Raw genomic sequence first — 61,623 nt, 5'->3', positions numbered from 1 at the left:
TGATTGTCATGTCTTTATACAACAACTACTTCCCTTTGCATTTGCGGAGCTACTTCCAACAATTGTACATGAAGCACTTGCAGGTAGAATATTATAACGCAGTAATTTTATAATGGTTTAGTTTGCAATAATATATGATTAATAATGTGTGTAATTGTTTTTGGAATATACAAGGCATTGGAGCATTTTTCAGAGATCTGAGCACACACACTCTTAAAGAAGAAGTAGTGGAACAGCTTCAGGAGAACATTCCCATCTTATTGTGCAACTTGGAGAAGATATTTCCTCTGGGATTTTTTGACCTCATGGAGCATCTAGCTGTCCACCTCCCAAATGAGGCATTGCTTTGTGGACCTGTACATTATGGATATATGTATCAGTATGAGCGAGCCATGAAATATTTGAAGTGAAAAGCAAAGAACCTCGCAAAAATTAAAGATTCTATAATTGCTGGAAGTTTGATAGAAGAAACTTCTAACTTCACATCGTACTACTTTGCGTCAAAAGTACGTACCCGGAAAAGAGCTCCAAGAAGATATGATGATGGTGGTGCCGCGCCAACATATGCAGTTGCTGGTGTTCCAGACATCTTTAGCCAGATTGGACGACTCGGTAGGAAATCAAAAAAGGTTTGGTGATCGAGTGAAGAAGACGCTCATAGTGCACACACCTATATTCTACTCAATTGCGAAGATCCATTGATGCGTTATTTTGAAAGGTAACATATATGGACACTTCTAAACACATATAAGTATAAATTATATAATTACCAAAGATTAATTAATATAAAATGTGATTTTACAGCCTATTTGTTTCTCAAGTCGAAGAAACATTCCTAGGTATATCCACAAGTGACATAGACAAAAGGAAAGATCAACACTTGCAAAATGAATTAATTTCTATGTTTTCTTTATTTTTGCAGGTACAACAAATTCGAGCCTTTCATCTTAGATTCACAAGCAGACCAAGTTAGCTTCCTTCCATACCCCTGGATGAGAGAATCATGAATAAATTGGTCAGCCGTGATCAAAGTTACACCTCGAGGACGAATCATCAATGGAGAAGAACCACCATTGCAAGAAGAACATATAAATGAAGTCGAAGAACCTGAACAAGAAATTGATAACATCCTTCTCATTGATCCGCATAATCATGAGTGATCTTACCGACGATGCCACAGACGAAGCTGTTGAAGACGAGTTTAATGAAAATGATGATGTTTCTAGTGATGACGAGAATGTCGATGTATCCGATTGATGTATTTGTTTTTAATAAGATAGATTTTCAGACTTAATGCATGTGATTTGATAGATTTAATCATGAAAAACTATTTATATAATTTGATTTTGTGTAAGGTAATGGGAGTTTGTATTAGAAATAAGAGATTAATTGAGATTATAAGTTAAGGAATTGTGGTTTTAAAATTTGGGGTTTGGAATGGAAAGAATAGATTGAGGTTAAAGGGAAGATGGGTTTGGAGTTTGGAATATATGAAGTAGAAGATAAGGAAGATGGGGTTAGGGGTTTTGGATTTTAGAGATTTAAACATAATCCTCGTAATTTCCTCGTAAAATAACGAGGAAATAACGACGAAATTAAAAAATAAAGAACGCGGGACTCGTTAATTCCACGTAAGCAGAAATCATCGTAAACACCTCGTAACCGGAAAACGCGGGCCTTGCTATTTCCTCGTAGAATAAAAACAAGCGGCCTCGCTAATTCCTCGTAAATTAACGACCAATTAGGGACTGCCGTTGTAATATTTGAAAAAAGAAGAGAAGAAAGATACTGGAAACACAGGTGGAAAGAAACAAAGCGAGACCTACGTAAGTCTAGCGAGACCTACGTAAGTCTATAGCGAAACCTACGTAAGTCTACCCTTGTCTACGCCCACATGTGTTCCAGTATTTTCTTCTCCTTCTTTTTTTTCAAATCTTTCTAATTTGAGAAGCAAACTGGTGAGTAATTATCTCCGATTTGAGAAGCAAATTAGTGAGTTTATCTTTGATTTGAGAAGCAAACTGGTGAGTATTTATAGGAAATTTAGAAAGGTTTTACGACCAATTAGCTTCGTCTCATTCCTTGTAAACAAAAAAGCGGGCCTCGCTAATTTCTCGTAAATGAACGAGGACGTTACGAGGAAACCAAACACGGGCCTCGCAAGTTCCTCGTTAAAGGGAAGATGGGCTTGGGGTTTGGAATATATGAAGTAGAAGATAAGGAAGATGGGGTTTAGGGTTTGGAATATGTGAAGTAGAAGTTACAGAAGATGGGATTTGGGGTTTCGGATTTTAGGAATTTAAACATAATCCTTGCTATTTCCTCGTAAAATAATGAGAAATTAACGACGAAATTAAAAAATAAAGAACGCGGGCCTCGTTAATTTCTTTTTTTTTGGCCTCGTTAATTTCACGTAAGCAGAAATCGTCGTAAAGACCTCGTAATAGGAAAACGCGGGCCTCGCTAATTCCTCTTAGAATAAAAACACGGGCCTCTGTAATTCCTCGTTAATCAACAAGGACATTACGTGGAAACAAAACGCGGGCCTCGCTAATTCCTCGTAAAGAAAAACACGGGCCTCGCTAGTTCCTCGTAACTTTACGAGGAAATTACGACGATTACTAATTTCTTATATATACACGCGAGCTTCTCACTTCCATTTCGTCTCCACTTCCTCTCTTTTTCGTAACAATGGTACGTACTCTCTCTATTTCCTCTCTAGTTTGATTAGTTTAGGATAGATTAGGTGGTTAGTGTAGGGAATTTAGATAGGTTTACTGATTTTATGTTAATTAGTGTTGATTAGGTGGTTAATGTAGGGAATTTAGCTAGATTTATAGAATTTGTTATTTATAGAATTTGTTAATTACTGTTGATGTTAATTTTAAAAATAAAATTTTTTTTGTCCAGACGGTTCAAAAGAACAGACTTACTCCCCATTACAGAGAGATGTTCGGTGAGCCTGGTAGTCGTTTAGACCCGTCTTCTTCAGCTCCCGGTTCTTCTTCAGCTCCCGGTTCTTCGGGTCCGGCGACTGTCCCCGAAACTCAGTCTTCTCAGAGTCTCTCGGTCGCCTTCTTCTAGTGCACCATCGATTCCTCATGTGCCTCCTCCGATGGTTCCTCCAATGATGCCTCCTCCGATGGCTCCTCCGATGCCCGCCGATATTCATCCCGATTTGATGGTGCCTCCGAGTGCTCCTTACTTGCAGTACACTGTCGAGGACCTTCTCGGTCAGCCAAGCAGAGAAGGTTTACCAATCATAGACCCCGACCGACCGGACAGAACTTTGTGGTATGTTACATTAATTATTTTTTAATTCTTTTAAAATTCTTTTATAATATTAATAAATAATTTATACTTTAAATTTGTTTTTTTTTTCAGGTTTGGCGTTGACGGATATCTTGCATCGGACGTAACCGACACGATTAAAGGTTACTTCTCAATGGCACATCTGAACTGGAAAAAGACGCCGATCTACGTCAGAAAGACGTGGTTCAAAATTTACGCTGTAAGTTACTATTAATTAATTATATATACTTTAATTTTTTCATGATTTATATATATATATTTTTTAAACTAATTATTAATTTAATTTTTTTTACAGCAAAAATATTATTGGTCCATGGGGGTCGATGAGAGGGTCAAGAAAGCGTTTTACGCGAAGGCGAAAGTTTGCTTGTTGGACACGGTCTCTAACTGGAAGAGTGACTGGATCGTGAAGGGGTATGAGCGTGGCAAACCCGCTGAGCTCACCACGGATGTGTGGGATGGCCTCATCCGTTATTGGCGGGATCCTAACGCCATTAGAATCGCCCAGTCTTGCTCTGCCTCCCGTAACACGGTAGATGAGCACGGCCACGGACCGATGCTTCACTCTACGGGCCAAAAACTCCACGCTGGTGTCCGTTTGGAAATATTTAATTAATTTTTTAATATATATATATATATATATATATATTCTAACTTTCTTAATTTTTTTAGGCCAAAGAGACGGGACTATTCCCGTCTCTTTTGCAACTTTACGAGAGGACCCACAAGAACAAGGTGGGCCAATTTCTAGATGGCAAGTCCGAGAAAATCTTCAACGACTTGGTTTCTCAGGTTGATGACCGCCAGACCCAGCTGACCCAGCAGTCCACCGACGGATTACCCGTCACCTTATCCACACTTGAAGTGGATAGGATTTACGAGGAGGTAAATTTTTAAAAATTTTAATTTTTTTTATTATTCACATAATTTAACTTTAAATTTTTACTAACAATATTTATTTTTTGTTTTTAAGGTTGTCCCTAAGAAAAAGGGACATACGTTGGGGATTAGTTCTGTCAACGATGTTCCGAGAGCGTCATAGCGGCCACAAATCCAGAATGGGAGTCCTTGTTGAGGAACATGCGACGACAAAATCCCATTCCAGGCGAGTCATCATCCGACACACATGCCGAAGCAGATGTAGAGAGGAGGAGTGATGAATTCTACCGGGCGATGAACGACTCTTAGTTCTTTTTTTCGGTTGTTGTATTATATAAATTCAAAACTTATTTATATATAAAATATTTTCCTATTGATTTTTTTTTAATTTTTTTAGTTTTATTAATAAATTAAATAATTTTAATTTTTTTCATTATACTTTTAAATTCTGTAAAATAAAAAAAACGAAGTAAATTCGTAGCTAATTTACGACTTATTTACGTGGAAAGTTTACGAGGAAATGACGAGGAAGGCTAAACGAGTATTTTACGAGGAAATACTTTTGAGTTATTTACGTGTACTTTACGAGAAAATACTTTTGAGATAAATACATATAGTTTACGAGGAACTCTTTTCGAGGTATTTACGAGGAAACATATTGACATTCTTACGTCGAATAATTACGTGGTTTTTACGACGAAATGATGTACTTCGTCTTTACGACGAAATGTTTTCCTCGCTAAGTTACGACGAATTGGGGAGGAAATATGTGTTACGATGAAACGTGTTTCCTCGCTAATTCCTCGTAAAGCCTCTTTTACGACGAACTCACAAAGAATACCTCCGTCGTTAATCTTATGTTTTCTTGTAGTGTGTGTTTCTTTTTTAATTAGGGTTTAATTATTAGTAATGACAAAATAGTCAATTTGTATGTTTCAAAAATTAGTCTAGTAATTTCAAAATTATATGAGTTAATCTAGTTATTTTAGGATTAATTAGAGTCATTTTAAGTAATTTATCTATTATATATTGTGGTTTCGGACTGAATGATTATGGATTTCAGCCCAAATCTTCCCGGTATTAGGAAAAAGTCATCATATATATATATATATATATATATATATATATATGTTAGAGCTGATTTGGAAGTGAAAAACACCAATGCAACTAAACTAGATCTAAATTTCTCAAAATTTTATCAAAAAGTTGAAATAGACCACAAATTATAACTTTTTATTTAGAGTATGTTAATAAGTTTGTTAAACGAATATATATACTTGGTAGATTATGTCCATAAAAAAACTATTACTGTAAACCCGAAGGAGATAATTGGGTCGAACCATTACTTAATAGTTAATACATGGATGACAAGTTAATGGATCTATGAGGATATGGTGCTATGAAACGTTAGACAAGAGAAGCATAACTGTGAAAGCCGCTAGCCGATATATATATATATATATATATATATACTAGGGCCGGCCCGCCCTACGGGCGGAATGAAAATTAACAAACAATTTAAATAGTTAAAGTAAATATTTAATTAAATTTTTATTATTTAAAAATATACAAATTGGGTACATGTTATTGTATTTGAAAACTAAATAAATTATGTTATCTGAAAATTAGTTATGATTTTTTAAAATAAATATTCCTTGTTATTTTTCAAAATATGATTTTCTTTTTTTTTTGTTAAAAAGTTTAAGATGATTTTATTTTATTAAGTAATCTATGTTTTAATTATATATTGAGAATTGGATGTGGTATTACATAATTTCTTGTGATTTTCTGGAGTTCGATGACCGTAGAAAAACCGTGAGATTCTTTTTTTTCATTTTTGTTAGTAGAAAAAAACAAACTTTCACATATATTTTTTTTTAATTTTATATACTTTAGTGGATGATCTTATGTTTTTACTATATTTATTTTTTACAGTAGATTATTGTTAAAATTGGTCTATTTTAGTTTTGGCGATGTAGAGTTGATGATCTATTTGTTTTGGTTTATGTTATCTAGTTTTTTTTTTCTTATGTGTTTTGTGTTAGGTTATATTATAATGTGTCTCTTACTCAGAATGTGTTGTAAACTTTATTCTCATATCAGTTGTGTATTTATTAGGTATTTATGTTCAAAGATTTATTTATTTGAAATTTATGATGCAACCTTTTAAAATATTATATGTTTACTTAGATATGTAGAATAACCTAAGATATTTTATATATATATATATATCATAAAAACAAACTTATTCATTTTTTCCTATATTTATTATTTTCTTTATGTATTGGTTTATTTTGTTTATCTAAAATAAATAAAAAACGTATACATTTTTCTTATATTGATTGTTAATTTATGTATTGGTTTATTTTGTTTCACCACTGACATATAATCGTTTCATTTATACTTTAAAAAATTTTCAGATAACATTAAAGTCTATTTTCATAGAGGTGAGGTATTTCTTGTTGCGTGTTTCAAAGTTAAGCGCAAGAGTGCAGTAATGGCTTGGCCAGTTCAAAGTGAGCAAGATCTTGGTCTGATAAAATTATACAAAAGCGAATTAAAAAGTTAAGAAACAATCCATCGATGCATAGAATTACAAAACGAATTGACAAAGATAGTTATCACATGACAAAGATGTCTTCTTTTACAAAGCGTAGCGTGCAGCAACAATCAATTGCATCTCCGAGAGAGAAAATCCCAAGCTCTTTTAATGTTTTCACCAGAACGTTACCTTTTAATACTGGCTTGGTATGATTGCGTCTTTAACTCCTCAATCTGGTTTGCTGATCAATTTCACCACCTCCTCAATCTGGTTTGCTTACTGTTATCATCACACCCCGAGAATAAAAACATTATTGAGAGCTTATATTTGATCAACTGAATGAAAACAACACTCGTTGGATCAAAGTTTGAACATATGTTCCCTTTCAATGATCACAGCCAGCTGAATCAAAATATAGTCGCTCATAATCCTAATATGAAACAACACACTTCAGAAACACACAAAACAAACTCTTTAGATGTAGATTACATGAACCTACCGTGGAAATGCGAGGTAGTTTCTTTGGCATGAGCCCTCTATATGTTTACAGCAGCTTCTTATATAATTTCTAAACAGTGCACTGGTTAGAGAAATGAGTAGGAGAAACCGATAGTAAGACGATTTACCTGGAAGATGAGTGTTAGTGTTGGCTAGGCCAAGCAGCTCACGGTGATCACGGAACCTGAGCCGTTCTTCAGGAATTGGGGTCTTGAGTTCGGTTAACTCATCGAGAGCGGTGGAATCAACGAATCGAATCGCTAGAGGAGAGTCATGGGAGTCTGAAGTTATGTTGCACCGAGTGACATCAAATCCGGTGGCAGAGAAAATTGATCCAGCCTTCAGGCGATCTCTGAAAGTGGTCAGACGGTTGACATTCACGGTGGCTGGTGTTATAATCACCTGAAACACATGTAAATAGGAAGATGAAAAACCAACAGACATAACTGAAACAATATCCGAAAGACTGGACCAACTATTTATAGTGAGAATAGCAGATTTTTTTGAGTTTGTATGCCGGAATTTGTTTTAAAATTACTATGATTATGGTTCAAAGAACGAAACAACCTTAGCGTCGAGGAGGAGTCTAAACCCATCAACTCGCCACCACGTTTCCTGCTTCCCAGAATCGGCGCGGTCGCGCCACCTCCACCGTAGATGAACAACAAACAACCTTCAAGTCAGAGAGAAATACAGATGATATAGCCATTATACTGAGAATAAAATTTATATCAATATTAGAAAATGCGAAGATGATGCTCAAAGGGATGAATACTAACCTTTTTATAGTTGAGGATCACCGATTGAAGATGGATAAGATTCATTGAATTTGAGATCCTGGATGTAACGGGGAAAAGAGTTAATTTTTTTATTTATGATGCCGAATGAATGTGAATCGTCGTTTCAGAAGGTGAAGCATCAAGACTGAAACGACATTAATAGATTCCAACGGGAAGATTACTCTCAAAACGTCGAGTCACACGCCATCTTAGAGCCGCCATTGTTGGTAGAACGATTCGGACCTTGGAAAACCAGACGAAACCTAGAATTCATCACGTAGAAGTCGTGTTCCTGATTAAAGGCGAGATGGGCCTGTATTTATCTTAATTTTTGGCCCACATTATGGTAGAGTTTAATGAAACGCAGTGCAGTGTCGTAGATGGACACGTGTCACGACTGTATGGGGCGAGTTTCCTATGTGGATTCCTATGTGGAGGGCTTAGGAAGGAGAGAAACCCTCTTTTATATATAAAGATATATATATATATATATATATAGAGAGAGGATGGTGATCTTTCAAGCTTAGTGCAATCCTAATTAATAGATCCACGCATAATTTTCTAGTTGAGCAGAAAAAGTGAAGCAAAAGAAGATTAGTTAAGAGAAGCAAAAAGTGATTAAAAAAAAATTTAATCAATATATATATACTTCGATTTATTTTTAAAAAGAAGATTCGTTCAGAGAAGCAAAAGTGTGAAAACGTACCCTGAGACGGTCTTCCCCTAGATAATACACAACTCTTAATGAAAGAAAATGATTTTATGCTATTTGAAAACAAGCAATCTATTGTAACCCTTTCTCCATAAAACTTTGCATAACAAATTCTTTGCGACATTACATTATTATTAAAAAAAGCGGCATGGACATGATTATAATATAAGTAGATATCATCATGCAACTGATGCTTATATTAAGCAAAAGAGTGAAAGATTTTCATGAACCAGTCACGTTTATATGAACTGAGAATATGGCCGATGACGACTCCACAAAACACACCAGGTACATAGCCTATTGCAGCTGCAATCCAGCTCAAGACTTGATCCTTTTCTCCATCTTCATCTTCTTTCTCTTGAGTCGTTGCATCGTCTCCTCTGCCGCATGTTTCTTGGAGAGGGACACCACAGAGCCTCGGATTCTCTGCGAAAGAAGAACTACTCTGGCTTTGAATTTGAGTGCCTTGTGGTATTGGACCTTCAAGCATGTTGTAAGAGAAGTTCATTCTCGCTAGAAATGTAAGCTTTCCAAGCTCTGGTGGGATTTCTCCAGACAATCGGTTTTGAGAAAGATCCAATGATTGTAGATTGGTCAAGTTCTCCAAAGATGGTGAAATGTGGCCTGTAAAAGCGTTGTTTGACATGTTGAGCACAATAAGCTCCTTGAGTAAACTGATGGATTCGGGAATATCTCCTTGGAGTTTGTTTCCAGAGACATCAATAGTTTTGTAGATTGTGAAACCACTACCAACCAGCTCCATCACCAATCCTTTTGCCGTCATAGACACTGAGTTATATAAGTTCCCAGAGTCACGCCCCTCAAACCTACTCGGCATAATATCTACAATGTCTATGACCAATGACATTGCAGTCCAACCAGCAAAGTAATATGATGGCAAAACTCCAGTGAAACGATTTTTCGAAATATCAAAGATTCTCAATTTGGGAAAACTCAAAGAAAATGCAGGAGAAGATATGGGCCCATGGAACTCGTTAGAACGAAGGACAAGAACTTGTAGGTTGGTAAGAAGTCTCAACCAGAATGGAAACGTGTCATTAATCATGTTGTTTTCCACATTCAGAAACTCGAGGCGGGTGCAGTTGATCAGAGACTTGGGAAGTACTCCTGATAAGCGGTTGTCACCAACATCAAGTGATTTCAAGTGATCTCCGATAGATTCCTCCGGAAAAGTACCAGATAGACTGTTGTTCCGAAGATGCATGACTGAAAGCTTGGTACTGAAATTCTCAAAACACCGAGGAATAGAACCATTGAAGTTGTTATCAGATAAAACAAGTGTATCAAGAGAAGCCAACTTGCATATTGTCTTAGGGATCTCTCCTGAAAAATGATTATTGGAGCCTAAAAAGAACTTTGTAGAGTTTGGTAACAAAGGAAATGGACCTTGGAATGTGTTTGAACTTATATCAAGAAGTAGAATTTCACTTCGTTGAATAACGTCCGCTGATCCTTCAAAACCAGTGAAGGAATTCTGAGAAATGTTTACATACCTCAGTAGCGGGAGTCTCCATAACCACTTTGGTACTTGACCTTTGATTTGATTGGCAGAAATGTCTAAATATGACAAACTCGTCTGTGTTTCTAGAAATTTGGGAAACTCAGCAATATTGCAAGATGATAAAGTCAAGATCTCTATGGGTGAGAGAAGGTGGAGAGTTGGACTGATCTTCAAATTAATCCCTGAAAGATCCAGATAACCAAGTGACATGAGATCTGAGAAAAGACTCAAGTCAACTCTGCTTCTTGTATTTATATAAGAGAGGTCAAGGAACGTAAGTGACTCGAGGTGCAAGAAGATGCTGAAATCAACCTTTCCCTTCTCCGTGTTCCATAAAGCGAGGTCAAGGTACCAGAGCCCAACTAGCTTTGTTATAAATCTTGGGATTGGTCCATTGAAATTGTTGTCCCCAAGTGCTAAAAAACCAAGTGGAGATAGTGAAGAGATATTCCCAATCTCAAGAGGACCACTGAAGCTGTTTCTTCCCATGTAAAGTTGAATCAATGAAGGGATCATGAAGAGAGATGGCGGAATAGATCCATAAAATGAATTTTCATTTATATCAAAATAGACCAGTTTGGAGAGGCTACTCATGTTAGATGGGAGCATACCTTCGAACTGGTTAGAGCCAATGTCGATCTGAGTGAGCTCGCTCATATTGAGTAGCACATGGGGAAAGTTCCCACTGATCTTGTTATGGTCAAGTCCCAGATCTGTTAGTTTCTTTAGGTTACCCATTGAATCAGGTAGTTCACCGATGAATTCATTATGAGAAAGATCAAGATTAGTGAGATAAGAAAGATTTCCGAGTGAAGAAGGAATCTGTCCATAGAAACTGCAACCACCGAGACTTAAAACCCTCAAATATTTGAGGTTGCTGACGGAATCTGGGAGAATACCTGAAAGATTATTGGAGCCAAGATTCAGAATATGAAGATGTTGTAGTCTGAAGAGGCTACTATTAGATCTCAGAGGGCCGTTGAGAAAACTGTCCGTGAGGTCTAACTCAACGACTTTACCCGTCTTAGGATCACACGAGATACCATCCCAAGAACAGCAATCAATGTTGTTCTTCCATCTCTCTGTCTTCTTATCAACTGGCGTACCATCAGAGTGGAGCCCGTCGACGTAGAACTCGCTCTTGAACTCCCAGAGAGCATCTTTCTGGTCTGGACGGCACAAGTGCGCAGCATGAGAAGCAAAAACAAGTACGGAGGCATAAAGAGAGAAGATAAAACACAAGCTCCGTATCATCCTCCTCCTTTGGATACAAGAATGCATCATAAAGTCTATTTGTTCTTTCTTTTTTTGTTTTTGTTTTCTGTGAAAGAATGGAAGATTGAAAATTATATGCCCAGCAAGATAAGATATGTCCGCAAAATAAGATTATTAGTTTCCATATGAATGCTCGACCAAGTAGTCTCCACTTGGAAAAAGTACCACTAAGAGAAAGTATGGTAGCACTCACGAAAAGTAACAATAAGAAATTGCCCAGACGATACAAGTAGCCTGAAGATTTTCTTCGAAGCCGCCGGTATTCCGTAAAATGTTCAGGGAAAATCCATAATCAACCAGAAAAAGGGAAGTCACAATATTATGTTATATAACTTTAACACCTCGAACAGAGTCAAATGTCAAACAGTAGTTTCCTCAGTTCTGCATACACACTCCTTTCGGCCAAACAGTTAACATGCGCAGGCCCATTGTATATAATAGTTAAAGAACAAACATGTGTCTATAATTACCAAATAATCCATTTCGAGATAGACAGGGCCGTCTCAATTATTTTTTGGACCCTGTTCAAAAATATTAACGATATATTTAAAGCATAATGAAATAGCTTTAAAAATTAATAGTTCTATTTATATATGTTTAACATTTTTTATAAATTATAAACTCTAAATTAGTCAGTACTGTATTTAAATTTTGAAGTTTTAGACTATAATTTATGTATATATTGTCGAAAATTTCTTTAAAAAATTTATTTTTATATTCGGACCCTGTTCGACCGCTCCACATGCACGCACGTGCTATTAGACGGCTCTGGAGATAGATCAAGGGGATGTTTGTTTCACCATTTGTCATCTTCATCCAAATGATTCATTTGTATGATCTATTAAGATGATCCATTCAGATTTTTGTGATTGTTTGTTTGTCCATCCACATAGCTCATCTAGATGAATCATCTAAATAGATCTTATGTTTGTTTCTTTATTTTCATTTTCATTTTCATTCAAATGAGTTTAGTAAACAAATTACCAAAATACCTTTGTGTTAGTTTAATCATATGTTTTATATTAATTTTAACTATATTACATTTAATTATTTAGTTTAATATATTTATATTAGAATTACTACAAAATTAACGAGTTTTTTTTTTGCGTTTTGGGCGGGGAAAAAAAAAGATTTTTTCGGTTGTAGCGAGAAAACACAATTTTCAGTTTTGGCGGGAAAATAAGATTTTTTGGTTATGGCGGAAAAACGAGATTTTTCGGTTTTGGCGGGAAAATACAAATTTTCGGTTTTGGCGGAAAAAACATGTTTTTGCGGTGGCAGGAAAACACGTTTTTGAGGTTTTGGAGGAAAAAACGTTTTTGCGATTTTTGCGGGAAAACGAAATTTTTTGGTTTTGGCGAGAAAACGAGATCTTTCGTTAGGCGGGAAAACGCATTTTTGCGGTTTTGGAGGGAAAACGCGTTTTTGCAGTTTTGGCGGGAAAACACGTTTTTGCGGTTTTGGCGGAAAAAACCCTTTTTACAGTTTTGGCAGGAAAATACGTTTTTGCGGTTTTGACGGGAAAACGCGTTTTTGCGGCTTTGGCGGGAAAACGCGTTTTTGCGGCTTTGGCGGGAAAACGCGTTTTTGCGGCTTTGGCGGGAAAACGCGTTTTTGCGGCTTTGGCGAGAAAATATATTTTTGGCGGGAAAACGTGTTTTTGCGGTTTTGGCGGGAAAACACATTTTTGGGTTTTTTTGGTTTTGGCGGAAAAATGAGATTTTTCAGTTTTGGCGGGAAAACGATATTTTCGGTTTTAGCGGGAAAACACATTTTTTTGGTTTTGGCGGGAAAATACGTTTTTGTAATTTGGCAGGAAAACGTGTTTTTGTGTTTTGGCGGAAAAATATGTTTTAGGATGTTGGCGTGAAGACATGTTTTTTTGTGATTTTGGCATGAAAACACGTTTTTCGGTTTTTGCGGAAAAACATATTTTTGCAAATTTGAGGGGAAAACACATTTTTGTAATTTTGGCGGGAAAATGCGTTTTTGGGGTTTTGGCGTAAAAAATAGTTTTTAGGTTTTCGCGGTAAAACTTGTTTTTAGTTTTGTGAGTTTTCGTATGTAACAAAAATGATATTATGTTTAGGTTTGTAATTTGTGAATTACATTAGGGGCATAATAGACATTATACCATTTTGAATGAACCATCTCCATTCAAATGATCCAAATTGGGTCAGCTGAATGGACTTTAAAATTAAGCCTAAATTTCCAAAAGTTATCCGGATGATCCATTTGAATGAGTTGCACTTTTAGTACCTAAACAAACAAAACTCTCATCTTCATCCAGATGACTCGTCGAGATAGAGATGGAGAAACAAACGGGCCCCAAATGATTTTGGTCAAGTTCACTACAGTCTACAGATATAATGGAATAAAGTAGAAGTGAAAGCGTCGTTTGACATGTTGAGCACAATCAATTCCTTGAGAAACCCAGTGGATTTGGGATGTCTCCTACGAGTCTGTTATCCAAAACATTGCTGGTTCTATAGATTGTGAAACCACTCCCAACCAGCTCCATCTCTGTTTGTTGACCAAAAGAAAAAACACTTTGTTCAGTAGCAAGGTGCCATAATTTCTTAAGTAAGAATACAATAGTAGGTACCATAACCAAGCTCCATCCATGTTGTTATAATTCAACAGAGTTTCAGACTCTTTTTATGCTTTTGCTTGTTTGTATCCTCTAATTCCCTGTAAACAAGCTTAAAGTTAACGACATTATCATAAACATATGATTTCAGAGCAATCTTTCTTGTAGCTTAAAGTTAGCCACCGCCATTGATGTTACTCGTCCAAGTTTATAGGTTACTGTCTGATAGAATCATGATGTGCCAGAAAATAACAAAACTTCCAAGTCTTACTGAAACATTTGACAAAAAAGCTAAAAGCATTTCCCCCATCCTTTTATAATAATAACTGTTTCTGCGATCAGCGTCAGCATCAGAAAAAGCTGAGACGTAGCTGACGCTAAAATTTCCAGCGTCCGTTTCACTCTCTGCTGATTGCCGCACGACTGGAAAAGAAGTTGACGTTGTTTCACTGATGTTGTGTCCGCCATGGTTGATAAGTATAATTTTCTTGACGCTGACGCTAGTCGCAGTGTTCATGAAAAGAACAGAGCTTATGCAAAAAACATGCAGAAGGACGAAAAGATACATATTTATCAGCATCAGTTATGTGCTTCTGATTGAAAAATTGCTAAATTTTAAAACAGGAAAACATTTATTGTTAGCAAACAGGTCTAAATATTTGCGGCAGAATTTCCCAAAAGCATTACAGAGGATATTAATCAAAGCTTACTGGTTACCATTCCATCCCATGCCCCAGGTTCATATAAATATCCGTACCCTTCTTCACCTGACTAGTTAAACAAAATCAGAACCTGCTTGGACACCGCTTACAACAGACTTCTTGGCAACTTTTTTCTTGATGATGAAGCTATAACCGATCAGTATACACAGAGACAACTAAAATGTATATTATCATAAGGCACCTCCTGCATCTTGTTGATATCTATAGTTTGCTTATACACAAATAAAAATTTAAGATAATTCAGGTTGTTAATGACGAAAATCGTGGAGATAATTGATCCATTTATAACTTTTTTATAATATAACTATATTTTTGTTTTGTTTTGTTTCGACTACTTTGCAAAACAAATTATTTACAATAAAACGTATACGTTGGGAGATAGTTATATAGATGTCGAAACATCAAGGAACTAATATGCTTGATTAAGTAAAATAGTGAAAGATGCTCATGAACCAGCCAAATTTATATGAGTGCAGGATATGGCCAATGGCGAGTCCACCTAGCACACCAGGTACGTAGCCTATTGCAGCTGAAATCCAGCTTATTACTTGATCTTTTTCTTCCTTTTCTTCATCTTCCTCTTTCTTAGTAGCTTCTTCCTCATTTCCTCCACAGGTTTCTTCGAGAGGAAAACCGCAGAGCCCGGGATTCTCTCCAAATGAAGAACTATTCTGGCTTTGAATCTGAGTGCCCTGTGGAATTGGACCTTCAAGCATGTTGTATGAGAAGTTCATCCGCGCAAGAAACGTGAGCTTCCCAAGCTCTGGTGGAATTTCACCAGATAATCTGTTTTGAGATAGATCCAATGATTGGAGATTGGTCAAGCTCGCCAGGGATGGTGGAATGCCGCCAGTGAAAACGTTGTTTGACATGTTTAGCACAATGAGTTCTTTGAGTAAGCCGATGGATGTCGGAATATCTCCTTCGATCCTGTTTCCAGAGACATCAATGCTTTTGTAGATTTTGAAACCACTCCCAACCAGCTCCATATTTAACCCTTTGTTTGTTAGAGCTACCGACCTATGATAGAAACCAGAGCCACGTCCCAATATCCTATCCGGTGTACTATCTACAATTCCTACATCTGATGACATTGCACTCCAACCCGCAAAGTAATCTGAAGGCAAGACTCCAGTGAAGAGATTTCTTGAAATGTCAAATATTCGCAGCTTGGGAAAAATCAAAGAAGCACCAGAAGAAAATATTTTGCCATGGAAATGGTTAGAGCGAAGGACTAAAATTTGTAGATTGGGTAATAACCTCAACCAGAATGGAAACTTGTCATTGAACATGTTGTCTTCTACGTTAAGAAACTCGAGACGAGTGCAGTTGATTAGAGACTTTGGAAGTTCTCCGGATATCTTGTTGTGACCAACATCAAGTGATCGCAAGTAAACACATATAGACTCCGCTGGAAAAACACCAGAGATACTATTGTTCCGAAGATTCAGCACCGAAAGAGTAGTATTGAAATACTCAAAACACCGAGGAATAGAACCATTGAAGTTGTTGTTGGACAAAACAAGTGTATCAAGATAAACCAATTTGCATATCTCTCTAGATATCTCCCCCGGAAACCGGTTATCAGAGCATGAGAAGTACATCAGAGACACTGGCAACAAAGGAAACGGATTTTGGAATGTGTTTGAACTTATATCAAGCATTACTTTTGCACTTTTTTGAATAACGTCTTCTGATCCTTTAAAACCGTTGAAGGAGTTCTGAGAAATGTTCACGTACCACAACACTGGCAGCTTCCATAGCCACTCTGGTACTTGGCCTTCAATTTGATTGGCGGAAATGTCTAAGTAGATCAATCTGGTTTGGGATTGTATAAACTTGGGAAACTCAGCAATACTGCATGATGATAAAGCCAAGAATTTTATGGGCGAGGGAAGATTGAGAGTTGGATTGATCTTCAAATTAATCCCTGAAAGATCCAAGTCACCAAGTGACATGAGATGTGAGAGAAGACTCAAGTCAACCATAGTTTTGGTATTCATATTAGAGAGGTGAAGTAACTTAAGTGACTTGAGATGCAAGAAAATGGTGAAATCCACGTTGCCCCTCCTTGTGTTCCAGAAAGAGAGGTCAAGGGACACGAGGCTGGCTAGTTTTGACAAGGATCTTGGGACTGGACCATTGAAATTGTTCTCCAAGGTATAAAACACGAAGTTTAGAGGGTGATGAGATGTCCCCGATCTCGAGAGGACCGGTGAAGTCGTTTCTCCCCAAATCAAGATCAACCAACGTAGGGATCATGAAGAGAGACGGCGGAACAGAACCGGAAAATGAGTTTCCCGATATCTCAAAATAAATCAGTTTGGAGAGGCTACTCATGTTAGATGGAAGCATACCTTCGAACTTGTTAGAACGAAGGTCGATCCAAGTGAGCTCACTCAAATTGAGTAGTGCAAGAGGAAATTTCCCACTGAGATTGGCCGACACTAGTCGCAACTCTGTTAGCCGGTTCAGGTACCCCACTGAACCGGGTAGTTCACCATTGAAATCATTAACCGAGAGATCAAGATCAGTGAGATAAGAAAGATTTCCAAGTGAAGAAGGAATCTTTCCAAAGAGATTGCAATTGTAAAGTGTCAAATTCCTTAGATATTTGAGATTGCTGATGGAAGCTGGTAGAATACCTGTAAGATTATTCAAGCCAAGATCCAGGGTCTGAAGATGTTGTAACCTGAACAGACTACTATTTGATCTCAAAGGGCCATTGAGAAAACTGTCTTGGAGGTCTAACTCCACGACATTGCCCGTCTTAGGATCGCATGATATGCCTTTCCAAGAACAGCAATCAGTGTTGTTCCTCCAGCTCTCTGTCTTCCCAGCCATCACATTGTAGTGGAACTCGTTCTTAAACTCCAAAAGAGCATCTTTCTGGTATGGACGACACAAGTGCCTAGAAGAAGAAGCAATAACAAGTATTCTGTTAGAAAGAGAAATGATTAAACACAAGCTCCATATCATCATCGTCCTCTCACTAAAAGAGGGCATCGATTTTTTTCCTGTGATTTTTCTTTTTTCTGTAAAACGAGTGAGGTTGATGACTCTAAATCATTGGGTTCGCTCTTACATATATAAGGAGGAATCTAAAGCTTGATTTTCCAAGTCTCCCTTGTGAAAACTAAGTGCGTCGTGTTTTTTTGTTTGTATTCTTTGATTTTGTTGTTGATGTGTGAAAAGGATGACGTTGGTGACTTTAGATCCGTGGAATACTTTTTTACATTTATGGAGGAATTTTAAAGCTTAGCCTGACAAAGTCTCTTGTAAAGACTCATTGATAAATGGTCCACAAAGCGGAGAAATTTGATATTCGATGTGTTATTTTATCTTTATAGAACATCCAACGCCACATACGCGATTTCTCGTTAGTATCTCCACACCTTGAAGGTCCCCGGGTTGTGAGCTATCGCCTTAGACGCTTTGCAGATTTCCTTTGATATTTTCAACGCACTAGACGCAACTTTCCCATCCATATGTGGTGTAGGCTAAGCTCGAGAAAGTAACGAGTGATGATGATATTGATATCATTACTCGTTTTACTAATTCAACTAGGATAAGACCCGCGCCTTGCGCGGGATTAAGTTATTATTTTTATTATATTTTGGAGAATGAAACAATAGTTTGGTTTCATTTGGATTACGGGTGTTCAATCCGAATATCGGGTTGGTTTCGGTTCGGTTCGGTTTTTTTCGGTATTTGGTTAGTAAAATATAACTACTATTCTAAATCCATATTTACTTTGACTTTAGTCTTTCACATACTTTTGAAAGATTTCAACTGGACGACTAAATTGATCAGCCAATCTTATTGCTTTAAATCATTAGTGTTTATATATATATATATTATTTAGTTTGAATATTTATTAAATAAAAATTTATATGCGTTATATTTTATGATCATTTGTAACTTATTATAACAAAAAAATAATCTATTGATCACAAAATTTTCAGAGTGAGAATATTCAAATTTCTAATAATATATAGACGTTTTCAAAAATTCAAATATAACATATAAGAAAAAATATAAATGTTTTTATTATATATTTAATGTGATTTTTTAATATCTTTCAATAATATAAAATTAAAAAAAAGAACTAAGATACCAAAACTGTTATCAAATATTTATTATTCATAATAATTAATTTTCATATATACGTTAATCATATTAGGTAATTTCGTACCTTCTAATTAAGGAAAGTGCAAAAAAAATTTTGGTAGATTATTTATCAATTCGATAGTTAGTTTAATAAAAAATATAATGTAAGTCAAGATGGACCAACCTATTTTTCTAAGAATAGTATATTTTATATAGTCATTTATTAAATGAGAATTTATAATCATACAGTTCTATGATCATTCATATCATTTTATAACTGAATATTTAAATCATCGATAACAAAATTTTCAATGTGAAATCTTTAATAAGTTTATAATTTATAAATGTTTTTGAAAATTCATTGAAAGTTTTAATATTAAAATATTTATGTAATCTTATGGTATATAGTATAATCTATATATGTATATATAAATATATATGTTTTATTATTAAATGATATTTTTTACTCATATGGTTTTAAAATAATGTGTAGCTTCTTATAATATTAAATAAAAGTTCATATTAATACAATTTTATGATCATTTGTAACTTATTATGACAAAAAAATAATCTATTGATCACAAAATTTTCAGAGTGGGGATCTTCAAATTTCTAATAATTTATAGACGTTTTGAAAAATTCAAAATATAACATATAAGAAAAATTATAAATGTTTTTATTAGATATTTAATGTGATTTTTAAATATATTTTAATAATATAAAATTAAAAAAGAACTAAGATACAAAAATTGCTATCAAATATTTATTATTCATTATAATTAATTTTCACATATACGTTAATCATATTAGGTAATTTCGTAGCTTTTATTTAAGGAAAGTGCAAAACATTTTTTGGTACGTTATTTATCAATTCGATAGTTAGTTTAATAAAAACTGTAATATAAGTTAAGATGGACCAACCTATTTTTCTAGGAATAGTATATTTTGTATAGTTATTTATTAAATAAGAATTTATAATCATACGGTTCTATGATCGTTCATATCGTTTTATAACAAAATATTTAAATCATCGATAACAAAATTTTCAATCTGAAATCTTTAATAAGTTTATAATTTATAATTGTTCTTGAAAATTCATTGAAAGTTTTAATATTAAAATATTTATGTAATCTTATGGTATATAGTGTTTTATATATATATTTATTTATTTATTTTATTATTAAATGATATTTTTTACTCATATGGTTTTAAAATCATGTGTATCTTCTTATAATAAAAATGTTAAACCATTGATCATTAATTTTTAACATAATAATTTTAATAGTTTTAGTCATTTATTGTCGTTTTTAAAAATTCAAAATATAACATATACGAAAAAATCTAAATTTTATTTTTATAGCTAATTTGATTGTTTAATTTATTTTAATAATATAAAATTAAACAAAAAATGATGGAGGAGATATACATTGTTATCAAATCTTTATTATTAAACTCATTAATTGTCATATATATATTAGTCATTTATGGTAATTCCGTAGGTTTTATTTAAGGAAAGAAAATATCATATCATATCATTATATCATATAGTTTGACCAACTTATATATCTAACAACATATAAAAATCGAATGTGGACCTACTTATTTTTTAATTGAATGTAATTGACTACCTAATTGAGTGTCAACTATGCATTGGGGCCTCTTTTAATTAATACAAAATTGAGGTTACATCTTTTCAAATGTTCCTCAATTAATATATAAGGGATTCCCGCTCTTGATGGATTTGCCACGAGAGGGTGACAGTGAAAGTGACGCCTTTGACATCTCTACTCAAGTGACCTCTAATCGAAATCAAGTCTCTTTGCTTCGTCTCTCACGCCCTTTGACATCTCTACTCAAGTGACCTCGCCTTTAATCTTTGGGCTGAAGAAAAGAAAAACACACAAATTCGGGAAATTTGATTATATAACCTAAAAAATTATAATTAAGTAAATACACATATTAGAGCATGATAACAATACAAGCCATACGATATGTATCAATTAGGTGGATGGTCCGCACGTTTGTGTGAATATTAATTTGATACTTAGATTGATATTTACATTTCTATGATTCCTGACAAGGATATGTTGTATTATCTTATGTATATGTAATCTATCAGCATGTTTATATGTAATATGAAGAGATTTATATATAACTTGGTATGAAAAATATAGTCAAAATATTATTAAATTATAATGAGATATTCAATATAATGTCGACTTAATTTTTGTTTCAAGAACCACTATTGAATCATCTGTTTCGACATTAGTATGATTGTTAGATTGATTGTATACATTTATATGATTGCTCATGATCAACTGTATGCTCTCCACCCGACCCCCAAAACCATAAATTTTGAGAGACCTCAATACTGAAACTTCATTCAAATTTTAGGGTTCCACATTTGAGGCCTTCTAAACATCATTTAATTTCAATTTTAATCATTTTAGATTGATGTTTAAATTTATATCATAATATCTATGCAATAAATAATTCATGCATCTTGATATGTAGTATTCAGACGACATATTATTTGGTGATCAATTAAATATAGGAGCAATAAAATCAACTTATAATGAAATTAAATACATTAACTTAAATAAAGAGTTTAAACATAATATTGATCCCATTTTAGTTCCCGACACCACAATCACTCCAGTCTGATGAGTCTTAGTTCGATTCATTTGCAAAGAAGAACATGTGTATAATGTTATCAGTATTATGTTTCTATTATTTGATACTTATATACTTAAATAATTAGTATATAACATACAATGATGGTAGTTCATTAACTTTAGACACATCAAGGTTCCACAGTACTTTGTGATATTCATTGAAACCTGTAAAAATAACTAACTTGGAGGTAAATCTAATATTAAAGATTAATGCGGGCTATACTTAATAATTCAAATAAATACAAACAAAAGAATACCATTTAGGAACTGATTAATATATATGCCAAAATCGTAATAAACATATTTACGGTTGTGCAGATTGTTGAGCACAAACTTGTTGTCGCTTAAACTGAACTGAACGGCAACGTCACCTGCTGCTTGGCATTCGATTCTAAATTTGCTATGTATAACAAATATGTTATGATTAAATAGTATATTATATGTATATGTATACAATAACAATGAATATACCTATCCTTCAATAGAGAAACTCATGAATGCAAGATCGTTTTTCTTTGTTTGGTTCTTCAAATGGATTTGAAGTGGTGTACACTAATTAACATGCCAGTAACATCTGAAATAAATATTGTCATTAAACAAACACAACGAGTGGAATGTTTTGAATAATGTAACTTATTATTACTCTCCAACAGACGTTTTGAAAGTAAGCCTCCTATTGATTATATCACTGAATCTCGAAGGATAGTAGAAAGATGATACATAAGCAATGTGCTTAACAATGGTTCATATAGTGAATTTGAGTTTAAAGATATTATTGATTGTCCTGGTTCTACCAACGTTTTTCTTATCTTGAAATCCTTGATAAAATACCAATTGTTTTCCCAGAAGTCATCGACTAAGTATATCACACATTCATGAAGAATAGTTTCTTGGATTCTATTCCCCTGAAGACATGGTACAACAATAAAAGACATACATGCTACCAAATTATCCCCTCGAATAAACATTTTACAACAATAAAAGTCATACATTTCTACATGCTACCAAATTATTCTAAAGTATAGTAGAGAACTTAAAATTTTGTTAAACACATAACCTCGAAATCAACCAAAACCAACTTCAAGTTGTATAATCCAGGAGATGGTAATTTGGTTTTCCATCTTCGTAGTAGTTTAACTTGAATACGTTGAGTGTTTTCTTGTGTTGGATTCAGAGTGGACAAAGATATATAAGTTGTCATGTTGATTAAGAGAAGAGAACACTCACATGTAGAAAACAATTCGAAAATATCTTTCCATTTGAGAATACCTTCCCCTCAGTGTAAATAACTTCACATATTTTGAATTTTAACAACAAAAATATATTGGCTTCAAAATTGGTATATTAATAATACCAAAATCTATAATTTAATGAAGAGAATAAATGAATGTCAGAATATATTGGAACTGATGTTATCAAGTAATCTTGATAACATCATATACGGTTTTACGCAAAGTTGATGTTGTATAGCTTTTCAGACAGTAGATATGCATTAACAAATCATTTTTGATGTTTTACAAATATTGGTTGATAAATAAAACACAATACAACTCTTAATCATAACGATAAGATTTCACCCAACTGTTTTACATTATTAATTATTATGCATTTAAAATAAAAAGAAAATCATTAAATATTAGAACAATATATCAGAGAAAAGATGCGATTAATGGTGGTTATCAAATACGAATGCAATGTAAGCATCTTTACATGTATGATAAAAAAACCATTAATAGTCGTAAGATCAACGTAGGATCACCAAGTCAATCGGGACATTTAGCAATGACAAATGCACGTGTACAAATCCAACGTCGAGGTCTCTAATCTCGTTTCTTCGTATCCTAGACAAAGCCATCAAGGAATTCTGCATAGAGATAACGTTGCGCATCCAGATATATAGCATTGCACTTCATCCATAAAAGGAAATTGAGTTTGGAAAGAGACAATCGTATAAAATGATAACGGTTAACTTAACACCATTATGAAAACTATATGATTGGTTCCCATCGTCCCATAGAACCAACATTGTACCGAAGGTGATTTCTCTGAAAAAAATTGTAAAAACGTTTAAGTCGGAAAACGGCCCTAAGAGGTCTAATACGCGGCAAAAGCCCACTTGCGATTTTAAAAGAAGATAAGCCCATAATTCAATGATGGTATATCCAATAAATCGCAGGAGAAGATAAATATCAAGTTTCAAAGATAATCATGAAGACCGAGAGAAAAAAGGAATATTTTCACAAAGAGATAAACTCGAATCAGGGGCAGAAAAGGAAAGACGATCGACCTAAGAGGCATATATAAGGAGAGACAGGATGAGAGGCGCAAGGATCAGAGAATTTTAGACGTAGGAGATTTTTGTTAGCTTTAGGAGAACTTAGGACTAGGCGGTTAGGCTAGCAAGTTCTGTACTTAGAACTTTTTTTGCTATGTTCTCTTATTCTCCATTGTTGACGATTTTCCTGTTCATCTTGTTCTTCGGTGAAACTCTGTAACTTTATTCATCTTAACCAATAAAACGCCTCTGTACAATTTCTTACTATAGTTTGTTATCTCTTTATTTTCGTATTTGTGTGTTTATGCAGGGAATCTGGATCCTCAAGGAAAGCTGAGAATCTCGATTTTCCTTTATTAACTAAAATCGACAGTGTGAATTTTGGTCCCCACAAGGACTTTGAATATACCTAATTAAATTTGAATATGTTCAGTTTGTTTAAATTGAATATATTTGGAGTCTGCGTTTTTAGATTATTTGGTTGTTTGCTTAAAATAGAAATAGTAAGTTATATGATTAAACATTGTGTGATTTATTTAATGTGATATAGAGATAATAGCCAAATATATGTACTTTTGTATATGCCGGATGTAGATGTTGTGGTGGATACTATGGTCAGCTTTATTCGACATGTTAAGTCGTAGCCTAGAATCCTCTATGGGGTAAGTCGTAGCTTTGGTCGAATATGCTTCAAGTCAAATAAAGCATATTCGACCAGTGTGTGTGGGCACTAGTCTCATACATGAATCCTCTATAGGGTAAGTGTAACGACCTGCTCCCCAAAGTATTCTTATCTTTGAAGGAAATGGATCATAGGCAATTTACTCTGCAGAAAGTTGTATTTTATAAGTGTGGAAGCACTTGTATTCGTGAAGGATCAGATGAGTAAGTTGGATGTTGGCTAAGTATCGGATGTTCAGTGAACACTTGAAAAGCTTTCAGACCGGGTTGAGTTATGGTATACCGATCGCGGAATGATTGAGGTTTATGTAAGGAAGGAATGGAATCGCGAAGTCAAATAAGGAAATTTTGTCTATATAATATTGCAGGTTCCAAGAAAGGAAAAAGTTTGACCAGCTATTGTTGCAGGATTATAAGAAAAGAAGGTTGAATGATTCAGAGATTGATTGTAATCTTTGACCGAGTCAAATATGGAAACGACATTAAGTGCCTGTCATGGTGAGCAAGTGCAAGAATCCTATTAAAAGGGACATTGGGTTCTCATTTCTCACACAGCCAAAAAGAAAGGAGTCTTAGATAGAGGTCAGAGTAAGAACATAGTTCTAGAGAGAGAGAGAGAGAAAGAGAAAGAGAAAGAGAAAGAGAGAGAGAGAGAGAGAGAGAGAGAGAGAGAGAGAGAGAGAGAGAGAGAGAGAGAGAGAGAGAGAGAGAGAGAGAGAGCTCTGGAAGGGAGTATTGAGCAAGGAGGATCGCAAGAATTTTTTCGCCGTAAAACGCAGCTAAGTTCATAGTTTACAATCTTTCAAGATCATCCCAGCTGAGGATGTGATTTGTGGCAGACTTGTAGAATATATTATTAGCGAATTAAATCTTGATATGCTATGGTGTATGAATGAGTAATGCATTTATGGAATGCTCGTTCTTTGATCTTGAAGTGATCCTTCCAGGTTCGAAAAAATTCTTCGTGTTCTTAGGATACGGCATGTTAGATTGTGTTGTGATGGCATAGTTGGATGGAAATGTTTATGTAAAAACATAGGATTTGTTATAAAATGAAAGGAGATGTTAAATGGGAAAATGATAAGAAACGAATTAAGCGAATGAACTTAAATAAGGAAAGTGTGGGGTTAAGCAATTGAACGTACATAAGAAAAGTATGAGATTAAGAAAATGACTTAAATAAGAAAAGTATGAGATTAAGCAAATGAACTTAAATAATAAAAGTATGTTTTGGCTTCGGGCCGCAAAGATATTATGGTTATTTTTGGCTTTGGGCCGTATGTTAGCTTCGGCCGTGTGGCTTTGGGCCGTATGAGAACCTTCGGGGTCAAGTGGCCTCGGGCCGTATGAGAGACCAAAGTTTGAATGGCTTTGGGTCGTGCATGATTGATACGGGCCGAGAATTGGCTTGGGGCTGTGTATCATTGGCTTCAGCCATAAGTTATCTTCGGGGTAGAGAATGAGTAGGAATGGTTAAGTGAATGAAAATGTGTAGAAATGATTAAGTAAAGATAAATGGGTCGTAAAAAAATGGTAAGGATGAAATGGAATGTTAGGTCGCTAGAATGGAACTCATTTTGTTAATGTTACATATGTTACTGGTTGCATGTGGGCGGTTTTGAGCATCCTTACTGAGTATTTTTGTATGTTCACGTCTCTTTTTGTGATGCAGGTAAGGTTTAATTTTGTAGACCGGAGCGTGAGACGACCATCAGGAATGGGTGTTATGAACTTGGGGGATTTTTACGAAACAATACACTGTTTACAATTATTTAACTCAGTTTTTATTAATAAAGTTGAAGGATTTTCTTACGTCATATGATGAAATATTATTTGAATTTTACGTAGAATTTTCTAAAGGCTTTTCAAATATTTCTATATCTGGGTGTTTCAGGGAGCCTCTATTGGGGGGGGGGGGGGGGGGGGGGTGCAAGCACTTATCTTGTAAGTTGTAACTAAGATCTTTATTTGTCCTTGGCGCTTTAGGCGACGTGTTTGTTTCATATCAACATTAAATTATAAATATTTAGAGTGCTATGCATGAGTTCGTGGACTTCGGACACATACCTCAGTTGGTGACTCTCATATTACTCACCTTTGTTTCTTTCCTATTTCTGGTGAGGCTGGCGTGTAGATATATTTGGATAGATTGGTGTTACAGGGCAGTTTTCATATGGATTTTATTTGGGTTTAGAGTTGTCAGACGGGTTGACCCGCATCCATATTGTCTTGTCCAAGCCCGTCCAGCTTAGTTGACTTTCTTTGCGGGTTGACCCGCAGGTTACCTAAAAAAAAAGACGTGTTATGACCTTTGCTCAATCTCTAATAATACTAATACTAATATTAATAGGGTCTCTGTTTTGACCTTTGCTCAATGTCTAATAATACTAATATTAAAAAAATGTCTAACTCAATAGAAGAAAACAAAGATAATCTTTCACTTTGCATCAGTTTAACTAGCTCGAACCATAACACTGATCAAAATTTTGAACTATTGAACAAAGTTTCAAGAAAAGAAAGTGTATGTACCCAAGTAAATTCTGAAACTGGAGCTACTGTTTCTCTTTATCAATGAATTGCTGACACTCTGCATCTGCTTCCTCTGTTCCTACAGATTCTGTAATCTCATGAAGATGCACAGACTCTATGCAAGAAAATTCTAGACTTTATGAGACATCTCAACTCATGAGCCTCACCATCACATTCTCTTCAAAGCTTCTTATAATCTTCTTGAATATCCTCTGTGTTAGATTCAAAATAGCAGCTCTTGCACCACAAACGCCCACAGCTAAGGCAAGAGTAACCATTGTGGTTTCACAGTTTTTTGAAGAAGAGTAGCCCAAAGAAAAATCGCTTGTATCAGAAGTTATCCAAGACCTAACCTTGAGTATTCAGTAACAGAACAACAATAGCAAAATAAAGCTCAGCCAGTGGTATTTGTTGAGCAAAAAGTCTGAAAAATACAAGAAAAAAAAATAATGATCAAGGAAAAACAACTCAAACTTTAGAAGGAATTATTGCCTAAGAAAGATAAATCTGCTATGAGCGAGAGTTGAAGAAGACATAATCTCCATCGAAGACTTGACAATTTAAAGCGTGTGAGGGAAGAATAAGGCAGAGGAAACGCTAACTCTCTAATCTCTGGCAGGAGACGGACATAATCTCCATCAAAGGCTTGCAATCACTGATCTTATCGAACTCTTGCTCCCTCTAGTGCATGCAGTAGCTCAAACAGGAAATCCATGGAAGGCAATCAAAGTTGGAATCGGTTTGATTCACCTATTGAGAGAAGAAGAAGAATCGACACATTAATTTGCGGGCAACCCGCGAACCCGCTAACCCGTGACGGGTTATGACCCGACCACCCGCAAACCCCCTTGGGTTAGGCCCGCTAAACCCGCACTTTTATGGACACCAAAAGACTTGTCCAAGCCTGCCCCGTGATGGGTTTACATGGGCTGAACCCGCGGGCCACGGGTTGGGCTGACATCTCTATTTGGATTTAAGATGAGTGGAGATGTTTTTAGGGGATGTTGTTAGTGGCATGCCGTTCTCGAGAGAAGAATAGGCGGGTTTTACATATTGTTACTATAGAGTGGGTTCCGTCCCGGTTCTCATCCGGGATGACGACTAGGGAATTTGGTTTTCAACAAAAATAATTGGAACTAGAATTTTAAAATAAAATAAGTTAGCACTTTTCTGTTTAGTAAATTCTAACTCACTTGCTTTTTTATGTCGATGAAGAAAATTATTATCATTCATTCTCAGGCCACTATGGCTTCACTCAGGAAAATCATGCGAAGTTTATCAGACAGATTGTGGTCATCAGGGTCATACTTTCAGGGATTGTTTAAAGAGAGGACATGTGACGCTTTCGCCAACCGCCCAAACTTAAAGCGTCGCTCCAGTTTATATTGCATGAGTTTAAGAGGGAGATGAGCCAATAGCTGGTTTGTATATTTTGTTATAAGTTATTCTTATGCTTGAGTATGTTGACTATTTTGGAACTATACCTAGATATTAAAATTGTGTGGGATCGCTCTTGGTTGAGGGTGGGACAGTTTGATTGTATCGATATTGGAGTTATGCATAGTTTGTGAGTCAGATTGTGGTCAAGTGTTGGTCATTCCAGAGTTTATTCAAACCAAATATTAAGAAGACTCAAACCGTTGATACATATAGGTTAGGAGCTACATGCGTTCATAAAGATTTACTGGTCATTCTTTAGAAGATTTAATTTCTTGGAAGGTTTAGCAATAATAGAGCTGAACCACAATGATATGATACTTAGGATGGATTGTTGTCATGACACAAGTGAGATTGGATTCCCTGAGGAAGGAAGTGCATATTATCAAAGCAGAAGGAAATGTTACCTTCCAGAGTATTCAAACAAACAATGGAGTCTCAATAATGTTGCATGTATAAATGTTAGAGAGCATGAACCGCGAGATATACTATGAATGTAGAGTATGATGATACGTTTAAGGTCTTAAAAGAAGCAAGGGAGATGTATTTACTATTGATTGGATCTAGAGATGACACTCGTTTCGTGAGCACCGTATTGTTTAGCGGCAATAGAGATAGTTGAGTTGAAAAATCAGCTAGACGATCTGATCAAGTAACTACACCATGGGTAGAGGCTCGGATTCTTACAGATCATCAGCCTTAAGTATATATTCATTGTGGGGATTTGAGTTTGAGATATTGCACATGGATAGAGCTGTTGGCATACTATGAACTCAAGATCACATACCATCTTTGTAAGGCCAACCAAGTGGCAGATGTGTTGAGTAGACCTATTGTCTGAGACATTTGCTAGCCTCATGTTATGCATATTTACCATGGAGTCAGAGTCAGTTGGTCTAGAGGCAATGAATCTAGCATACTTACTTTGGAGTACACGACAAACCCAAAGAAAAGATGAGGCTTAGGAAAGCAGATCAAAAGAAAATATTCAGCTATTACACCACAACTAGCACACCACAACCGAGTATATGTGTGCTAGAGGATGTGAAATTTTTTTAAAAAAATCTTACAACAAGTTGACCACCCACGTTTCTTCATACACCAAGAAAATATCAAGGTGAAGCAGATTTGAAGTGTTACTATCATTGGACTGATATGAAAAGGATGTGCTACCTTTTTGTGTTATCAGACTTGCTAACAAATGGTTAAGGCGAATCATCATGTATATGTCGGATTAGTACAAAAATACCTCTATCAGATTGGGAATGAGATATTGTGTCTATAGATTTTGTCAATGGATTGTTCAAGACGAGTGGCGGGTAGAAGGCCGTATAGGTGATCGTGGACGGAGTCACCAAATCAGTTCATTTTCTACCAAAAATGGACAAATAAAAACGATTAGTAAAGAACTACATCAAAGTGATTGTGGAATTGCACGATGTGCTGTCAGTATTGTGTCAGATCGAGATACGGAGTACACATCTACTTATTAGTGAGCCTTTTTAGGTAAATGATGTTAATCCCATTATTTTTTGTTCTAGTGTAAGATTATATTAAGATTAAACCAAACATTACAAAGCAGTAATGCAAAACTGGCAAATATTGACAATCCCCAGAAACAAAAGGTAGCGGAAGAAAAATATTTCCCTGTAAGCTAAAGCCATCATGCAACATATATGTCTCTGGAAACCATAAACAAAAGCTACATGCTAAGAATCTAAACTATGCAAAATCGATCTAACAAGATAACAACCTGAAAATAGCAAAGACAGATCAGAGGAGAAGGTATATAGGAAAAGCAAACATCACATTCGACTTTTATTAAAGGAGACCAAAGGTGTCAATACTTCTTCTTCTTCCTTTAGTTTATTGATTAAGCTTTCTGCAATTTCTACCATGGCTTATAACACAGATCTGACATCTTTCACACTCAAATGTTGTTTTTTCTTATTGTTTCTTCATCATATACGTATATCTCATTTCTAATTTTCAATTTCAAACACTTAAACCCTAAAACGTCGTTTTTAATTATCTTATTTAAAAAAAAACATAGGGTACCCGAAATCCGATGGAGTAAAACCCGAACGGGTAATCTATAAAGCAGGACCCACCTGAAATGAACCCATAAAATTTGAAAACTGAATATAAAGTGAAACCTCTATAAATTAATAATGTTGGGACTACACCAAAACTATAATCTTTTTATTAATTTATAGAGATATTAATTTATCGATATACTAATTGAACCAAAAACTCAATTTGGGACTATAAATTATATTATTTTATAGAGATTTTTTGTGTATATTAATTTATGGATTATTAATTTAAAGAGGTTATACTGTACTAGTGGTTTTGGGTTTTAAATTTAAACCGGGTTTAGGGTATCCTATGGATAAAAACACATTGTTAACATCCCTAGTGACACGGTGTCACTCACAAGTAGAAACGTAAGGCACAACTAAAAACGACGTTGAGAAGAAACTGTTTAACCACATGACTTCCGATGACATGATGATAAATGAGCCCAAGCTCCACATCGTTTCAAACAAGCTAGATATTCTCTACAAAAATACATAATATAGAACCGGGGCAATGGAGAGAACCAAACCTTTGCAACGATTCAAGGATGAGCAAAACTCCATAATTAGACAACTTCACGCAGGGCCATCTTTTAGCATGTGCAAGTGGAGCGGTCGAACAGGGTCCAAAATTTTAGAGGACCCATAATTTTTATTTATTAGAGTAATAGTTATAAATTTAAAATCATATATTTATTAAAAAATCAGATAGCTATATTTAAATTTAATTTTCGTATTTATTAACCAATAAATCTAAATTACAAATTTAATTTGTTTACATAACCAACAAAATGCAATAAGTCAGGAAAAAGATAACATTTATATTAATTAATATATTTTGGAAAGTAAAAAATAGTTGTTGGTGTTTGATTTAATATTCAATGTAAATTTAGAAAGTTAATATTCTAATTTGATTATATTTAGGAAATTATTATTAATTAGTTATTATAAATAAAGAGAGAAATATATAATAAAAAAATAGGAAATACAAAAAAGAATAACTAGTCTAAGGTTCTATCGAGAAGAAAGTTGAGGAGTCTCCAACTTCTTGTTTAATCAAATCAAGAGTCTACGGCTTTTGGTCTAACCACTATCCATGTTCTATTGCTCTATTAGTTTTTTTATAGATTATAGAGTCAATTAGTTCAATATACCTAATGTGAGTCAATATTAAGAAAATACCCTAACAGCTGTAAACTAACATTCCTTGTAGCAATATTAACACAACTTACCTATTCTACCCTTTTGGTTGAACACGTGAGAAGAAAAAAAGAAAAACCTTTCATATCCATCTCATTATTCATCGTTTATCTTTCTTTTTGTCTCTGATGACATTGATATCTTCTATTATCCTTCAAACAACTTCGATAGATTCTCCTCAGATCCACGTCCGAAAATATTATTTTTGAATCATCCAACTACATCATACTTTGTTTTTATCGGCAATCTTACTGAGCTTCTCCTCGTCAATTAGTCGTCGCCACTGTCACTGTAATTACGTTACCACTACATGTGCCATCTATACTAGTCGATCATTGCTTCAAAGAAAGACATGCCTCCCAAAATTTTCTCTGAGTTATGGAACATCGATCAGAAGCACACCAACATATTTTTTCCCAAACGCTAGTTTGTTAACAAACATCTTAATTAACCACTAAAATAACATAAACTGTTATACGAATTGTTAGTAGATAACTTTTCAGTCAGAGGGTATGCTCCAGCGAATCTATCATTGTATATTAACATATTACATGTTTTGTTGGTAAGTTAAATTTACATGTAAACCGTTAAAAATTAATAACATACACAGTAATGGATACTCATTATATTGTATTAATCTAATATATTCACTACAAGAAAACATCTTGTTTCCTATGGACGATTTTCGTCGGAAACCATCGGAATAAGCCATTTCTGAAGAATTTCCAACGACAAAGGTCATCGGTTCTATTTCGTCGGAAAAAATAATTCGTCGGAATTTCGTCGGACTTTCTGACAAATTTCCGACGAAATTCCGACAGACAAATTTCCGACGGACATATTTCTAACGAAATTCCGACGGATAAATTTTTGATTAAAATCCGACGGATACATTTCCGACGAAATTCCGATGGATATATTTCCGACAAAATTCCGACGGAAAGCATTCCGACGAAATTAATATCCGTCGGAAATTTTGTAAACTATTTAAAAAAATAAAAAAAATTATATTAAATATAATATTTTAATGAATTACTCAAGAACAAAATTTGAAAATCATTTTTAATAAATATTTTAATTCTTTATATATAAATAAAATAAAATTTAAATTAGGAAAACGTTTTTGTAATATAATATTTTTAAAATCATTTATAATAAATTTTACTATAAATTTTTAAAACATAAAATGTTTTATAAATTGAAAATTTTTATAGATAAAGAGGAAACGTTTTAATAAAGATTTTTTAAAAAAATTAACAAAATATTTTTGTAATTGAACGAATTTCCTAAAAATTGAAAAATATTTTAATTAAATCAAAAAAACCAGAAAAACCTTTTATAGATTGAAAAGTTTAAAAAAAAGTGAAAAATGTTTTGATAAAATTTAGAAACCAAAAAACGTTTTATAAATTATAACAAATTTAAAAACTTTTTATAAGAACTTAAATTCTTCTATAAAAAGTTTAAAACGTTTTATACAATCATAAAAACGTTTTAAAACAACAATAATAATAAAAACTTGGGAATTTTTATATATATATAAATATATATATTAAATAAAACTTTCAAAATTATAAAAACTCCAAAAAGGTTTTAAAATTTGAAATCTTTTTTAGAAAATAACAAAAACTATTAAATTTCACAAAACAACAAATTAAATAAACAAACCACAATCAAACCTATCTAAACCACAACCTAACAACAAAATCTAACATATAAATCATAAAATTCTTCATCCTAACATAAATCCAATTTTCAAAACCTAAAATTCACAATTTCACAATCAAAAACTAACATAAGTCAATTGAGAAAAGGAAAGAGATGACTTACATAATTTGTGAGGTGGATTTGAGGAGTTTAAGGCTCAGAATCGCCGGATTAGAGAGAGAAAATCTGAGAGAATTTGTGTGTTTTAGAGAGAGAGAGGAAAAATGAGGAAGAAGAAGGGGATTACATTTATATATTAAAAACTTTTGACGGCCTATGTTCGTCGGAAATCCGTCAGAATATATTTTGGTTTTTCGCGAAATATTAGGCAGGTCTTTTCCTGGGCAAATTTCAATTTCCGAAGAATATACCATCTTCGTCAGAAATTCGTCGGAATATATCATTTTCGTCAGAAATTCGTCGGAAATATATTCGTCAGAAATTTCCTAAGAATTATGTATTAGGGGTTCGAAACATAGCAGAAATAGAACGATAATAGCCATTGATAATAAATTGATGACTTTTAGGGGTTTAAAATCTTCATAATGTTTAAAAACACTTGAGAGCACACAAATTATAGATTGTAAGATGGATCACCGGAAAGTATTTGTTTAAGTGTATAAGTGTTAACAAGAAAGATTATGTATCTGTCAATGCATCAATCGCAAGAATATATAGCTTAACTAATTGAGGTATTATTAACCTACATCATATTTATCACTTAATATATCTGATTTAACATTTATTTTGAATATTTCATATCTAAAACTCAAGTTCGTCGGAAATCCGTCGAAAATTTGTGACGAATATCCTATGAATATTTTGTAGTCCGTCGGAAATTCGTCAGAAATATCCTAGGAAAAAATTCGTCAAAAACTCGTCGGAAATTTTTGACAAATTTCCTACGAATTTTTTTCATTTCATCGGAAATTCGTCAGAAATGTCTGATGAATATCCGACGAAAACATAACCCCCAAATCTATACCCTAAATCGTTTAATCTTCCTCGGGGGTCATCGGTATTTCGTCGATTATTTATGACAAAAGATAGTTCGTCAAAAATTCCTAGGATATTTCCGACAAAATATCGACGGATGGTAAAATTTCATATTTCTCGTAAATCCGTCAGAATTTCGTCAGAAATTTCTGACGAATACTTCTTTCGTCAGAAATGACTATGTTTTCTTGTAGTGATTATTTACCATAGAAACATAAAAGTTAGATGTGATTTATTAGTTTATATATGCTAAAATACTTGTTAACCGTTACAAATCCATGTATGAGTTAACGAATATTTTTTGACATCTTACCAACCAATTTGAAAAGTGGTAACATACTTTGAAACACCTAACCAAACATGTATCCGCTAATGCTTTGTAAGATCTTATAAAATACTTATCAATTAGCGGCACCCCCTGTTTGATAACATATAACCAAAACTCACAACACTTCATTTGTAGCAACTAACCCAATATATATCAGTTAACAAAATTCTTGTTTGTTACAGCTATTCCTAACTGAAATATGTGAGATTCAAGCCGTTGTTATTGATATTGGAAGTACCCGCTTTATTTTGTTATACACCTGATTCATATTATGTATGATTTCGAGAAAAATGTTGAAGGAACTATGTAGACGATCTTGTCGAGAGAGACACACTCATTGGAACCATACACATTTTTGAATGTTATATACCTAATCAAAACAGATCATGGCTGTGCAATGTTGGAGACGAGCTTGGTCACAAAACTTTCTCTAGTTACGACGAGGTTTGACGATTGTCTCAGTCGTTCCATATGTGATTTTTACGGAGAATATATGAGAGATGATGAAGACAATAATGTATAGAAAGGAAGAACAGAAATGACAAATGAATTTTTGTTTATGGTTTAAAAAGTACAGAGGATATTATAGTTCTGAGATGGAAAAGAAATGTGAAATGCAGCTGAGAAAGGAGAAAGGATAAAGGTTTGAGTTTTAAGTAGACACGTGAGAGAAAGAGAAGGAAGAATGTCGGTGGGAGTAAAATTGGATTATCAAATTGTCAACAGTGAAAAAAAAACAGTGAAATGGTAGTTAGTTAATTATGGATTTTTGTATGTATAGAGAGCTTAAATACTCTAGATTATAACTCATGATCGTGGATACAAAAATAAATCAAAACAAAAAGGAAACTGAAATATTTATAGTCTCAAAAATATGTTTTTCATAAGGTTTTAATTATAAAACCAAAATATGTTAGCAAAATATATTATAACAATATTTTACCAGAAAAAAACATAAATTATTTCAAGTTAGTAAAAAATATCTTATTTATTTTTTTGAATTGGGTTTCTTTAGAGTTTGAGACGGTTCTGACTTCACGCCAAAGTAGACTAGACAAACCGCAAACCAACGGCCTTAGAAACCAGATAATCACATATGTTAGTTCTATTCTAGATTGACCAATACTGCTTATTTTTAGCTTACTAGGTGATTTTCCCGTGTTCATGCACGGATATAAATATTTTTAAAGTAAATATATAATAATAATTAATTGCTATTTACTTTTAATTTAATTAATTTATAATTTATATGCATCATTTATATTAATTATATTGTATTACTTTAATTATACATATAATTTTATATATGTTATATCTAATCGGTATTATTGTTTTTCAGTCGATTTAGTTATCATTTAGGTAAATTGGATTGCATCTATGAATTTAGCTGTAATATTTTTTATTCTATATATTAAAATTTTGAGTAATTTCTTATTTGCATTTAGGTGGTTGTTGTCTTAGATATGTAAATATATTTTATGAAGATTATGTATAACTTAAGATATATTGTGCTTAGTATGATATAAAAAATAAACTAAAGTGTCTGATTCTAAATTACGTAAATTAATATAACGAAATGATAATATTCTGAAGTCTCATGCATATATATAAATTTTACAAAAGAACTAAATTGTAACAGTTGGCTAATATTTTATTTTTATTTTAATATGTTTTGAGTTGTCCTATGATTTATATTTATAAAATAAATTACTATTCTTATAAAATTATACATTCTTATCGTAATTAAATATATGATTTTAGATATAAGTTGGATTAGTCGAATCACTCATGTTGTGAGTATATTGAGTTATATATATTCTTTCAAATTCAAAATGAAGTATAATTATTTTTTATTCTAATTAAGTCAAATGTGCATGTATTTCGTAATATTTATCAAATTATATGTTGATGTTTTTTTTAAAAAATTAGAAAATAAAGTGATGATTAATAGGAAGTTACATGCGTAAGTAGCTGATACATTTTTGAAAGCTCATGAACACATATCAATATTTACAATAATTAAAATATTCAATAAATTTTCAATAGTTGATGTCTTTGATTTATTGAATGGAAACTAAAATTTATTTAAATAATCTTAAAAATTAGAATTCAGATTTGCTTTGGTATTTTGATTATGGTTCTATTAATTTTCTCACACATAAAAACATAAAAGGAAATTTAATATTAAGAAAAAATAACTTTAACAATGATAAAATATAATATATGTACCTCATTAAATTACTTTGTAACTATTTGATCAAATGATGTTTATTTTAAAATTTTATTTTAGTTTTTTTAATATCTCTTAAAAATAAGCAGTAAAAACAATTATGATTTTATTTAAAAATAATAATATATAAGTAAAATATAATTTATCAATATTTTTTTGTTGTACTTGAAAATATTATAGTCAACTAAATATATGAAAAATAAATAAAAAATAACAATATTACTAATTATAAACTATTTTAGACAATTAAACATATATTAGTTTATGTTACTTAATTATTTATGTAATCATTAATAATATATATATATATATATAAATATTTTTATAACCTTGAAATATTTTGTATTTTTTTAAAATTATATTTTAAAAGAAATAATATTTCTTTTTCTAATATCAAGATTATATGTGTAAATTGTTTTTTAATGAAATAATATTATATAGAAATTTATAATTTTCATCTAGGAAAATATAGATATAAGGAAAGTATTTTATTACTTCAAAATTATATTTTATGTTATTTAAAAATATTTTTTAAATGTAATATTAATATTTTGTGAACTTTCTTTTTTTATGAAATCATATTATGTATACATATATTTTCGTTTTTCAATTATTTTTTTAATTTATAAAAGTTTCCTTTTTTATTATATGTGTATATATTTTAGAATTTTTTTAAAAGGAAACTAAATAAAATAAATAAATAATAGTATTTAAAATGTAAATTAATTCATTAAGGGTATCACTGTAATCAACCATCGTGAGAGTTAACGTGAGAGAGACACATAAGAAACTGACTTCTCAAATAATATTATAGAGATTTCCTATAGATTCTTATTGAGTGCGTTACATCATCAGACACATTGTTCTCTTTTTTGACAAGATAAGGTACATCCCACTTGAGGGACACATTGTCCTCTTCCACCCCTTGTGGTTTTACAGCAGTACCCCTCACGCTTGGTTAAGAGAAACTAGAGGATAGTTACATTTTTTTTATTTTATTTATTTTTTCTCTAACTTTTTCTTTGTTCTTTTTGCAAAGTTCTTGTGTTTTTATTTGTTTTTTCTCAGAGTTTAAGACATTTGAAGAAAGTATAATTATTACAATAAATTATAATTTATTTTTTTCTATATTTTAACATCCATTTTCATATATATATTTTATATATTTCAACAATTATTTAAAAAAATGTATGGACATAAAAAGTGTGGATGCAAAATTGTGAACATGTAAGAAAAATACGTGAACATAAAAAGATGTAGACATGGATTGATAAAAAATATAGAAAATATCTTTAAAATTTTCGTGGATGAGGTTTCATGAACTAAGTTTCATGGATGTGTTTTCTTGGACAAGTTCTTATATTCCTAATGATCTTACATAATTTCTTAGTATCTGTGGACAAGTATTTTATGCATACCGTGTAGTTTTATGTACATGTATTTTGTGTAAGCCACTTTGGTGAACAAATGTGTGTGGACATGGATATTCAATCCTAAAAATACACCTTGAACATGTTTGTTTTATCCACCGCCACCTCTACCATGGCCTCCACTTTTGTATCCCTCACCCTCACGTCTCCCATCTTTACAGTATCCACCACCATTGTTATCGGAACTAGTCTCGTAGGAACTCACATCTCCTAAGCGACTCTACCACAATCCCAGATCGGGAGACGGAGGTCCGATTGAAGTGTACCTATATTTAGAAAAAGGTACGGTGATTACATCGAAAATATTTTTTAGATCTAAGAACCATAATTCAAAAAAAAAAATAATAAAATGAAGACAAAACCTCCGATATCGTTTTCCGGTGGAGTTGGTTGCTCGGATATCTTCCCTTTCTTCTTTGATTTTGTCATGGTTAGATACATTTCTGAAAGTGGGCGGCGAAGAATGGAGGTGAAAGATGATGAGATAAGAAAAGGTGGAGACGAGATTACACAATCAAACTCGCGGCGAGGTCTCTGGATTCTTGGTGTTCTATGGAGAAATTAAAGATGAAAAAGAAGAGGGTTCACTCAATTAGGGTTGATAAACGAAGAAGGAACTGTCAAATTTGGGAAAGTAGATCTGAATTTCAAAATGTAAAGTTGGAGAGAGAAATATGTTGGTTTTCGAGAACTCATAAATCAACAAAACAATCAATTGTTGATAAATATTATAAAAATAAAATCATGGTTAGGTGTTTCTGGTTAGCTTTACCATGATGTGGTCAATATTGAGGGCATGAAAGACAATAACCACACATAAAGTGCCTTGCCAGCAGGAAGTGCCTCTTTATGTAATACATAAGACACAAAGTGTCTTAGGAAGTAAAAATATCATTCTTATTAGTGTGCACAGAGTGTTAAAGCTATTTTTTATCATTATTTTTGCCATCTTAGGAACTATTTTCCAAGTACAGAAGAAACTACAAAAGGGAAATATTCCTTCTGGAATTTTCAGTCGCAAAAATACGACTGTTTTTTATTATTATAAAATGACAGAAGTGCCCCTCTATTTCATAGAACAACTCTTCATCACTGTTTCATATACCTCTTCCTCTCGTCACTTCTCACTATTTCTACATTAGACTCCCCAACCGAGTTGTTCAAAAAAAAAAAAAAAAACCTCCCCAAGTGAACATCACCAAAAGTCAACAAACCCAAAAACAAAAACATTAAACCTCAAATCGAAACAATGAGATGTTACAAAGGATCATCCATTCTCGCCACCGGTCATCACCCATTTGTCTATAAACGACCAATCTCCTCTCTACCCGCTTCTTTCCCTTCTACTACCCTCTCTTACCCAACCCGAAACCGTTTCTTATCAACCCGGATCCAAGCCCGTCTCATTCACGACGACCCAGTAAAGCAATCGGAGGATCTGAGCTTCTACGATCTCCTCGGCGTCACCGAATCTGTTAGTCTCCCTGAAATCAAACAGGCGTACAAACAGCTTGCTCGAAAGTATCATCCCGATGTATCGCCGCCGGATCGGGTCGAGGAATACACAGATCGGTTTATTAGGGTTCAAGAAGCTTACGAGACTCTCTCGGATCCTAGCCGGAGAGTTCTCTACGACAGAGATTTGTCTATGGGATTCTCATTTTCGTTCTCAGGACGACGCCGGAATGGATACCATGAGGTATATCCATATTCACATCCTTCTTATTCGTCTACGTTATGCCCAGAATCTTAACCGGTTTCGGTTATTTTGCTTATTTTCGTGATAAACCCGAAAGGAAATTAAAAAATTCAGGACCAGTGTTTGGCTGTATGGTTTAAAAATTTTAAGAGAAGACAATAATAATTTAGTTATGTCACACTCAGAAATTTATCCAAGCGATGTTGATATTATTGATTATGATATTTTGTCCATATATGGACAATTGAGTATTATCCTCCGAATTTAAAAGAAAAAAAATTATTTTCCAATATGTAAGAGATTTTCGTTCATAATATTTCAATAAATTTCTCAAACGAATAATATATTTTCATAAACTATAATAGTTATATAATTAAATTAAATATTGTTTATCTTTGTCGCCAGAATTGACCCTTTGATTTGTGTTATGGTCCTAAAATATAGACCCATTTATTGTTAGATGAAAAAGACCCTAGAATAGAGAATGTTTACATTCCAACTTGCTAACTCTTATTGACCCTATACGACTCTTTAGAATTCATTAATTCAATTATTTATTTTATAATCATGTTTCTAAAATGCCGAACCTAACCAAACCATTTGTAATAAATCCAGAATTGGTCTGAGTTTTTGGTGATTGTTTGTGTAAGCAGGAAGTGGTGGAAGAGAAGAGTGAGTGGAAGAAAAAATGGCAAACTCAGCTCTCAGGGCTAAAGAAAAGAAGCAATCAAAGAGACAACAACTCAATGTCTTGGGCTGCTAGAATGCGCCGTCAACATCACACGTCTGAAGATTCTTCTGCTTAACCCACAACCACCATATCTCGCCTCCTTAATTTATAGGTTTTTAATTGGTGTGTGATACAGAAAGCATAGCATAATTAACTACAAATTTGTATACATGTATATATAATCCTTTTGTGTGCCTATAACAATCTGCCAGCACATCATAAACCCTAATCACTAAATAAGTTTCTTTTGATTGAGTAGGACACAAACAAAACAAAGGGTTCGACCGTTGATAGAAAAGAAACAGTGGTGTGGTTGGAGATTTTGAGACGGTAAAAAATATAGCGGTACAGTTAAAAATCGTATTAAAAAGTATGTTCAGATTTCGTTCCAAACTTACAATCAAAACTTTATTACATCCAATTTTACGAGTGAAACTAATTAGTACTGTAATGTACCTTGTAACTTTGTAAGTTGTAACGGTAACTTCGTGTACCATACGAATGATTATTTAATTTAAATATATAATAATTTCATAACAACGTTACAATCCTCGCTTAACCGAGGATTTAGCACCAGAAATCAGGTTTAACAGATAATTCAGCAGCACATAAAGCTTAAACCACGAAAGGAAAATAAAAACAACATTTCATCTTTTCATGTTTACTTATGACTTAGCCGTTGATTCTCACGGCGCCATCAAACCACATTTCTTGAATTCCGATTTTACCCTCTCCATCTCCTCCTCCGGCAACGTCATCGTCACAACCCTCTCCTCCGATTTCGCCGCCGCGTAAACAACTACCAATCCCTCCTCCCCTACCCCCTCAACGTTACAGTACACTGATTCCGGCGACTTCCTCATCACTTTAGCCTCATACAAATCGACTTCACTCAAATCCATAAACGTCAACTTCGCTCCGTAAACAATAAAATCCAAACTCCCATCACAGCTCTCTCCGATCTCATCGATTCCACATCTCTCGTCAGTCGCTCTCTCCATACATCTCACTAACTCTTCCACAGCCGCTTCAGCCACCGGAAAATCCACGTGTACGGAGCTTATCATCTGACTGTTTCGAATCGATCTGATAGGTTTCAGATCGTTCGGATCCTTTCTGATGATCGTAACAGTTAAAGGCTCTGGATCTTCTCTAACCTTAGCTATGCTTTTCCATATGATTCCGGCGAGAACCTCGAACACCGGAATCTGATCATCTCCGTTCGCCGGGAAATGTGGTGACATCTGGTCGGCGGCGACGGTGAGGTTGAAACAGTAACTCGCCATTTTCTTGTTGTTTGGAGTGATCCAGAGATCTCCAACCGGGTCAACCTGTTTTATTGATTCCGGGTCTTTAACCGTTGGATTTGGATTCAGAAACCTTCTGTCTATAATAGAAGTTTCCGGGGCATAGGTTTTTTCCCCAGAAAGGACCTTCACCCATAAGTTGAAGGCATAGAATAAAGAGAATGAATCTCCCATGATGTTGGCCCAGCTCAGGCCCAAAGCTAATCCTCTGCACTTAAACCGGGTCATCTGCGGATACAAACCGAGATAAGGTAGTGGTTACTCTGTTTTTGATTTTGTAAAATGTTCAAGATTTTGGGGGAAATACTCTGGTTTTTTTTTATTACTGATAAATTCATTCATGAATACAAAATTTTTTTATTTTTTTTTATAACTTTGGTGTGATTCCAAACGTTTTCTAGATCCAAAGACTAATCACTAAAAGGTCCATAAAAATTCAGGTTTTCTTGTCACTTAACACGTCCATGAATTACCAAGGAAAATCAAACCCTGGGTGGAAACTCTAGTTGGAATTCATTTAACAATATACCAAGACCACTTGGTTCAAATTTGGTATTTAACCAAACCGCATCTTCATTTATCGACACTCTGTAACCCCATGGGGATTCTCACTCTTTTCTATTTATTCCTAAATTTATGTAATAAAATCACTTGCTTTGCCTTTGATTCGTGGTCTATTTGGCAAACCATTTGCAAAAGCATTATACTCTTTATTATTTAATCAACAGTTTTTTTTAAGAAAGGTTATTTACATAACTATCAATGATTGCAAAAATCTATGATCAGACCTATCAATTACATAGTGTGTTGAAAGTTGAAACCATCGTTGCATCATTCCTCCCAATTTGTGATCGAACCGATACCGCAAGGATTGTATTTTTATTTAATCAACAATTACTAAAAATATATGTTGAAAAGTATTTATAACATATAATTACTTTCCAAATGTTAGTTGTTCAATGCTTTCATACAGAACTTTTGGTATACTATTTACATTTGTTGTAAAGCCCTTTTTCAAAAAAAAAATATTTACATTTGCAATATATATTAGTTAAAAAATAATTATATACAATTAGTTTATTTTATTTAATAATATCAAATTTTGTGTTTATATCCAAAAGTAACTTTTATATTTTAAAAACAAAAATTTTAAAATAATATTTCACATTTATAATTTAATTGAATATATCTAATTAAATACGATTCATTATCTTAAATAACAAAAATATGATGTAAATGTATTTATATTATTTAAATAACTTATATATCAGTTACTGATCTATCACCGTTCGTTTAGCGCCTATCGCTTTTTTGAACATTATAAAAACAAAAGAGCTCAATTATTTTCTTGCTTTGTTCTTTTAATTTTAGTTATGCAGTTTTTCAAAAATATATAATGAAAACATAAAAGTAAGAGATATATTGAGATACAAGTTTCGTAATAGACCCTTTGAGATACTCTCAAGAAATTCACAAGCCATCTGTCAATTTATAAGTGGATTTTTCCTTTTCAAAATTTTTAAATTTATTTAATTATAAAAACAATATTAAAGTAGTATTATTTATTTTATATACTCAATTTGGAGTTATAATAGCTCTTAAGCCTTGATTGTTAGAATTGATGATAAAGCAATAATATCAAAACATTATAGACTGTTGTAAAAGCTGTGTGCTTTTACTAATATACTCCGTATAGATAGCTTTTTTAAACATGGATTTTTATAAACATTTATTGCTTTTCAGCAAAAAAATTTTTTTTAGCAATTTTACAGATTATATTTAAGATCAAATGATTTTAGTAGCCTACGATTTTTAAAACAATGGAAAAAAAAAGTCAGCTTAAACCCGGGTCTGAACCCGCAATATATTTGTCTGAAATGTCTTCGAGTTTTTATTAAATACGGCCATTAATGTGGCAGTGTCTTTTAATGCAAGTTATTGGTACGGTTAGATCTTTCGTGTATTAAATTCTTCTGATGACAGGGCATATAACATTAAATGTTTCTATCTTTTAGTATCTGTTTTTCTCGATTAGGGCATATGGTCAGAAAGGAACATCATACCCAAGATAGAGTAGAATATTCTTAATTCTAGTCCTGTTTACCTACTAATTGCCTTTGTTAATAAACCCACCCAAATCTGTAGCATGGTGCGTCTCTTTTTCTGCTAAGAACATTTCCAAAAGACATTTTATAACTTTAAATATGAAGTTTTTTATTCTTTAAAAAGGAACTTCAAAACTTCAAATTTAAAGTTTTGAAGAGTGAAACTCTATATTTGAAGTTTCACTACTCAAAACTTCAAATTTGAAGTTTCATATTTTATTTGCATTTTGGTTCCTACAATCACACACCACTTTTATGATTCATGAATATTTTCTCGTTTATTGTTTTAATCTTTTAAAAATATATATCTCATAAATATTAATTTTTTTACAGATTTTAAATTTTACACATAAAATTAAATAAAACTTTAAAATAAGATTTTAAATATCTAAAACTAGATTTAGACAACAATAATATACAAACGAAACTTAACAATTTTTTTAAAAAAATTTACATGAAGACATAACTAGTACACAAATTTAAATATTACAACAACACTAATAGTCAGGTAACTTTGATCCAGAAACTTCAAAATTTTTAAATATTGTCCAATTTTGTTTTGTGTAACTTAAGATGGTTGTTGTTGTTGTTTTTGATGTATTTTTCGTACAATTTTTTCTTGTTCATATCGAATATATTCACGAGTATTAATATCATTGAAAAGAAATTAGTCTCTTAGTAATATTTTATGTTTCTCTTTTACTTTCTTGTTCCGATCTAATGTATTTACAAGTATCAATATCACCCGATTTCAACAAATTTTAGCTCGTAATCTACAAAGTAAAAATGAAGAGAGCCATTTTAATTTTGATATACACTAATAGATCATATATGCATTACGAAAATCATTTTATAGAATAATATTGTATTTTTTTTGAAGTTCAATATTAATTAAGTTATTTTTATTTAAATTTTTATATTTTAATAGAATATTTTATTAGTTAATATTGTTGTAATATGTTTATATATCTACTAATTATTTACAATATAAGGACCATATTATAAAATATAAATAGTTTTGAAGTTGAGTTTGAAGTTTTGCTTTTGGAGAAGAATACCTTTAAACTTTAAATATAGAGTTTTGGAAACTTCAAAATAGAGTTTCTTTTTGGAGATGCTCTAAATAATATGTAGTGTTCCTTTTTTACACTATTCAAATTAAATTTTAGGAGAACAAACCATTTCATATATTTCACATAAAAAATCAAGATGCACTGCCAAAAACCATGTCAATATATGTAGTACATATAGAGAATGCAGTATTTCCGATATATTTTATAAGAATATGGGCAATCTTCTCCAAATCTTGTAATTATGTGTTACGTTTTACAAGTTCATCAATTCACGAAAATCATAACAAAATTTTTTCAATAACCTTAATTTGAAGGGCAATTCTCATAAATAGACCATTTTAAAGTTTTGGTCACAAAAATAAATCACAAGAAGGAAAATAACTAAAATGTTTCATTTAATAGGTAAAAGAACACTAATACCCTATATATATAAAAAATAAAAAAATATAATTTTTTTTATAGTTTTAGATTATATGTTTTCAAATTCGAACTTTTTTATAAATTTTTTTTTGAATCTTTTTTCAAAATTTTTTTATTTTTTTTTTCAAATTTTCCTTTTGTAATTCGAAAATACTTTTTGAAACTATTTTTAAAATTTTTATTTTCAATTTTTAATATGTATTTTCTATTTTATAAAATTTTAAATCTCAAACCCAAATCTCCACCCCTTAGCTCTAAACCCTAAGGTTTGGATTAGTTAATCCTAGGGGTATAAGTGTATATTTATCTCTTTAATGAAATATTTTGGTCATTTTGATTTTTAGAGTCTATATTTGTGATAGAAACTTTTTTAGTGCTATCCTAGAGTATTTCCCTAATTTGAAAGTTGTTTTCTTTTGTCAACTTGTAGAGAGTATCATATTTTGTAAAGGGAAAAAAGTTTTCTAGCTACACGAAGTTTACACTAATATGGTGGAATCCATCCAATATATGAAAATGTGTCAACAACTACACGAAGTTTATGTTAATACATGTCACATGTACGAAGTAAATAATAATATGGTGGCAACATCACAATCGGGTTTAATTGATTTTAAGCTAAGTTAATAGGGTGAATCCGTAATTTACTAAACTTAATAAACTTAATGATTTATTAAGTTTAATAAAATTAATTGATTTTATTTGATTTTATTAATAAACTTAGTAATTTAATAAACTTTAACTTTAAAAACTTAATAATTTATTATACTTAATAAATTTATTAAACTTAACAAACTTAATAATTTAATAAACTTAATGGTTTATTAAGTTTAATAAACTTAATTGATTTTATTAATAAAATTTGTAGTTTAATAATCTTTAACTTAATAAACTTAATAATTTATTATACTTAATAAATTTATTAAACTAAATAAACTTAATAATTTAATAAACTTAATAAACTTAAACTTAATAAACTTAATAAATTTATTAAACATAATAAACTTAATAAATTTATTAAACTTAATAAATTTAACAAATTTATTAAGTTTATTAAGTTTATTGAATGATTAAGTTTATTAAATGATTAAGTTTATTAATAAATGAATAATTTTATTAAGTTTATTAATAAATGATTAAGTTTATTAAGTTTATTAATAAATGATTAATTTTACTAAGTTTAGCAAATTTATTAATTTTTATAAGTTTAATAAATTTATTAAGTTTATTAAGTAAATTTAACAAGTTATTAAGTTTATTAACAAAATCAATTAAGTTTATTAAAATTAATAAATCATTAAGTTTATTAAGTTTAGTAAATTACAGATTGACACCATTAACTTAGCTTAAAATCAATTAAACCCGATTGTGATGTTGCCACCATATTATTATTTACTTTGTACATGTGACATGTATTAACATAAACTTCGTGTAGTTGTTGACACATTCTCATACACTGGATGGTTTCCACCATATTAGTGTAAACTTCGTGTAGCTATGAAAATTTTTTCCTTTTGTAAAGTATCATATATTGCATAATACAATATCATAACTGTTATAGGCCTTTTTGCATAGTTATATATATATCTTAATAATACATACATAAATGGAGAGAGGGAGCAATAATGCGATATATTGGTGCATGTTTAACTAAATCAATATGGCAGACTAAAGAAGAGAACATTGTTTTTTTTTCTTTTAATAGAATTGGAATAAAATTGTTGTTGTCAAATTACCTGAACATAGATCAGAGGAGAGAAAGGCAACTCCGGTCCAACAGGTTGATGGTAAACCAGAAACTCATCAACTGACCGGTCCGGTTTACTAAGCCACTCTTCCACTGTGAAATTACATTCACCTTCGACGAAACGCGCACCACAGTCGTTGCATTTGATATACGGACGCCCCGAGTCTCTCCGCCATAACCTTCCTGTGGTCCATGCGATCTGGTCGAACAGCTTGAACATAGCCTCCTTCACGTGTGTCACGCTCAAGTCACTAGCCAACTCGGGCGAGTAAATGTAAGCTGCCTTGAGATAGTGGAGCTTCATAGCAAGATCTAAACCGGTTGGTTCATGGGTCGCACCAGTTTCTGTCGCTCTGGTTGCACCCACCGTCGATAACCTCATGTTGTATATCGGACCCTGACCCTTTTCTTGAGATCGACCCATGATGCTCAGTTGAGTTAAGCTGATTCTATCTTTGATCTTGAACTAACTACTCGATGTATGTATACATTTCTCTCTCTTCGTGCTGTGTAATATATATAGTATAGGTGATGGATCTGATGAGACTATTGTGTATATGTATATAGAGCAGAGACGCTTGATGGTGGTAAGTTATAATGTTACACGTAGGTGAAACCCTTAACTTTCTTTTTCCTGATAAGTTGATGTCCTCAGTAGAGACATATCGAGAATACTTTTAGCTGAAAGTATTATCATGGGAATTGAGTTAGTTGGAAGCAATATTGCGAGGTTTGAATTAATTGGAGAATATTATCTTGGTCTTTGAGTTAATTACTTAAAGAAAATAAAACTTTAGGCTCGAAAAGTAACATACGGTATGAATAGTAATAAAAACATATACTCCCTCTGTTTTTTTAATGTAGGTAGTTTTAAATAAATGCACAAATATTAAGAAAGTTATTAATTTTTTCCAAAAGTAACATTTTAATATATATAAATTAGGTTTAGTTAAACCAATCATAAATAATTATATATTATTTGATTGGTATCATTATACCCAATAAAAATAAAAGTTACTTAAAATTATAAAAATTAATTATATTTTGAAACAAACAAATTTTACTTAAACTACTTACAATAAAAAAACGGGAAAATTGCATAAAAAACCTTCAAGGTGGCAGCCACTTACACTTTAAACCTTGAGAGTATTTCACAAGCACTTTAAACCTTCAAAGTGACACTTTTATCAAAAGAAACCTCCAACCTAGCTTACTTGTACATCAAGTCAAAACGGTAACCGGTACTGTTCAAAAACGATGATGTGTCGGTTTTTTTTTTTTAAAAAAAATATTTCATTAATAAAATAAATATTAAAATAAAGAAAATATAAAAATTCATAAAAAATTCAAAACAAATCATAAAAATACTAAAAATTCACAAAAAATCAAAATATTCACCAAAAAAAATTTAATTATTTTATTAATAAAATTAATATAAAAATACAAAAGTATAAAAAATTCATAAAAAAATTGAAAATAAATCATAAAAAGTCAATAAAATTCACAAAAAAATCTTAAAATTCACAAAAAATATTTTAAATATTTTAAAATTCACAGTCTCTGGATTATGATTAATAAAATAAATATAAAATAATGATATTTTTCTAATCTAAGTCAGAGTAATCATAACCCAGACTACTATTTTGGATATTTTTTAATCTGTTATGTTCTACGTGTGTTGGTTGGATTTGGAAAAGTTTAGGATTGTTAGGGAAAAATGTATACTAATGATAGCTTGAGGGTAGCCAGTTTATAGCACTCAATGCACGTCATTTCTTAGTCGCTTTTATAAAACCACATATAATTTTATTCTTGATTTTTGTGAATTTTTGTGATTTGTCTCAATTTCTTAATGATTATTTATATTTTGTGTATTTTATACTTATTTTATTAATAAAATAATATAAAGATTTTTGTGAATCTTTTATTTTTGTAAATAAGTGTTGTTTTCGACTTTCAAAGCAAAATTTATTAATTTTATTCAGAAAATTATTTTTTATTGGTTGAAATATGGTTAGATTTATAGGTAATTATATTTTTATATATAAAAATATAAAAAATTAATTATTTTCTTAATTTGTGTGCACAAACTCAAAACGACACTTAATATGAAACAAATGAAGTAATAGATAAGTATAAGTTTCATATTCTAATATATATATCCTAATATTGACCATTAGATTAGGTCAAACTTCTAGATCTTCCAATAGTGTTAAAACTTTTTTTTTTAAACTGAAAGATTATAAGGATGTCAGTCCTTTTTGACCCAATTTGGCATATTTTTCTCAAAATTATCGGCTTTGAATGGTGAGTGCCCCTTTTCTGTTTCGTGTTAATATCGGTGAGTGACTCCTGTTAATTTTAACGAAATATTTCCAAGATTGGTATAAATTGTTGTATGGCAGCTGTTTCCAAGATTGGTAATAAATTGTTGTATGGCAGCTCGATTGTAGTGAGATATGGTTGAAACACTGAAATTCAAATAAACTGTTAGAATAATTGCTTCATTAATGGATATGTTTTGTGGCTTATATGCGTTGGGCCCTCTGCGAGCAATGGACATTTGTTTCTGATAAAATTGGTTCGAAGAGTAGTTCTATAATTTATTCGCCGTCGTCGTGTCTAATTATTAAACCCTAGACTGGCTGGCCACCGCAAAATCAAGGGAAGTAAATCAGCCAAGTGTCCAACCACAAAACGACAAAAAGTTTATAGATATAGGCTATGTTCGAAAACTCGTTAGACACTACGCGTGCAGCACACCCGGGTTTAGAGATTTATTTAAAAAGCGAAAAAACTCGAAGAGTATGCAGAGAGAAATTTTTTGTATGTTTATACATATAATACTTTATTTTTATGTATAATACAAAATACTTATGTATAATACATCTTTATGTATAAAATATCTTTGGTATTAAAATTATAAATTTTTAAATACATACCAAATTAGATCACAAATATAATTATATCTATTACAATTCAAATTTAGTAATATAGAATATAAAAATAACTCATATTTCTTGTAAAAAAAGTTTTAATGGCAAATTCTAAGCAATCATTATTTTTTAAGAAAAAAAAAACCATTTGTCATTTCCTTTTTAAACAGAAAAATATATACAAGTTGCTATACATATAAAACATCGAAAGCCCACCATGCCAACAACACTCACTTACAAAACTATTAAAAAGAGCCGACCAGATATTAAATGAAAGACACAAGTAACTTCTAAACCATCCAACATCACATGGAGGAAGTAATAGACGTTCGCAAACACTATAAATAAGCATGATCTCCCTCTCAGTTAAAATAATTCAGGTATAAGTTAAGTCCGGGGCCACTTTGTTTGGGCCTAACTTCTTATAATTTTAAAATTAGTCGGTAATTAATCCGATTAACAGTGTCTAATTTGATAAAGCGGCCGATTATTAATTTGCCGATTTTTCATAGCGAATTGGACTAAATCAAAACGCTTGGCCTCCGAGTAGCGTTTTGACGGGTGCGTTTACGGCTACTCGGCCGCGTTTTTGAACGGCGGATCTAAGCATCAAGTTTACTACACTAACAAAATCAATCTGACGATTGATTTTCAAAACGTTAAAACATTAGAGAAGATAAACACACCTTAAAACTTGCTTAGATGGTTTCCCAAATAAACGCCTAACAAATATTCTCTATGTTTCAGAAAGTGCATCGTTTTGGAGTTTTATTATAATTTTACAAAGAATGTCATTTTATATATATTTAATGCAAAATTTAGATGAAAATTCAGTTTTATCCCTACTATTTTAATGCTAATTTATTAAGACACTAGGTAGTAATCTGCGCCGTGCGTGGAGTGAAATAGTTTATTAATTATTTATCGTATGCTGTATTAAAAGATTTGTTATATATCTTTTTCTAAGGATGGACATTCATGTATCCATTCGGATTCAGTTGATCATTGCGGGTTCGGTTCAGATTCAAGTTCGGGTATCCATTTTAGTTACGTATTTTTTAAAATAAAAATACAAATATACTTAAATTCTCAAAATCCAAAAATAAAATAATATAAAACATAAAAATTTGAATAATTTGAGACTAAATATTTAAATTTACATAAAAATAGTTCAATTTAAACAGTTTGATGGAGAATAAAAAACTATTTTCAGTATTTGAACATTTATGTTATTTTAGATATTTACGTGTTCCTATGATGATAATTTTGAGTTATTTTCATATTTTTGAATATCTAATATATATAAAATTTAAATTAGTAATTAACATTTTGGGATCAGATTTGGATCTGGTTATCTCGATATTAAACTTTTAGATCCATATGAGTACTAAATTAATTTTAGTTTATGTTTAGTATTACTTTCAAATCTAGTTTGGTTCTTCGGATCCATATATTTTACCCAGACTTACTTTCTTCTAATAATATAAAGAAAAAAAAAAATGTGGACTTATTTAACATACATTACTATTTGACCATACTTTAAGAATACCAATAGAAATAGTTGGACGTCGTGTCAATATTGTTAGGCATATTGCAAAATTGACGTAGTCTATAACTAATAACATGTATGTTTATAAAAAAAAATCTTGGTAAATATAATAAGTATAGGATACAATCGAGTGAAAAATGTAAGAGTTGCTTAGAAAATAATTTGATCTCTTCAGTCGGCACCTGAATTATGTTTTTCAATCGATTTCATGAAATTTTTTTCAATTAAAGCTTTTATGATTTCTATTTTTTCTAGCAATCTGATTATGTTTCTAATTCTTTGTATGATATGAAAAATTCATAAAAAAGTAATATTTGGCTTAACTAAAGATCCGGCTCTGTGTGATATGTTTTTTTACCTCAATTTTCTTAATTCAAAACCAATTACAATTATTTATTGTCTTCGTGTACAGAAACCTCAACCATGAATAAGTTCGGCAAGATACAGAACTTTCAATTTTTAAAAACATCCTCATTCCGACATTTTAGTTGATGCGAATCTTAATGATTTTGTAACTTTTTTCTTTCAAAATGATATTATTCAGTAATTGTTCAGAGAATTTCAGTACAGAGAGAATTTCAGTTCACTAATACAAATATTAAAAATGCATGAACAAAAATGAACTGATAAAAAAAATTTAGTGTGAACACATTAAGTTATCTTTGGTGAAGTTTTCAGTCGATGTGAGTCAGCCACGTGTCTAATATAGTGTGAATGCATTAAATGACAATGTTTTTCTTTTAATATATAGGAGATTACAATTATGAGAAATATTACATAGACGATTAGACAACCGATAATACTACATGCCTTATGAGGATATACGCATAATTGCATCCCCTGAGCCGTCTTATGAAGATTCACGCCTAACCAGATTTAGTTTCACCATGTTGAATATCTCTTGTAAGCCTTTCTTCTGTAGTCTGCGTAATATAGATAGATAAATCGAGTTCTCTGAGAATTGAAACCTGGACCTCATATAATGTACAATCTGCAAAAAATTGCATACACTAAGATTCGAACCTCATACCTAGATATAGAAGCCTTTAAACCTTAACCACTAGGATACAATGCTTCTAAAATCTCTACTATTTTAATATATTAATTAGAAATAGATTATTTAATGTGTGAATAAAAATAAAATATTTTTTTAATGCACATAAAAAGTTCATAAATGACACTTTTGATAATACATATGTAACATATATTGAGTAATATTTTTAAAATATTATTTTAAAGAAAAATACATGTTAATCAATTTCAACCTCCATAACCTTTAAATTGAAAAGCCCAATGTATAGCTTTTTATCGATACGACTATTATATTACTCAAATTTGAAGTGGTCTGAGAAATCAGACCGGAACAAAACAACCAATGTAATACAAATCCATGTGAAAGAATCTTACTATCTTAGTTAATGAATCAAACAATATATTTTTAGAACGAGGAATAAAAACAATCGAGAAAACAAAGAATCTATTCTTCAGTCTTAACAATTCCTTCATTACAGTGTAAAAGTTCGGCCATGTCCTAGATCTTGAATCATCCAGATTAAATCCTTACAATCAGTGTCAAAACCCTGACACGTCGATAAATTTATTAATCTTATCGGCCCAGCTATGTAACTGCTAATTCTTAGTCCGAAAACACTGGTTTTGCTTATGTAACATAATTTGGTAACCATTTGGCTCACGTGGATAGTTGTAACTCTTTTAGAGGTCATAAATTTGAGGTATTAGTGATATGTTGATGGGACACCTAGCATGACATAGATCCAAGGTCTTCCAAGGATGATGTTGTAGATATCATGGGAATCAATAGTCGTGAATTTGGCATCCATCATAAGTCCGTCGACATAGGTCGAAGGTCTCACAGTTCCAACAGATTATTGTGATGCACCGTTGAAACCTGTCAAATGTTATTTTGACGGTCTGATTTGAAGGTCAGAAAGTTCCATATTTTCAAGCGTATCTGATATACCATGAATTTTACCACAATTAAACCATGGTATATTTCCTATTAAGAGTCTATTACATGTGTTTGGAGTCTGTTTTAGAGTCTTTTCAGGTTCAAGTGTGTTTTAGAGAACTTTGGTGATTTTGGAGTTATTTAAGGTGCAAAACTGCACAAACGTGTCATGCATTTATATATGGATAAAGACTATCCAACAGTGAGATTGAGCACATGTCTTTACACAAGATAGAGCTTTAAGTTAGTCTTCCAATGCCACATGTTTGAGGTCCATCTGACTGTAGATCTAAAGTTATGATCATTTCACTGAAGAGTGCTCTTTCTGACTCACGAGAGGAAACTGTCGAAGTTGTGAAGGAGAGTGGCGATCAACACTAATACCTTGGTTTCGCTCGACACTGATACGAGAAGACGTGCCGAGTCTATTTCAAGACCGAGTGGGGCCAGAAGTCACCACAAATTACAAAATTACCCCTGACCGACTTAATACCTAATATTTATAGTTTTCTAAGTCGTTGTTGGCAGCTACGCTTTACACACTTTATTTTATTCTTAGTGTTAAGGTTGGAAAGATAGATTAGAGCTCCTTCAGAGTTGATCTGGAAGTCCATTAGTTTTTGTCATTGATTTCTTATTCTATTATCTATTCATACTATGATTTGTGTTATTGTTTCTATGTCTAAATACTCATCTTGTTAGATTTAGAGATTTCGTGAGCTTAATGTCAAACTGATAATTGATTAGGATTGCCAGGGCTGTTTACAGATTTCTATACCAGGGTGGCTTGTAATACTAAGATCTAGAGTGTAGGAACCGAAATTCGGACCGCCGATTTCCGTAATCGGAGGAAAGTCAAGGAACTCAAACTTTCCCTGAGGTCCCGGATTCTCTACGAGAGCCAATGACAAGTGACCAAACAAATGCGGAAAATACGAAAATATAACAAAACAGGCTCATAGAAAAAGTAGATTTTATTCCGAATCCGCGTAAGAGCGTTGCGATCATAACAATAGATTATAAAAGCTTCGGCCACAAGAGCCGTCAGCGAATTACTTAAATCTAGCAACCTAAAATCTTAAACCTAGTTGAGTCGCAGCTCGATAACATAAAATGAAGAAGATACGAAAAAGGTTTTGATTGAATTCAGACTGAACCTTATGAAAACTGCCTACGTACCCCTTTCGAGGATCAAGCCTAACGTAGTTTGATTGAAAGAGTAGAACAAGAGATCGAGCCTCCTTTGCGAGTTCGTCTAGTAATTGAGTGCTAGTCATAGAAATAGAACATGTCAAGAATAATGCCTAAAAATTCTAAGTGCAGAGAGTTCTAGGAGTAAAAAAAATTGGTCCTTTGCCTCTTCAACTTTGACGACCTTATATACTCCTCCTAGAGGCGGTTTGCTCTTTCTCTTGCTGCCCTCGGTCGAGTTTATCGCTTCGCGGAAATATTCCATTTTCCTTCGATCTTCGTGTTTATCTTTGGAAATTTTCCATTTATCCTCCAAACTTGACTTTTATCTTCTCTTGCAGAATAAAAGATAAACCGTCATAACGATTGGGTTCATTTCGTAAAAAAACGTGAGTGGGCTTTTAGCCGCCTTCTGGACCCTTTTGGGCCGTTTTCCGACAAGCGTTTTTACGATTTATCGAAAGAACGTTTCCGAAACGCCATGGATTCCGAAGAAAGTTCGAATTTCTCGTATAGTGGAGGCAGTTCAAGGTGTTTAGATAACCGTTGCCGTTTTATACGATCAATTCGAATTTCATACGAGATAACGAGTTCTTGCGGACTACGATCAAGATGAAACAAGAGCAAGTTCGATCCAATCTCGAAGGAGGGAGCTACGAGGACGGGACGAAGATAGGTTAGTTGATCCAACTCGCCGAGCGGGCGAGTTGGACTGCTCGTTAGATCCAACTCACCGAGCTGGCGAGTTTGATTGCTCGTTCGGTCCAACTCGCCGAGCGGGCGAGTTGGACTGCTTGTTCGGTCTACCTCGCCACTGGGGCGATAAGCGAATTTTGATTTTCGGATTTTGCTCCATCTCTTTCCTTATCCGATAGTCTTTTTCTACGTTCGTTGTTAGATTTTCGAAGGTTGTCGAATCATTTTGAGTTTTATATACAAGAATCGTTTCGAAAACGTTGTCAAACTTATTCTACGAAAATTGTATCATAAAATACAACCATGTTTAACTCTACGAATAATGTCTCGTAAAATAATGTCGAGTTTAATTTTACGAAAGCTGCTTCATAAAACGTTGCCAACTTTAATTTTACGAAAGTTTTTCCGAAAAATAATATCAAATTTAATTTTACGAAAGTTATTCTGCAAAATGTTATCGATTTTAATTTTACGAAAGTTGTTTCGTAAAATGTTGTCGAGCAAGTGTTATTTCGCAAGATGTCATCGAGCATAATTTTTACGAGATTTGTTCCGTAAAGATGTTTTCATGTTTTGGCTGTACGAGAGCCGTGACGAGGTTAATTATTGCGACCAAACTTAATCAGAAGTTTCTCTCTTTTCCGTGGGATTGATCCGTGGAAGTTTCGAGTAATTTTTTTCGAAGTAAGATTTAGGCGGCAAACATTGACAATTCAAGGAATATGTACTATTGAAGCGACACTTGAACTTTCACGAAATTTTAGGTTTCATAAAATGTTTTAGCCGTGAGAGATGTGATCTCTCGTTTTGCCATGTTTGTCTTTGTCAGCCGTTTTAGGCTTCAGGTGATTTTTCTGAAATCAATTTAATTTCTCCGAAATTTATTCGGAGGAAATACATCCATGGGGGATTCGTAACCGATTACTTGTGCTTCCATTTTCCACAATTAACCTAGAGTTTTTCGAAAGATATTCGGAAGAAGTACAACGGTGACTTATGCACCCGATTGGCTGTGCTTCCTTTTTCCACGATTAACCTAGGGTTTTTCCAAAAGATATTTGGAAGAAGTACAGCGGTGAGTTATGTATCCGATTGGCTGTGCTTACTTTTTTCACGATTAACCTAGGGTTTTCCGAAAGATATTCAGAAGAAGTACATCAGTGAGTTATGTACCTGATTGGCTGTGCTTCCTTTGTCCGCGATTAACCTAGGGTTTTTCCGCGGATTCGGGAGAGCAAGTTTTATTTTTCCAAAAAGTTTTCGGAAAACGTCTTTTGGTCAAACCCTTACGTGTTGAGATTTCTCCAACTCGGTAACGAGACAAGTTTTGCGGGGTTTGATAGATTTTATCGTTGCCCTTTCGGTTTAGACGGAGAAATCACAACTAGGTTTTTGATTTTCTCAGGAACTGTGGCGTTTGCGTAAGCGTTGGCCATAGGCACAGTGGCTGATGGAGTTGTTTTACCAGCGTTGTTGCGAACTGCGATTTTGTCTTTCGTATTTCTAGACATCGTTTCGAGCACGCGTTTTGTGGCCATAAGAACTCGTTATCTCGTATGAAATTCGAATTGATTGTATAAAACGACAACCCACTTGACCCACATGTTGTGGATGTTCTTCAGAGAGACCAAGGAAACTGAAGAGGATATTAGGAGAATGTTCCACCAGGTCAGAGAGAAGATGAGACAAAGGATTATACTGTAGGAGCACTATGCGACATGCAGACCAACAAGCTGTGCCTGATGCTCTTAAACATGCTACATGGAGATTGGAGACAATCCTGGATTCATTGCAGTTTGCCACTGTGATCATGAAGATGATGAGGAAACAGAGATTGAAGCATCGATCGCCACTCAACCTGAGAGATCGATCGACGATAAGCTTGCAGCAACGATCGACAATGAGTTGGAAACACTGATCGACAGTGACCATGCGAATGAGATAGATGATTTTCAAGAAGGATCTATCGACAGTTGGGAGAATAATTACTACCAACCTAACTTCGGGTTTCACACTTCTACACCTTCAAAGCGAAAGATGAGTGCAATGGAACCTGATGAGTATGATGAGGACTACAAAGAAAAAGCTACTATTGAGTATCGTGGTCTTGCCATGGAAGAAAAAGAGTTCTCATGCGTTCCCATGAAACAGGAGGGGAAACATCAATCGACGAAAATATCAGGATATCGATCGATACTCATCACGGAAAAGAGCCAGACGCTAGAGGAACAGATTCGGCATCGATCGACAACAGCGGTATGCCATCGATCGACAAATGGTACGAGTTTGGACAGAGAACCTACGATTCCGAAAGGAAAAGAGAATTCCATTTGGAAAAGAAGGATGAATATGGTGTATACAGAGATGAGTATGGATAAGCACGAGCACCAAATGGAAGAATCATTCATGTATCAAGGGAAGACAACAGAGATATACTGGAAAGAGCTACGATGTATGAGGCAGCTTGTATTTGTCTTCCAGAGCAAGCAGAGAAGTTCAATGGAATTTTACCCAAGCTAAGAAGCTACATCAGAGCAGATATAGATGATATAGTACATGGTATCTATAGAGCCCGTGAGATGTCACTAGATGATACATACAAGAGGCTTGATGATTTCTACTATCCACATAATGACAACATTTAGAGGTTGACTACACGCATGGATGAACTGAAAGAGGAGATGAACATGAACCGGAGACAGAATGCAATCCAATCTAAAGCATCGATCAACGGTCTTACTCGACTATCGATCGACGGTGGATATGGATATCTGAAGAAATGGCTGGTCATAGTGAAGTTGTTAGAAGACAAGCTTGATGCGATTAATTTTTCTCAAGACTTGATGCGAGAAGACTATTCCCAAAGATTGGAGAACCTTGGTGAGACAACTATGTCCAGACTTGGAATGCACCAGTGGATCATCAACAACCTTCAGAATATGATGCATGTCATAGGGGTTGATAAGGAGATACTGAAAAATCAGTTGATCAGAGGAGATGAGGCCATAAGAAGCTTCATTGGTACTTGGTTTCAGATGAGCAAAGAAAATGTAAACACTTGTTTCCCAACAAGTAGGCATCCACCTCCTTACTAGCCAACCCACTTCCAAAGTCAAGCTAAATAACTATAACAAAACACTGAGTGGGAGGCAACCCATTATTAGGTAATTTTACTTAGTTTTATTTCGAAATTGTTATTTATTTCCGCATTTAATTTATTGTAGGTCAAAAAAAAAACAAAAATAGACCCGAGGAGACGATTGCCCAGTCTATCGACCGATGAGACCAGATCGACATCGATCGACAGTACCACACCAGAATCAACCGATGAACACTCACACATGTCGATCGACAATCAACATCAGCGAGCAAGTATATCGTTCTACTTTGTTACTTATGCACTTATGATTTCTTTCCCACCAAACTCGACTAGATATACACTAGAGACAGTGTAATTTAAGTCTGGGGGGGAGGTTTACTAATATCTTTTTTTATTGCTAAGTTTTATAAATGTTTTCAAAAGTTTTATTGAGTCAAGAAATGGATAATGAACTTTACAATTTTACATATTTATTTAACCACTCTCTAGCACCACTCTTAGATTTATTGACTGCAGAGTGTATTAGAGATACCAAAGTGGATCACCTGCCTATTATCCACACTTGCTGAGAATGTTTGAAGGAACCAAAGCTGATCTCCAACTTAATTGAGCTTAATCTGCTTGTCATGGGGATTGGTATATATTAGATCGGATTCCTCTTGCAAGTCTGGAAGGTAAAAGTATGTGTTTCTCTGATTCCTTTCTCTCTCTCTCTCTCTTCGGCATAAGTATAAAAAAAGATTGAGATGATTTCCTGTGATATAGAGGGGTAGATACATTACCTATGATCCCACTATTCTAATTCAAATGGATGATCACACATCATTGGAATCGAGGGGTATGTACATTACCGATTACCACACTATTCGCTTACACTTTGTCAAATAAAAAATAAAAAGAGAAAAAACAGAGAAAATAAAAAAGAAGGTGAATAAAGATGGACTGTATGAGCATCATTGTTCATTGAAATTGAGATTCAGAGAAGAGGAAAAGAGGGAAGAAAGGGATCATATAAGACTACATGTGTTTTCAAAAAATTGCTTGAGTAAGGGTCCATGTGTCTTTTGATCGATACTCCCAAGGTAAAGCCTACACCTTTTATCTATGTATTAAATGAGATGAGTAGAGGGGCGAATCATACACTATTAGCTAAGTTGCTGGTTATAAGGATTTGGTTGCTAAGCTAGGATTTGGTATATACGATACCTCTAAAGTTAGAATTGATTTGATGTGGCTTGCAATGTTGTAGACCTGATGATATGAGTTCTTAAATTGTGTGAATCATTGCTGTTAACAAAACCTCTTTGCAAAGGCTACCTTTTGTTTTGCTTGAGGACAAGCAAAAAGGTAATTCTGGGGGTGTGATATACCATGGATTTTACCCACTTTCAGCCATGGTATATCTGTTTTTTAGGAACTATCTGAGTTGGTATACCTTTTATAGGTTCAGAGATGATTTGGAGAAAAGTGATGATTTGAGTGCAATTTGGAGATAAAATGAGAGGAAGCTCGAAGCTGACCATTGAACAAGTTCGAGGTCGACATTCAGAGTCTACCATCGATCGATGCATACTTTGTGCTGTCGAGCAACAGCGAAGCGCGCAAAACCCAGACGGCTTAAAACTCAAGTCAAGACATAATTATAGAAATACCACTGGCCGCCTTTTAACCTAATATTTATTTGCTCTACCATTGTTCAAGGCAACACACGCTTTCTATTCTCTAGTTTTACACAAAAAATGTTTTTAGTATATTTGGAGAGAAGATCCAAGACTCTTTCAGAGATTTGTATTGGAACTCCAATATTTCATACCTTAATCTATTTATGCTTTCCTTTATGATAATTGATATGAATTGCTTTGCTATGTCTGAGTAGTTCATCTTGTTAGGTTTAGGGGTCACATAGTATTACGTAGGATTAGCCCCAAATATAGATTGCTGAGTTGTTTGTGATATCCATCAGTTGAATTGCTCCCATTGCATGTGTTCTAGAGTAGCTAACTAGAACCTTGATATTAGGATAATTAGGCGCAAGTGGAAGCATGGTCTGTTACCTAAATTAATTCACATTGTGCTAGGATTTCTAGAAACAAGCGACAACTGATTTAGTTAAACCTAGTAAACATAAATCAAACCCGCTCGGTAAAGCTTGCTGGAAGGATCATCGATCGACAACCTTATAGGTGTATCGATCGACGTTATGAAAAGTGTATCGATCGATTATCCATTGATAATATCGATCAACACTTTTTCCAGATCAACAAACGACAGTTGAGATCTGAGATCTAGACAATAGATATTCTAAATAAACGACAACTGATAGAATATTACTTTGTTTGAGTTCTAGAATATCCAATAAACTACTCTAGCTTCTATACTATTATATTCCTGATTACTTAAATAGAAATCCTAAGTCAACGTTTTCTCATAATTGTTTACAAACCTCAATCCAATCAACCGAACAACTACCTTGTTAACCACTGCAATTTACTATTTACTTAATTGACCTAGCTTAAATCATTAATTGTTTTAAGATCTTTTGTGTGCCCCAGCTCCTTGTAGATTCGATTCCTAAGTACTACCACTCGACCTCT

At 33.1% G+C, this 61,623-nt stretch overlaps 3 protein-coding genes, 2 long non-coding RNA genes and 1 pseudogene across 10 annotated transcripts; 2 read left to right on the top strand and 4 right to left on the bottom strand.

Annotated features, from left to right (window-relative positions):
- Window positions 1-6,708: 6,708 nt before the first annotated feature.
- On the bottom strand, window positions 6,709-8,317 carry LOC106430120. 5 transcript variants are annotated; one of them, XR_002664156.1, is made up of 5 exons: window positions 8,193-8,317; window positions 8,011-8,068; window positions 7,360-7,904; window positions 7,233-7,301; window positions 6,709-7,163 (listed from the first exon to the last, which is right to left on the bottom strand). It is a non-coding gene; the product is annotated as an uncharacterized LOC106430120 (long non-coding RNA). The 5 variants fall into 5 exon arrangements; XR_001285905.2 differs by having other exon boundaries at window positions 6,709-7,012; XR_002664155.1 differs by having other exon boundaries at window positions 7,233-7,904.
- Window positions 8,318-8,795: 478 nt separating this feature from the next.
- Window positions 8,796-12,234, bottom strand: LOC111198149 (receptor-like protein 48). The gene has a single exon (XM_022718020.2). The coding sequence runs from the start codon at window positions 11,526-11,528 to the stop codon at window positions 8,922-8,924; it is 2,607 nt and encodes an 868-aa protein (XP_022573741.2). The 5' UTR covers window positions 11,529-12,234; the 3' UTR covers window positions 8,796-8,921.
- Window positions 12,235-13,779: 1,545 nt separating this feature from the next.
- On the bottom strand, window positions 13,780-17,901 carry LOC106430128 (annotated as a pseudogene).
- Window positions 17,902-39,414: 21,513 nt separating this feature from the next.
- Window positions 39,415-41,476, top strand: LOC106430115 (chaperone protein dnaJ 20, chloroplastic). Of its 2 annotated transcripts, XM_048778349.1 has the most exons (3): window positions 39,439-40,206; window positions 40,860-41,059; window positions 41,196-41,476. In XM_048778349.1, exons 1-2 carry the CDS (start codon window positions 39,757-39,759, stop codon window positions 41,010-41,012), a joined length of 603 nt encoding a protein of 200 aa, XP_048634306.1. In that variant the 5' UTR covers window positions 39,439-39,756; the 3' UTR covers window positions 41,013-41,059; window positions 41,196-41,476. The 2 variants fall into 2 exon arrangements, with proteins under 2 accessions (XP_013726345.1, XP_048634306.1); XM_013870891.3 differs by lacking the exon at window positions 41,196-41,476 and having other exon boundaries at window positions 39,415-40,206; window positions 40,860-41,187.
- LOC106430114 (protein ECERIFERUM 26) lies at window positions 41,428-48,211 on the bottom strand. Its single transcript, XM_013870890.3, has 2 exons — window positions 47,578-48,211; window positions 41,428-42,471 (listed from the first exon to the last, which is right to left on the bottom strand). The coding sequence occupies exons 1-2, from the start codon at window positions 48,010-48,012 to the stop codon at window positions 41,623-41,625; spliced, it is 1,284 nt and encodes a 427-aa protein (XP_013726344.2). The 5' UTR covers window positions 48,013-48,211; the 3' UTR covers window positions 41,428-41,622.
- On the top strand, window positions 42,260-45,699 carry LOC106430117. The gene is made up of 2 exons (XR_007339239.1): window positions 42,260-42,494; window positions 42,684-45,699. It is a non-coding gene; the product is annotated as an uncharacterized LOC106430117 (long non-coding RNA).
- Window positions 48,212-61,623: the final 13,412 nt, after the last annotated feature.

Source organism: Brassica napus, chromosome A4 (assembly GCF_020379485.1).
Source record: "Brassica napus cultivar Da-Ae chromosome A4, Da-Ae, whole genome shotgun sequence".
Lineage (NCBI taxonomy): Eukaryota > Viridiplantae > Streptophyta > Magnoliopsida > Brassicales > Brassicaceae > Brassica > Brassica napus.
This window is presented reverse-complemented; position numbering and strand designations above follow the sequence as displayed.

Bases quoted from the DNA above. Each gene is read 5' to 3' on its own strand.
- LOC111198149 (XM_022718020.2), bottom strand. From the start codon at position 11,528: ATGATGCATTCTTGTATCCAAAGGAGGAGGATGATACGGAGCTTGTGT.
- LOC106430115 (XM_048778349.1), top strand. From the start codon at position 39,757: ATGAGATGTTACAAAGGATCATCCATTCTCGCCACCGGTCATCACCCA. The intron at 40,207-40,859 runs GTATATCCATAT...TTGTGTAAGCAG, and splicing joins GCCGGAATGGATACCATGAG to GAAGTGGTGGAAGAGAAGAG.
- LOC106430114 (XM_013870890.3), bottom strand. From the start codon at position 48,012: ATGGGTCGATCTCAAGAAAAGGGTCAGGGTCCGATATACAACATGAGG. The intron at 42,472-47,577 runs GTAATTTGACAA...TTGTATCCGCAG, and splicing joins CTCCTCTGATCTATGTTCAG to ATGACCCGGTTTAAGTGCAG.